The sequence below is a fragment of the Furipterus horrens genome, unplaced genomic scaffold (genome assembly GCF_987537825.1).
Source record: "Furipterus horrens unplaced genomic scaffold, mFurHor1.1.pri manual_scaffold_13, whole genome shotgun sequence".
Classification (NCBI taxonomy): Eukaryota; Metazoa; Chordata; class Mammalia; order Chiroptera; family Furipteridae; genus Furipterus; species Furipterus horrens.
The window spans coordinates 46,186,573-46,258,351 of NW_028327183.1; the positions used below are offsets into that span (position 1 = coordinate 46,186,573).

General features: G+C 46.3%; 1 protein-coding gene and 1 long non-coding RNA gene across 2 annotated transcripts; one reads left to right on the top strand and one right to left on the bottom strand.

The window, feature by feature from the left end:
- The first annotated feature begins 37,967 nt into the window (after nt 1-37,967).
- LOC149994964 (centrosomal protein CCDC61) lies at nt 37,968-43,226 on the top strand. The gene is made up of 4 exons (XM_090260564.1): nt 37,968-38,236; nt 38,490-38,572; nt 41,657-41,814; nt 43,061-43,226. Exons 1-4 carry the CDS (start codon nt 38,089-38,091, stop codon nt 43,224-43,226), a joined length of 555 nt encoding a protein of 184 aa, XP_090116690.1. The 5' UTR covers nt 37,968-38,088.
- Nucleotides 43,227-52,671: 9,445 nt separating this feature from the next.
- LOC149994965 (uncharacterized) lies at nt 52,672-53,498 on the bottom strand. Its single transcript, XR_016507747.1, has 3 exons — nt 53,399-53,498; nt 53,055-53,314; nt 52,672-52,881 (listed from the first exon to the last, which is right to left on the bottom strand). It is a non-coding gene; the product is annotated as an uncharacterized LOC149994965 (long non-coding RNA).
- Between the last annotated feature and the right edge of the window lie 18,281 nt (nt 53,499-71,779).

Sequence of the window (71,779 nt, forward strand, 5' to 3'; positions counted from 1 at the left end):
CCCTCACCCCTTTCCCTCTGAATTAGCTTGTCTGTATCCTCAAAAATTTCTGGGATTTTGATTGTCATTGTGTTAAATCTGGAGATCAATTTAGGGAAAACTGACATCTTAACTATATTTATGCTGCATCTTCCAAATCATGATGTGAATGTCTCCCCATTTATTTAGTCTGTCTTTAATTCCTTTCATTCATTATTTGTAGTTTCCTCACATACATTGTGTACATGTTTTATTAGACTCATCTCTAAATTTTCAATGGATGGGTAAATGGTACTACTTTTTAAATTTAAATTTTTTATTTTTATTGCTAGTGTATAAAAATATGATTTTTTGGTGTGTTGACTTTGTATCCTACAACCTTTCCAATTCCAATGGTTAGTTCCAATTTTTTTGTTTTTTGTTTGGTAGGCGTAGGGAGATGGCTTCACTTCCCTGGTAATTTCACGTGTCCACATGAGGCCCATTAGCAAGGACCAGGTGCAGCTAACCTTAACCTTAACCTTGGCAGAACACTCCAGTCCTCCCGGGACAGGAGAGCAGGGAGGCTGATGAAGAGCTGCCATAAAACTGTCCTAAGAAAGTTTCTCCCTGCTGCCCCCCAACTATGACAACATCTGAGGCTCCTACGTCTCCCCTGTGGGGTTGAGCTGCGGGCTGTGAAACTACTTGGATACAGCGTCGCCTTCCCTACTCAGCAGCACGGTGTCCTGTCATCCTTGCTGCTGTCACCTGGACTCCTTTGCTGTGTCACCCCATGCAAGGGACATAGCAGCTGGCACCTGTGGCAGGTCTTAGTCTTGTGTCCATGTAAGTGATAAGCTTTCTGAATCTAAAAAGGGCCTGTTGTCTTGTGCCTGGCTGCATTTATCAGCCTTGCCTATGGCTTGGCGGTAGCTTCTGTGGGATTTCTATGTAGACAATTTAATTATACAGACACGAATCCCTCAAATATTAGCCTTTATGATATTGTTTCATAGTCAGTTGTACTGTTTATAAAGGGCTTTCTGTTTTAGTCAGTAATTCCTTGCTTCTAGGTAGAGAACTGTGAATAAACAACAAGCTAATGAATGTAGGAAACAGGTCTGCGCTCCCAGCAGCTGTGCTGTGTAAACGGCAGGTGAGTCTCCACATGTGGAACACCCGTCAGGTGCACGGGCAGAAGGACACATCAGGGAAACGTGCCGACACAAACACTCACCCCTGCAGACACCTGCCAAATGAGGAGAGGAGGGCTAATGTACGTGCGTGCACCGACCACTCAGACTGAGGTATTGCACATACACTTGGAGAGAAGAGAAAGGAGTTCATCCACTAACCACGAGCTCTCACAAGGTCTGAGTCTCTGCTTTCTCTCTCTTACACCTTCTCAGTCTATTCCCTGCGATGGAGGCTGCAGTCAGCAGAGAACAGAGGGGCCCATCTGATAACCCAAATATTATCTCATCTCAATAACAGTGATAATGACAATAAAGTAATAGTGAGAATCATGGGTGGAGCCTGTTTTGGACAAGGCTCTCTACAAGGTGCTCTTTCCGTCTGTTTTGTGTATCCAGGGGGTCTATCCTGGGTCTGTCTTTTCCTTTGCACTCTCCGTAGCGGGGTTTCTATGGCCCCTTTTCCTCTAGATCTCTCTACAACATCATAATTTCCCCCGAATAACTCTGAAGAATTGTAGGTGGTGAAGATCTAGAGGTAAATTGTGTGTGGGAGTAGAGGGGCCTTTGAAACATCCAGGGTACAGAAGTGTGGGAAGTTGAGAATGACCTGGGGTTTGGTGGGTGACATGTCAAGGAGCCTTTACCAACTGGGTTCCCTTCATCATTGTTCAAGGAAGGACATGTCATAACTTGGAAAAGTTTTAATGTGGCATTTACTCTGAGACTTAGTGATATCTTGGAAGGCAGCAGCCAGTTGGAACTGGTTCAGGAATATTTTGAGAATTTTTTGATTATTTTTTTTCATAGTACTATGACTCCTGATGCCCCTCCCCTTCTTGGCATCCCAGGCCCTTCTGTTGTAATGTGACGTGCATGAGTGTGTGATGTATATAAGTCAGGATGTGGTACCAGACCCAGTGCAGCTGCTGCTGTTCTGCCATCAACTGCTCTGGAAGGTAATCAAGACCCCTGAATCTTTGGTAAGCAGGCTCCCATTTAGTCTAACTTGTGTGTTACCCTAATGTATTTCTGAACCTCAAACTGAATTCTCTTTCCTATTCAATTCTTGGCTTCCCACCTCATAATCACCCCCATGTTATTTGTGACTTTATCACAACCTCTCTCCTGACCTGCAAATCTTAACTCTATTTAAAACCTCCACATCCCACCCTTTCCTGCATTTCCTTCATCTTTTAAACTTCACCTACAGCCCTGGTGCCCAGAAGCTGAAACACAGGGGAACTCCAACTCCGAGACCTATTCAAGCCCCATGATATCCCCAAAGCGACCATGCACCCGAGTTCTCCCCTTGTCAGTCCAGCCTCAGCTTCCCCCTCCTTCCTAACCGCCTCACTGACATCTCTAACACCTGCCCCGCCCCTCTCCCTGCTGGGAGGCTCCCCTGCATTCTCAGAATCCTAAGCTAAGGTTCCCAGAGTTCTCCCTGCATTCTCTCCCCTCGGATGGCCTAGGCTGCGTGGGCTCAGCTGTCTGCACTGTCACCGTGTCAGGAAGTGGACCCTGTGCAGAGATGGCCCCAAACTCACCCCGTGAGAGCCAGTCTGGAGCTGAGCCCTCCCCACCCGGGCCTGTGCTCGCTGAGGCCCACAGTCCCAGCCTCCTCCTCAACTCCCTTTCCTTCCCCTCCAGGTTCGATCTGCATCTTACTCTTCCTCCTCGTCCTGTGCTCAAAGGCAGGCACGGGTGAGTGCGGATGGGGTGCAGTGAAGGGGGACGAGGCTGCGCTTGGAGAGGAGGTTGTGGTTCCTGGAGGCTCCCGATTTGGGGGCGGGGTAGTGCCCGGCCCTCCTTGAGCTCACCAGCAGTTTCTGCCCAGGGACCCACATCCACTCTGGCCTGTGGCTCTGCCAGCCGGCACCCAGGTGTGGGAACCGGATGTACGACCCCTCGGAACAGTGCTGTGACAATGACGCCATCCTGCCCCTGAACCGGACCCGCCTCTGTGGCCCCAGCTGTGCATTCTGGCCCTGCCATGAGCTCCGCTGTCCCGAGTCATTTGGTCCCCAGAAGAGGTTTGTGGTGCGATTCAAGAACCTGGGCATGAAGTCCCGGTGCTCTTCCTCTCCCCTCTCCAGGGTCTGTGCCAGGTAAGGGCCCTGCTCACTCGAGGTGACAACAGGCAGAGGGCACTATGGCAGGGATGGACTCTGGTGGCTGGGGCCCTCCTGGGTGGGGATCCCATCCTGCATCTCCCCATCTGTCTCTGTGTCTGCTTCTCTCCTAAAATGCTCACTCAGTCCCTCAGGGTTTCTGCAATTTTGGGGGACAAGCAGGCCATCCCCCTGGAAGCTGGGACATCTGGCTATAAGGACATTCTAGGCTATGAGGAGGGGTGGGTGGGTGCTATGGTTTTCAGATAATAAAAACGCATCTTAGTTTCTGGTGCAGTTAAATGTGCTCTTTCTTGGCAACTCGCTGAGAAACGATCACAGAGGAACATCTCCCTGCTCTCCTAGGGCCACCTGCCCCAGCAATCAGTGTCTCCTCAGTCAGCCTCAGTTTCCTACCTCTCTTCTGGGCTCAGGCTTCTTCTCTCAACCAGTGGGTAAGGCATGAGGATGGGGAGGTGGATACTCCTTTCCATGGGGTGGAGAAGGCCCCAGCCCCAGAGGCACTGCCCGCTTCCTGCACCTGCTGCTCCTACGGGAGGTGGGGAGGGCAGGAGAGGCGAGGAGGGACAGGACCTCTGCCTCACTGTGATGGGCGAGGTCCTTCTTCTGAGCCCCCCTCACCCCCCAGCTCCCCACACTTCGTGTCATTCTTTGGATGGCCTGGTGTTTGTAATTGTGAGTGAGTGACTGAGTGACAGAAATAGATTCAGAGACAGAGACAGAACGTAAGAGAAAGACTCCTGGGCCAGTTTGTTTCCTACTGAGGGTCTTCACCATGAACATCTGGAAGCCCCAGTGGGGGGCTCCGTGCAGAGGACTGTCGGGTCAGCAGACCTAACTGGGAACCTGACAGGGCTACGTGAGGGGATGCGCTTGTCAAACGTGAGCCTTCCCTTACCATCTGAAAACGGGAGACAAGTACTTCACACAGTGAGCAAACATGTATGGAGATCCGCTGGCGCAGGCACACTTGCAGAGCTGGGGTCGGAGAGACGGCCAAGTCTGCGGTCAGGACAAGGCCCGCGGTTGTGCCGGCATCAGGCCCTGGGCAGGACAGGGAGTCGTCAGGGCTCCACTCTGGGACCAAGCACTTCTGGGTTCAAATCCAAGCTCTGACAGTTTCTACCAGGTTGATCCAAGTGAATTTGGGCCTGAGCTATAACCAGGGCATGTTCGGGAGCCTGCACAGCTGCAAACCGGGCAGAGATGAGCCCCAGGCTTGAGCTGGTGGCACACGGATCCTCCCGTCTCTGGGGGACGATCCTCAGAAGGCGGCTCATTTGAGTAAAAGTCATTTTACCTCAGCAGCTGGTTTCTGAAAATGCGAAGGTTAGCTCAGCAGGTGGTGCGGGGAACGAAGAGAAACTGGGTGCGCTGGAAGGCGGGGCCGGGGCGCGGACAGCTGCCAGGCACTCCCAAGCCTGGGCTGGCGTCCCGGGGCGCCCAGGCACCACTCCCTGGAGCTGATAGTTGCGCAGCTGCCGCCCCCACGAAACCTAGCCCTGCCATTCAGGTGAAGAACCAGGCTTAATAATATTCTGAGTCTGATCATCAAAGATCAGTTTCACCCGTTTTGAATGTACAAAAGCGAAGCACAGTGCTTGTTCCCTTCAGTGCTGGCTTTATTCACGCAGCGTCACGCCCGAGGGAGGCAGGTGTGTGTGCGGAGAGCAGCAGACCCTGCCTGTTGCCGCGGCGCATCCCACTTAATGAATTTACTAGTCCGTAGGGTCGCCGTATGTTTACTTCCGTGGGTTAAACATGTTTCTGAAGTGCTTAGGGCTGTCCTCACTCCCAGAGCCCCGTGGCCGCGCGCCCTGCTGACCCGTGGGGCCGCCGCCTTCACGTGTGAGCCGTTCCGACGGGCGCGTGGGTGCACCTCCTGGCACTTCTCCGACTATGACTGACGTTGTGCGTGTTTTCATCTGCCCATTGGCTATTTGAATATTCTCTCATTGATTTTTAGAAATCCATTGATGGTCTTTTCCTTATGGTTCTATCTCTGGAGGTGGTATTTCTGTCTCTAGCTCATCTCTCCTCCCAAACACAGTTTGTGTCTTGCTTTTTCACACTTTTCATGTGGATTTGTTTTGATGAACAGAAGACCTTAATTTTAATAACGTCCAATTCATCAATTAAGTAATAAATTGTTCTGATGGTTAGTGCTTTGTGTCCTTTAAAGGATTTTTGTTTGTTTGTTTGTTTAATCTCAAATCCTACGTTTTCTTCTTGGAGACTTATGGTCTCACCATTTATATTAGTTCTATAATATATTTTAAATTCCTTTTTGTATTTGGTGGGAGGTAGTTCATTTTCCACATGGGTGTCCATCACCTGGCACTACATATTGAAAGACCATCCTTTCTCCATGGGATTGCAGTAGTGTCTTTTGGAAAATAGGTGACCATATATGTGTGGGTCTGTTTGGGCTCTCTACCCCGTCCCACTGATCGTTTATCTGTCCTTAAACCAGTGTCATATTGTTTTATTACTGGTATCTTACCTATAATCTTTATTCTCCTAAATAAATTATTTTGTTTATTCTAGGTCATTTGACAACAATCACGAAGTCAATTTGCATTAAAAAAATAAAGACCTGTTGAAAGTTTGTTTCTTTTAAAATATATTTTATTGATTATATTGTTACAATAGTTCCAATTTTTCCCCTTTGCTCCCCTCCACCCAGCACCACCACCCTCCCCAACAATCCCCACCCCAAGTCCATGCCTATTGGTCGTACATACAAGCTCTCCTGCTTCACCCTTTCATATATTCTTCTTCTTCTTTTTTAATTAATTAATTAATTAATTAATTAATTAATTTAACAATAAAAAATAACAATCCTCCCCTGAAAGTTTGGTTTTGATTGCAATGAATCTCTACATCAGTTGGGGGTAATTTATACCTTAAGACTATTGAGGCATCAAACCCAGGAGCATGGAAGAGGTTGGAATTTATTCTGATGTCCTTTAACTTAGTTCAGCCGTTTTTTGAAGTTGTCAGGGTGAAGACCTTGCACACCTGTATCAGATTTACTCCTGTGTATTTGGTCTTTGCTGACCCTTTCCTATGAAATTGCAGGAGGCTCACCTCCACTTCGGTCTTCAACGTGGCTGCTGACGCTGGCGTCAGTGAGCAGAGAGCGTCTGCTCTGTGCGGGGCCCGGTGCTGGGTGCGGAGGGCGGAGCTGCAAGGAAGACAACTTGGCTTAGTCTAGTCCAGGAGGCAGACATGAGAGGAATAAGTATTGAACTACGTTTTAAAGCGAATGTAGGGAAAGTAAAGGGACCCAAACAAGGAAATCAGACATAATGTGGGGAGAGAGTGAGTGAAGGGCCCAAAGAAGTGCTTTCTGGACTCACAATGGGAAGATGAAACAGTGGTCAACAGATCATGGCAGAAATGAGGATAAAAGTGTGTGTGTGTGTGTGTGTGTGTGTGTGTGTGAGGTACAAAAAAAAATTAAAAAATGACACTCAAACCGCTAAGAAATAATTAGCAGCAAAAGAGAAAGTGGTAAGCAGATTAAGAAAACTCAAGAGGGGCTAGAGACACAGATTGTCAGAGCTAAGGAATATTTATCACCTGAGAAATTGTGGCTGGAGACATGAGACTGGAGACAAATAATCAGAGATAACCCAGAGTGTGAGGGGCACCCATCATGGAATATTAATCACCTGGGAATTATGCATAGTCAGTGAGTAAAGGAAACTTATTCATGAGTTAATTACTACCCTTAGTTGATTTAGTCAATCACGTTAGATTGTAACTCTGGAGTATCTAGTAGGGAAAATTGCAGAGGAAGGGGGGGCGGAGGAGGAAGGGGGTGTTACTTGGGTTAGGATAAAAAACGGCCTGCTTTAAGCTGTGGCATGCACCCTTTGTTAGGCTGCACCGGGACTTGCAGATCCGTGAAAAAACAAATGCCTCATTTACTGCTTAAGTCCTGTGTCCCAGTGTTTTCATTGTGAACTTTATTTCTCAACAGTGTGTGTGTGTGTGTGTGTGTGTGTTCTAAATGTCCTTTTGAGAAAGGAAAAGGGAGGCTCTAGTGGTAGTTGTGGGGTATCCGTGAAGATGCCAATGAAAGTGCCCAGTCACCCCATACAATTCAGAACCCACATTTGGTTCTGAAGTTCCGGCTCCAGGCCCTTTGGAGCCCACTGAGAACAAGCATGCCCGAGCCTCTGTGCGTGACTGATTTATGGGACACTGGAGGTGTGTCAGTTGGCAATTCCTGATACAAAGGGTTTTAAATTTTTCTTCACAACCAATGCAATCCAGTTACAATCCACAGCTACACTTTGACGTGTTCTTCCCTCAGCCTGGGGGTGGGGGGTGGGGATGGGATTAATTGCTTTCCTCCAAAATTGTGTCTCTCTTGCTCCCTCTAGATTCCTAAACCTGACCCACTTCCTCACCCCCGGGGCAGGAGGGAACACAAAGTAGTAATGAAAGAAGGTTTCAACTTCTTATTTCCATATGTAAGTCTCAAGATTCTTAGTACTTTGAGACTCATGTTCCAACATTTTTAATGAATTCTTACTACATAAATTGAAATAGAAGTCTAAAGTTCTCACTTTCAAATGTGCTTTTGGTCATTCGGACCAAATCCTATTAAAATCTTCATATGTTCCTGAATTTATGTATCTCTTCACCTCCTTTAGGGACTCTGAAGGCTGAAAGGAAGAATTCGTGTGGCAAAAAGTGGGTGATTGTGGGTGTGGTCAGGTCAAAGGGCTCAGAAACTTGGGTCCAAACACATGATGGCCCAACAGGGAGTCAATGGCAAGGAACATGTTAGAAGAATAGAAAGTTGAAAAACTACTATCATCCAGGTTCTGTGGCTGAGCAGGATCTCAAAAGCTATCCAGTTCAAGGGGAGAACTTGCCTCCACAGGCTTTCCAGTCCTGAGTGAACACGTTCACTGCCGGTGACTCCTGACACGTTCTCTTCTCCTTTCTGGTATCAATGCTATAACCTTTCACAGTGCAGCAATTATCCAAAAATCACTGGCCTCCACCCTCACTCATGTCAATAGTTTTCAAATTCATTAGGAGATGTCTCTGAACATGCTATCAAATACTAAAACCCAAAGTGATCCCTGGGAGTGAGTAGAGAATACTCCTGGCCAGGGTACAGGGGTGCATTCCAAGAGTCCCCAGTGGGTGTCTGAAATCAGGGATAGTACTGAACCCTCATCAACTTCTTCCACTCTGCCAGTTGTGTGGCAGCAGCTTCATCATTGGAAGACACCACCTCTCCACTAATTTTTATATTGTTCAGTCCAAACCTAGTCTTGAATCTGTGTAACCACCCCTTACATGCAGAAAATGGCTGATGTTTTCCTTCTCAGGGGATCCATGCTGGGGTCAGTGCATAAGCTCTCTGGAGCACCACATTGTCATCAACAGAAACACTGTTTCCATTCATGTTCTCTATCCACAAATGTAATGTCTTTTGCATCGTAAGTAAGCACTTATCACACAGTTGGCTGTAACTTTTACAGTTTGAGGTGCGACAGCAAAGCTAGCATGAGTTTTTTTCCTTCTTCGGCATTTCATAGACTAAAGATTCTTTCTAACCGTAGATATTAAAAACCTCAACATACAATTTTATTTTTCTTAAGTCAACAACTTTTGCCTTTTCCCTTAAAGGATGCCCTTTATGGCTGGTCATTGGCACACCTGAATTACCATCTCTTGCATTTTGGGACCATTAGTAAGTAAAATCATGGTGATGGGAACACAGGCACTGTGATACCATGATATCTATCCGATAACAGAGCGGGCTACTAGGTGACTAAGTGGTGGGAAGCATATATAATGTGGACACGCTGGACAAAGGGATGACTCAGGTCCTAGCGGGGATGGGGTGGGACAGCATGAGATTTCACCACATTACTCAGAGCACTCCAGAGAAGGAAAACTCTGACTCCAAAAAACCTCCGCTGCCTTGCGGCATACCTCTTCAGGGGAAAGGCTAAGGGAGTAAACCCCGACAGAAAATCCGGAGCCGGAGTCCCTAAGGCGGTTCGACGTTGTAGTCAACACCGGCAACTCCTGCGGCGCACCTGAAGCCAAGCTGTATTGACTCCGTCTTTCCCTTGGACCCTTCAGCTGCGAAGAGAGGGGGGGTCTGCTGCATGGGCAACAGCAGACCCTCCATATCACCCTGCCCAGGCTCTGTAGCTTCAGTTTCACTGGAGAGGACACTCCAGCATCATCGCAAGATGTCGATTCAACATGGGAGGAGACAGATACCGTGTCACTCCCGAGTTGGACTGCACAGCCATTCTCGGCGGTGCAGATAGACTCTTAAGAAGCTACACCATCGTCTCTCGAGACGGACGGCTGCCGACGACTCAGAGCACTCACAATTTAAAACTTATAAATTATTGCCCTGGCTGGTTGGTTTAGTGGATTGAGCAAGTGGTTGGTAAAAAGCTTCTAGTTTGGAATACTTTTCAACCATTTTATTTCCCTGATCCTCCTTTGCGTTCTTTATATTAAATCCCTTCGTGTTAATAACAGCAATTTGCTGGGGTAATAACAGTGCTTCCATAATTCCTACTGTTTGGGGTCTATCATTAACTGGGGTGCCATCTGCTGTCAAATTCTGATTCCCTAGCTCACCTGAGTCCTATACTGTCCCAAAGGCCTGGGCTGTCGTTACAGATGTGAACCTTCATTCCTTCTGCTCTTAGCAAGTCAGAATGAGATTATGAGTGGATCTTTGCTGCCATTGCATTAAGAATGTACTCAAGGTCCACAAGTGAGCGGCAGAACTGTCCAAACAAAAGTTGAGCTCATTCATGTACTGGATTAAAGTGGAGTTTCCAGGAAATTTTATGTCCCTCAAGTTTGAAAGATGTGGCTAGGGGTGTCAGTGAGTCCTGGGGGCATACAATCCAGATATACTGCTGATTTTCCCATTTGAAGGCAAATAAATACTTGGAATCTTTACGAAGGATACTAAAAAAAGCTGGACAGAAAGGGATGCCCATGAGATACTGAGGATTGGGAGGGATCACAGACAGGGGAGTGTTGGAATGAGGCACCAGGGGCGTGATGGTTTATTGATAGAGCTCAGATTGTGGACTAGTCAATATCTTTTTCCATCTGGCTCTTTAGTGGCCAGAATGGGCATGTCGTGTGGGTTGGAAGTGGGGATTCAAAGTTGGTTGTCTCATAAACATTGGATTTGGGCAGAGCCTCTCAAGTTGCTCCAGTTTTAAATGATATTGTTGAATGTTGGGAAGGGGCATGAAAGGCCCTTGTTCTACCTTAAGGAGCTTTGTATCCCACGGAAGTCCAATATCTGTGGCGTTCATTGACCACAGAGAAGGAGGGTTATTGTCTTACAGTTTATCTAAATCCTTAGGCATCTGGGTGCTAGTTTTTCTCTTATTTCTGTCTTTGGTGGGAGTCAGGGGGAGCCTGAGGCTCTTCAAGTTCCTCAGAGAAGGGGGTTGATCCCTTTGGCTTTTTCAAATCAAAGGGCAGCATCTCCAGGTCCAACCACTTGGTGGATATGTTGATAAACAGCGAATCCTGGAGAGTGTGCTTCCAGAGAAACTAAGTTGTCTGGTAACTTGTTTCCTTTCCTTTTGGGGACAGGAAAGTCATTGATGTTGTCATAAAATTTGGACCAGACCAAGGTTTAAATGTTATTTCTTCTGAGGGTCACTTGGAAACCAGTGCCAGCTGCACCTGGGCTTTGGGTACGGGAGATGGGGGCCAGCGATGCTCAAGGTTATGGGGAATCAAGGGGCTGGGACTTCCATCAGCAGAGGATGTTCTGGGACGAAAGGATGCAGGGGAGAGCTGGGAAAAGCCTATGGGGTCGCTCTGGGGCTTACTTGAACAGAAAAATATTTCTGAATACATCACTTAACAGCCTCAACAGTTTGCTGTGGCCGGGTTGCCCTGTTGGTTGGAACATCATCCCGTACACCAAAAGGTGGTGGGTTTAATCCCCAGTCAGGGCAACTGATTGAAGTCTCTCTCTCACATCGACGTTTCTCTCTCCCTTTTCCTAGTTCTATAAAACCAGTAAACATATCCTCAGGTGAGAATTACATAGAAAAAGAATTTCAACAGTTTGAGTGAGGTTTGCATTATTTTGCTGTTTTTAGGCTTTCTCGCTCTTAGGTTCAGTAAGAGCCTCAAAAACCCCCACCCAATAAGTTGATTAGCAGGAAGTAAAAACCACAAACAATGACTATTGAGCAGTCCAGTGAAAAGTTCCTCAAATCTTGCAAAGCACCAGTAGGAGGTAGAAAATTTTTTACTCCCTTATTCTATTCTTCTCCCCAGCAACACGCCCAATAAATCACCAAGTGCCTTCTCCCCAGCAACATACTCAACAAAACACCAAGTACCTCATTGTTCCCACCATTGTGCCCGCCGTTACCCCCAGGCCGAACCAATGACTAGGCGCCCCGATAGCCTGTTCCAGTCATTCCCTATCCCTCCCTTTAAAACCTTGTCAGCCTGTACGCCAGCGGCTGTTCTCTCCTTTGAGACAGCCCGGCAGGTTCCTCTTAATAAATCTTGCATCTCAGCTTCCTTGGTTTCGGTTTTTACTATTTCTAACATTTGGTGCCGAAACCCGGGATGGGGTGCCGGTTGCCTGGACGATCCCCTTCTCCCCTACCAAGCTTACGACCTGGGAAGCAGCGAACAACGGCAGCTCGTTTCGGGCTTACTCCCTGATTCTGCTTGGTGGGAGTAAGGGTAGATTGGCCGGCGACCCAACCCTGTCCCGAACCTATCCCCTGCTGCACCTGGACTAGGAATTTCCTCCGTCTTCCCATCCTCTAGTAGGTTTACTCCCTCGCTCTCAGCCCCTACATTCCTCTTCCACCCCTCCTTCCCTTCTCGCCGGCTAGAGACTGAGAGACCATTCTCGGACGACTTGATTTGCCTACTCTACAAAAGTCCAGGTGCCTGGCCAAGTCCGTCCCTCATTCCAGGATCAATAGGGCTGGTGACGACTGTCCCTATCGCTCCCTTCGCCTACGCCTACGCAGGCTCAGTGTTGGATCTCGGGGACGCCTGACTCCTCACTGAGACTTCTCTACAATGGGTTCCTCTCAGTCCCAGCCTTCCGAGGCTACCCCGTTAGGGTGCCTTATCAAAAATCTCCATAAGCTAGGATTGTCAGACCTAAAGCCAAAAAACCTCATTTTCTACTGTAATGTGGCCTGGCCACAATACAAACTAGACAATAACTCACACTGGCCAGAGAATGGCACACTTGACTCTAATATCCTTCGGGACTTAGGTAATTTTTGCCACCGGACAGTGAAAGCCTCAGAAATTCCCTATGTCCAGGCTTTCTTCTATCTCCGCTCTCACCCGTCTCTCTGCAGCTCTTGTTCAACCTACCAAATCCTCTTAGCCAAATCTACCAAACCCTCTGCTCCTACACCCTCAGCCCCTCTAACCCCCGTCCCCCTTTCCACTGACCTGTTCGACCCAACCGATCATTCTGCTCCTCCCCAACCGGCGCCTCAGCCCTTACCTCCCCCCTACCTTCCGCCTCCAAGTTCGTCCGAAGCCCCGTCAGAGCCACCCACTTCCTCCCAAGACCCTGCTCTCTCGCCCCCCCAGCTCAGACCACGACACAGGGACGGCCCCCATTCCACCCAACCCAGCCTCTACCCCCTCTGGGAAGTCGCTGGATCGGAGGGCATAGTCCGAGTAGCCATCCCCTTCTCGCTCTCGGATTTAGCCCAAATTGAGCGCCGGCTCGGATCCTTTTCCTCTGACCCTGACACGTTCATAAAGGAGTTCCGCTACCTTACCCAATCCTATGACCTCACCTGGCACGATCTTCATATCATTCTTACTTCTTCCCTCTCACCTTCTGATAAAGATAGAGTCTGGACCGCTGCCCAACAAATTGCAGATGAGGCTCACGCCCGCAAAAATGCCAAACCCCTAGGGGCGACCACGGTGCCTACCATAGATCCCGATTAGAACTACCAGGCAGGACATCAGAATCAGGCGGCCAGAGATCTCATGATAGATTACCTACAACAAGCCCTTAACAAATTGCTAATAAGGCAGTCAATTATGATAAAATCAAGGAGGTAATTCAACGTCCCCAAGAAAATCCAGGGGAGTTCCTAGAACGTCTGTCCCAGGCCTTACAAAAATATTCCCGCATAGACCCTACTACCCTAGCAGGAACTATACTCTTACCTTCACACTTCATTTCCCAATCTGCCCCAGACATCTGGAAAAAACTAAAAAAACTTGAAAATGGCCCCGAAACCCCCGAAAAGGAACTTCTTAACCGGGCCTTCAACGTCTTTCACAATAGGGAGGAACAGGAGAAGGAGGACCAGAAAAAACGGGACCAAGAGAATTATCTCATGTTAGCTAAAGCCATACAGGGGGCTCAACACCCAGGCTCAAAAATAAAGGGACCAAAGGGGCCCTCCTCAAAACCACCAGGACCATGTTTCAAATGTAAGCAGGAAGGCCATTGGGCAAAGCAATGTCCTAGTCCTCGGCCTCCCCCGGGCCTGTGCCCGCACTGCCACCTAGAGGGACACTGGGGAGTTGACTGCCCCAGTCGCCAGAGAGGGACTGGGCCAGGAAATCCCCAAACCTCTATACCCGTGGCAGACTTCCTTGGCCTGGCAACTGAAGACTGAGGAGGCCCTGGGCCGCTAGCCCCGGTACCCATTTCCAACGATGAGCCTAGGGTAGACCTCCAAGTGGCCGGAAGCGAATCTCTTTCCCGGTATAGATACTGGGGCCGCCTTCTCCACCCTCCCAGAGTTCTCTGGGCCACTAGTCCCATCCAGCACGACCATTATAGGAGTCTCAGGCATCAGGACCACTCCCCTCACCACCCCTCCGGTCACCTGTATATTACACAACATACCATTCATTCACCAATTTCTCATAACACCTCAGTGCCCAACCCCGTTACTAGGAAGAGACATATTAGCCAAGTTTGGGACAACTCTCCATCTCTTTCCCCTTACCCCGCCCAGCTCTTCCAACATTCTCCTTTTGCTGGCCAGCAATCCAGACTCCACTCCCCATATCCACACTTACCCCATTTCCCCCACCATCATACACCCCTCAGTTTGGGACGTCGACCATCCCTCTATAGCCGCCCACCACATCCCAGTCACTATCTCTATCAAAGACCCCTCCCTCTTTCCATCCATACCTCAGTAACCCATTTCCCTCTCCCACCTCCGGGGACTCAAACCTCTTATTCACAAATTCCTCCAGGTGGGCATCCTAATAGCCACCCACTCCCCTTACAACACTCCCATCCTCCCCGTTGTCAAGCCCAATAGCACCTACCGTCTAGTACAAGACCTAAGGGCCATTAATTCAGCAGTTCTCCCTATTACCCCAGTAGTCCCAAACCCTTACACTATCCTCTCTAACATTCCGGCCTCTACCACTCACTTTACTGTCCTTGACCTCAAAGATGCCTTCTTCACTATTCCCTTAAATCCTTCCTGCCGAGACCTGTTCGCTTTTACCTGGACTGATCCTGACTCTATGCATTCCTTCCAACTAACGTGGACAGTCCTTCCCCAAGGATTCAGAGATAGTCCCCATTTCTTCAGACAGGCTCTGGCCTCTGACTTACAATCCCTTACCCTGTCAGGCAGTATCATCTTACAGTACGTAGATGATCTCTTCTGTCGCCCTTCTCTAGAAACCTCCCAAAATGACACTGTCTCTCTCCTCAACTTTCTTGCAAGTAAAGGCTATCAAGTCTCCCCCACTAAGGTCCAATTCCCCTCACCCACAGTCTCCTACCTCGGCATACTCCTATCCCCGGGACTCAAGGCCATTACTTCAGACAGAAAGAAACTTATTCCCTCAATTCCTACCCCTTCCAACAAGGAGGAAATCCTCTCCTTCCTGGGACAGCTGGGTTTCCTTCGCTCGTGGATCCCTAACTACAGTCTCCTAGCAAAACCTCTCTATGAGGCAGCTAAGGGAGACCCCTCGGAGCCCCTAAGCCCTAAATTCCCCATAGCAACCCCATTTACTCAACTCAAACAAGCACTCCTCCAGGCTCCTGCCCTACACCTACCTGACCTACAACTTGAGTTCCTCTTATATGTACATGAGAACAAAGGTCTAGCCCTCGGGGTTCTAGGACACCAGAAGGGACCCTCCTTTGCCCCTGTAGCTTACCTATCCAAACAATTAGATCCCACCTGCAGAGGATGGGCCCCCTGTCTACGGGCTCTGGCAGCTGCGGCAGTATTAGCCTTAGAAAGCAAAAAGCTGTCCTTAGGTCAGAAGGTTATTATTAGGTCTCCACATAATCTCCAGGACTTAGTATCTAACAAGGCCACACACCACCTCTCCCTTCCCGCCTCCAACAGTTTCATCTCATTTTCCTTGAAAACACAGAATTTACCTTTCACTCCTAATAGGCGCAGTCCTATCCTCAACGATTAGCGTCTGGAGTGCCAAGCCGGAACAGGGTAAAACACGCCCTCTCTATCCCCTTATACATCTCTTCTCCATTCATATATCCTCCTGTATTACTCAGGCAGGGGTATTTTACTTATGTGGGAGCAACACTTATATGTGCCTACCTACCAATTGGACAGGGACCTGCACCCTGGTCTACCTCACCCCAAATTTAGATATCGTTCCCTCGGACACCCCGCTACCTATTCCCAGCACTCTACTGCTGCCCCTCAAGGTCAAAAGAGCAATTCAGCTTATTCCCCTTCTTGTAGCTTTAGGTATATCAACAGGAATAGGCACGGGAGTAGGAGGCTTAGCAACCGCCCTCACCTATTTTCACGCCCTCTCAGAAGATTTACAAAAGTCCCTAGACGACATTGCCGCATCATTAGTACACATACAGGACCAAATTGACTCACTGGCGGCAGTTACCCTCCAGAATCGCAGGGGCTGAGACCTCCTAACCGTGGAAAAAGGGGGCGTTTGTGTCTTTCTAGGTGAGAAATGTTGCTTCTATCTCAACCAATCTGGACTGGTCTGCGACACAGCGGCGAAGCTAAGAGAACGGGCCCACAAAATCCAGGAACGGCAGACACAATCTGGGACCATTGGCTATGAACCAACTGGATCTCCTGGCTCTTACCCTTCTTAGGCCCTCTAACCCTCCTACTTGCTGCCCTAGCCTTTGGGCCCTGTATCCTCCACCTTTTTTCTAATTTCCTACAAAACTGCATCCAAGCCCTCACCAACCAGAAGGTCGGTGAAATTTATCTAGCCCTACAAACCAACTTCACAATAGCCAAAGGGGAATACGGCCTCCCTTAAAGCCTGCAGGGACCCCCCTCTCAATAACAGCACCCCCACTCAGCAGGAAGCAGCTACGGAGAAAGACTGACGACCCCTTTCCGGTCCCTGCCCTCCTTATCACCCAGCTCTTAAAAGCAACCCAAAGGCAGGAATCTTAGGTTCAGTAAGAGCCTCAAAAACCCCCACCCAATAAGTTGATTAGCAGGAAGTAAAAACCACAAACAATGACTATTGAGCAGTCCAGTGAAAAGTTCCTCAAATCTTGCAAAGCACCAGTAGGAGGTAGAAAATTTTTTACTCCCTTATTCTATTCTTCTCCCTAGCAACACGCCCAATGAATCACCAAGTGCCTTCTCCCGAACAACATACCCAACAGAACACCAAGTGTCTCGTTGTTCCCACCATTGTTCCCGCCGTTACCCCCAGACTCAACCCATTGTTCCCGCCGTTACCCTCAGGCCAAACCAATCACTAGGCGCCCCAATACCCTGTTCCAGTCATTCCCTATCCCTCCCTTTAAAACCTTGTCAGCCTGTACGCCAGCGGCTGTTCTCTCCTTTGAGACAGCCCGGCAGGTTCCTCTTAATAAATCTTGCATCTCAGCTTCCTTGGTTTCGGGTTTTACTATTTCTAACACTCACAGCAAGTGAAATAAGTGGTCTATTGCATGTCCCAGATTTTTGTGCCTTTCTGCCTTAGGGGTCCTCTGAGGGGAACTAGTTTGACTAGTTTGAGGATAACCCAGGAGCCCCAAAGGGCATTGTAATTCAAGAATGTCTTTAGTAAAAATGTCACCAAGGGAAAAAAAAAATGACATTATTAGGAGCTTGGAGGGGCATGGAGTCAGCAGGGTTGGAGGAGGAGGAATTTCAGTTTATGATTTTTAAGTCAGATTATATGTACACTTGTAAGAGTGGGCACAGGAAATACTTGAAAGTTTGACCTCAAAAATGTCAAAGTACTTTTCAGTTGAAGAAACACTGACCTTTGCCACCAATTTACATCCCTTATGTGGATACTTTAACACACTACAAATATTTTCAGTGAAAATATTTCAAAAATATTTTTAAATCTTCTCACAAAATATTTGGCAAAAGTGTTTAACTGTGGGAATCTAAAGGCATGTCCTGATTGGAAACTCGGTGAGCAGAGTAATTTCCTCTTACAGGTATTTCTCCAGCTGTCATTTGAGTTTACTTTTTTGTCATCAATGACATTCTCATGGGGAACTCAAATGTTGGAGAAGTTTAGTTTCAGGTAACAGCTAATAAGCTTAGTAATCAATGTATATAAAAAGCTATTGTTTCAGGATCCAGAGGATGATCTACGTTGACTCCAGGAGACCATAAGCAGTCCCACCTTGTGCCTCAGGAGGCCTGCAGGCAATCAAGATGGTGTCTGAGCCATTGTACCTCAGGGTGAGATGATCACCACCCAGGACAAAAAGACCACTGCCCAGGACACAAGGACCACCACCCTGGACACAGATGAGAGAATGTTGTAGCTTCTAACTGATTAACTTTTTCCCTGAATTTCAAACCCCTTACCTACACTTTTCTTCTCCTTATAAAAATGGCCCATTTATAATGGAATTTAAGATGGTCTGTTAGGGTACAAACCCGCTGTCTTCTCAGGTCACCAACCATCTGAATAAAGCGCCCATAAAGATCCAACCCCTGTCTCTGCTTGTAGGGTCTGGTGGGTGACAGGCAGCACTAATGCCAGCTTTTCCGGTTTCCGTTCCACAAATATTTGGTTTAAGGACCTGTTTACTTTTCTTTTGTAAATATTAGCAAATAAAGCAAATATTAAATACAAAGTTTTATTTTTAATCTTTGAGTGTTTCCATTCTTTCCATATTGGCATAGCTGATGATTTCCATTACTTTATTTTGGATTTGTATTGATTTTATATATAAGAAGAGCACGTTGTGGGAGATCCAAGATGGTGGAGGAGTAAATGGAAGCTACACTAAACTCCTCCCAGGACCAATCTGGACTTACAACTTAATTGTGGAGAAATCGTCTGGAATAACCAATGAACACTAGCTGGAGAGAAGTCTTATAAACACGGAGAGACAGAAAAGGCCGCTTCATCACAACATGACCAGTAGGAAGTGTGGAGATGCAAAAGGGCTGGCTGGGCTCCCATGGGTGGCAGCTAAAGGGACTGAGAAACAGCTCACCAGCCGGGGGTTCCCCCTGATAAGGGCAGGGTCTAAACCCCCAGCTGGGCTTCCCAGCATACAGCAACAGAGTGGAAAGTAAAATAACATCCAGCTGTGAAAAGCAAAAAACTAGTGTTTTTTGCAGACCTGAAAGAAACAGCTGGAGAAAAAGAGCTCTTAAGCAGATCATTTACAAAAATACTTTGGCACCCACTTACCCTGAGGTCAAGCAGAGGGAGGGTAGGGAACTAGAGATGCTTGGGGAGAACTTGGAGCAGTGGCCTCGAGGAGAGAACTGAGGGAGCAGCTGATCGGTACCAGTGCTGACCATTCCCCTCCAAGGGGCGTCAGCCTGAGGGGAAGCAAAAGCCCCTCCCTCAGTGCTTAAGCCTGATGACTGGTCACAGATTGAATAGATTAACAATTAAAGGAGACAGACAGAGGCAGTAGATCCCTGAAAGTCTCCAACAGGCTGCTTAGGCCGAGACCGGTACACGATCTGACACCACCAGAGGCAGATCCAGGAAGAGCAGATCAATCTAAGAAACAGAAGCAAACAAGAGTCACAAAAATGGGGAGACAGAGGAACAACCCCCCATCAAAAGGAAAGGAGAAATCCCCAGAAAGAGTGCTAAATGAAATAGAGGAAAGCAAACTATCAGACATGGAATTCAAAACATAGATTATAGGGAAGCTCAATGAGATCAGCAAGCTCAAAGAAAACTACAAAGAACTCCAGGGAAACTACAAGGAACTTACTGACACTTACACCAGCATGAAAAAGAACACAGAAGCTATCAATAAGAGCCAGGAGAAAATGAAGAATACAATTTCTGAATTGAAGAACACCATAGAAGGAATTAAAATCAGGCTAGAGGAAGCAGAAGATCAGCTCAGCAAGCTGGAGGACAACATAGAAAAAAACTTCCAGACAGTGCAACAAAATGAAAAAAGACTGAAAAAGAATGAAGAGGTTTTAAGACAGCTGCAGGACAACATGAAACATAATAATATCCATATCATAGGAATACCAGAAGAGGTGCAAGGGCTACAAAACCTGTTTGAAAAACTAATGACAGAAAACTTCCCTAATTTGAGGAGAGAAAAAGTCATGCAAGTCCAGGAAGCACAGAGGGTTCGAATGAAGATGAACCCCAGCAGACCCACTTCAAGACACAACATAATTAAAAATGGCAACATTGAAAGACAAAGACAGAATCCCAAAAGCAGCAAGAGAGAAACAGCTAATAACATACAAGGGAGCTCCAATAAGGCTATCATCAGATTTCTCAGCAGAAACACTACAAGCCAGAAGGGAATGGCAAATAATATTACAAGCAATAAAAACCAAAGGCCTACAATCAAGAATACTCTACCCAGGAAAGCTCTCATTCAAAAATGGAAGACGAAATAAGGAGTTTCCCAGACAAAAGAAGGCTAAAAGAATACATCTCCACCAAGCAGCATTGCAAGAGATACTAAAGGGTCTGCTTTAAGAAGATGAAGGAACAGAGAGAGGCAGAAAGGAACACAACTACAAAGGGGGAAAATGACAATGAATAAGTACCTATCGATAATAACCTTAAATGTAAATGGATGAAATGCTCCAACCAAAAGACATAGGGTAGCTGAATGGATTAGAAAACATGACCCACATATATGCTGTCTATAAGAGACCCATCTTAGAACAAATGATCTACACAGACTGAAAGTGAAGGGATGGAAAAAAAATATTTCAAGAAAATGGACATGAACAAAAAGCTGGGGTAGCAATACTTGTATCAGGCAAAACAGATTTCACAGCAAAGGCCATAAAAAGAGATGGAGAAGGACATTTCATAATGCTTAAGAGAAAAATCCATCAAGAAGATACAACCCTTGTAAACATATATGCACCCAATATAGGAGCACCAAAATATGTAAGGAAATTTTCAAAAGACTTCAAGAAGGATATAGACAGCAACACATTCATAGTAGGGGAATTTAACACCCCATTGTCAACAATGGACTGATCTTCCAAGCAAAGAAACACCAAGGATATTGAGGCATTGAACAACACTCTAGATCAAATGGACTTAGTTGATATATATAGAACTTTTCACCCCAAAGAAACAAAATATACATTCTTTTCAAGTGCATATGGAACATTTTCAAAGATAGACCACTAGGTAGGACACAAAACAAGCCTCAACAAATTCAAGAACATTGAAATTATATCAAGCATCTTCTCAGATCACAATGGCTTGAAACTGGAAATCAACCTCTAGGAAAAAACTCAAAGACATTCAAACTCATGGAGAATGAATAACATGCTATTAAATAATGAATGGGTTAACAATGACATCAAGGAAGAAATCAAAAAGTATCAGGAAACTAATGATATTGAATACGCAACAACCCAAAACCTATGGGACACAGCAAAAGCAGTCCTGAGAGGGAAGTTCATAGCAATACAGGCTTTACCTGAAAAGGATAGAAGAATCTCAAATAAAAAATCTAACCCTACAGCTACAAGAACTAGAGGAACAACAACAAACAAAGCCCAGAGAGTATAGAAGAAAGGAAATCATCAAGATCAGAGCAGAATTAAATGACATAAAGACTAAACAAACAATTCAAAAGATCAACAAAAGTAGGAGCTGGTTCTTTGAAAAGATAAACAAAATTGACGAGCCTTTAGCCAGGCTCATCAAGAAAAAAAGAGAGAGGACCCAAATAAACAAAATCAGAAACAAAAGAGGAGAAATCACAACCGATATTACAGAAATACAAAGGATTGTAAGAAATTACTACAAACAACTATATGGCAAGAAACTTGACAACCTAGATGAAATGGACAAATTTCTAGAAACATATAATCTTCCAAAACTAAATCAAGAAAAAGCAGAAAGCCTGAACAGTCAGATACCAAAGAATGAAATTGAAAGAGTAATAAAAAAACTCCTGGCACACAAAAGCCCTGGACCAGATGGCTTCACAGGTGAATTTTACAAAACATTTAGAGAAGAACTAACACCTACCCTTCTCAAACTATTCCAAAAACTCCAAGAAGAAGGAAGATGCCCAAACTCTTTCTATGAAACCAGTATTACCCGAATTCCAAAACCAGGTCAAGACACAACAAAGAAAGAAAACTACAGGCCAATATCTCTGATGAACACAGATGCTAAATTCCTCAACAAAATATTGACAAACCGGATCCAGCAACACATTAGAAAGATCATACACCACGATCACATGGGGTTCATCCCAGGGATGTAAGGATGGTTTAATATTCATAAATCAATAAATGTAATACACCACATAAACAAAATGAAAGATAAAAACCACGTGATCATATCAATAGATGCTGAAAAGGTGTTTGATAAAGTACAACACCCGTTTATTATGAAAACAGCAAAATGGGAATAGAGGGAGCATACCTCAACATAATAAAGGCCATATATGAGAAACCTGAAGCCAACATCATACTCAATGGGCAAAAACTGAAAGCATTCCCCCTAAGAACAGGAACAAGACAAGGATATCCGCTCTCTCTACTCCTATTTAATATAGTCTTGGAAGTTCTAGTCACAGCAATCAGACAAGAAAGAGAAATAAAAGGCATCCAAATTGGAAAAGAGGAAGTAAAACTGTCATTATTTGCAGATGACATGATAGTGTACATAGAAAACCCTATAGACTCCATGAAAAAACTACTTGACCTAATAAGTGAATTTGGAAAAATAGCAGGGTACAAAGTCAATATTCAGAAACCTAAGGCATTTTTGTACACCAACAATAAAATATCAGAGATAGGAACTAGAAAAAAATCCCATTTACTATAGCAACAAGAAAAATAAAGTACCCAGGAATAAACTTAACCAAGGAGGAAAAAGACATGTACTCAGAAAACTACGTAACACTGAAGAAAGAAATTAAGGAAGATACGAATAAATGGAAGCATATACCATGTTCATGGATGGGAAAAATTAACATCATTAAAATGTCCATACTACCCAAGCAATTTATAGATTCAATGCAATCCCTATTAAAATACCAATGACATATTTCACAGACCTAGAACAAATACTTCAAAAATTTATGTGGAACTAAAAAAGACCCCAAATAGCCACAGCAATCTTGAAGAAGAAGAATACAGTAGGAGGAATCACAATACCTGATACCAAACTATACTACAAGGTCACGGTAATCAAAACAGTCTGGTACTAGCATAAGAACAGACATATAGGTCAATAGCACAGAATAGAGAGCCCATAAATAAACCCAGGTCTATATGGTCAACTAATATTTGACAAAGGGGGAAGGAACATAAAATGGGATAAAAAGAGCCTCTTCAACAAATGGTGTTGGGAGAACTGGACAGGGACATGCAAAAAAATGAAATTAGACCACCAACTTACACCATACACCAGAATAAACTCAAGATGGATCAAAGACTTCAATGTAAGATGTGACACCATAAAAGTCCTAGTGGAAAACATAGGCAGAAAAATTTCAGATATCCCATGTAGCAATATTTTCACTGATATATCTCCTAAGGCAAGAGAAATAAAGGAAAGAATAAACAAATGGGACTACATCAAACTAAAGAGTTTCTGCTCAGCAAAAGAAAACATCAGCAAGATAAAAAGGGAACCAACTGTATGGGAAAATATATTTACCAATGATACCTTAGACAAGGGATTGATCTCCAAAATATATAAAGAATTCATATGACTCAACACCAAGATTACAGACAACCCAATTAAAAAATAGGCAAAGGACCTGAACAAACACTTCTCCAAAGAGGACATACAGCAGGTCCATAGGTACATGAAAGAATGCTCAACATCACTAGCCATCAGAGAGATGCAAACAAGAACCACAATGAAATACCACCTCATACCAGTCAGAATGGCCATCATCAAAAAATAACAACATATGCTGGTGAGGATGGGGAGAAACAGGAACCCTAGCGCACTACTGGTGGGAATGCAGACTGGTGCAGCCACTGTGGAGAACAGTATGAAATTTACTCAAAAAGCTAAAAATGGAACTGCCTTTGAACCAGCAATTCCATTGCTAGGATTATATCTGAAGAATCCTGAAACACCAAGTCAAAAGAACCTAAGCACCCTTATGTTCATAGCAGCACTATTTACAGTAGCCAAGTGCTGGAAACAGCCTAAGTGCCCATCTGTAGATGAGTGGATCAAAAAACTGTGGTACATTTACACAATGGAACACTATGCAGCAGAAAGAAAGAAGGAACTCCTGCCATTTCCGACAACATGGATGGAACTAGAGAGAATTATGCTTAGCGAAATAAGCCAGGCAAAGAAAGAAAAATATCATATGATATCACCTAATACAGGAGGTTAATGAACAACACAAACGAACAAGAAAAATTGAACCAGAGGCATGTAAACAAGGAGCAGACGAACAGTGACAAGGGGGAGGGGGGAGGGAGAGAAGGGGGTAAGAAGGGGAAGGGTCTAGTCAAAGAACATGTATAAATGACCCATGGACATGGACAACCGAGTGGGGACTGACTGTGGGAGAAGGGGTGAGCAGAGTGCGGGGAAGCAATAGGGAAAAAAGTGGGACAACTGTAATAGAAAAATAAACAAACAAAAAGTTTTAGTGGGGGGAATAAATGAAAGCAAATTAAATTAATAACTGAGCCAGCAAATCTACTCCCCCCACCCCGCCCAGAACCCTCACTTGTAGGGAAGTGAACAAAAGAAAATGTAAAGTATGGAAATGCAATTTTAGTGAGTATTAGAAGGACAAGGATTTTTCTTCACATTGTATATTTTTCTCCCTACCTGATCCCTCCAGAATTTCACATTCTGAAGAAGTAAACAATGATATAAGGTTCTTTGTATAAAACTAATAAGACCAGTTATTAATAGAGGTTTTTTTTGACCATGGCTTTGACTGGAATGTCATACCTAAAGGAGACATGCTTGAGCTCTGGTTGTTACCAAAATGCCCTGAGGAACTGGGATTGACTTTCGAAGGTAATAAAAGCCCACAAGAAAAAAGGCCTGGTACCTAGGTTGGAGGTGCGGTACATGGCAATCTTTCCAGGGAAAAAACAAAGGTTGCTTTCCTGAAAGATGGCTAGAAGGGACCTTAAGGCACAATGGAAAACCAGAAGGACATGGAAAAGACAGGTGTTTACAGGCAAGGCTGAATGGCAGGTTTGTGGCTCAGCTTCTGTGCCCTGAAGGGCAGACTGAAAGTCACCCTAAAAGTTCCTTGTGTAAGTTCCAGCAAAGCAGACTTAAAGATCATATGTGATCATTTGCTGGTCTTGTTGTGTTAATACAAATGAATAGGATAAATTAAAAATGAACTTAATGCAGTCTCTTTAATGACAAGGAGGGTAATCTTAAGGAGAAAAATCGCAACTCAAGGAAAATGACAATGCTCAGTGGTAGACTATAAAGTAGTGCAGCTAAATGTCTTTAAAGTTTATCCTCATTTAAAGTTTGTTTTCATTTGAAAGTCAAACTAGTTTACAAGCAAGAAGAATGTCAAATGTCTTGCAATTGGATGTCTTTCCAATAAGACAGTCTTGCAGATTTAGAGACTAGTTTGTGGGTTATGTTGTGTAAATTAATATGTGTGTTCTGTTTTCATAGGGCATAAGCCTATGACCGCATTACCTGAGTGATTGTCTGCACATATAGGCCTCACTTAATCCTGTCTGCATTGCTGCCTCCTAAGACTGAACGATTTGGCTGAACTAAGTGGCTGGGTTGGTGAAGAATGGGGTGGTTTGTGGGCTTCACTTTAAAGTGGGTTTCTCTTTTCTATCCTAATGGCTTGGACAGAAAGGGCCCAGAGGCCTGAGAGGGGGGAAACCTAAAATATTTCCCTCAGCCCAAGCTAAGTATAGTGGGCAAAAGGGTTTTGGACAGGTATGATGTGCCTGGCACACCTTCCACCAAAGAAGCCTTTCTTTTTTTCCTAATGCGGGACATTGAAAAATTAATCCCTGCCTTTTGTCATCTAATGGTTATGGATTGAATGATGTCTTTTGACCCTGTTGCCAAATCTGTTGCCCCCAGAACACAACAAGAATCCCAGCCTGTTAAACCAAGCATGTCATTGTCCGGGGACAGCCAACTGACCTGGAGTCTGCACGATCCTTCCCCATGTGGGAAGGTCACCCTCCCCTCCACACCCCGACTCTTATTAGGAATTTCTGGACCCAAGGGTAGGTAAGACGATGACTATGTCAGGCCTGAAGCAGCTAGAGGAGTATAAGACCTTCTCCCATTGTCCTTTATAAGATTATAAAGGGTTTTAAGTCTGAGAGGAGGAAATTGTTATTTTTTTTGTTATAAAAAAATAATTAATTATTTATTTATTTTAAAAAAGAATAATATAAGAAAGGGTGAAGCCAAAGAACTTATATGCATGACCCATGGACATGAACTAAGGGGGTGGGATTGCTGGAGGGAAGGGGGACACTGGGCAGAGGGGAGCAAAGGGGGAAAAATTGGAACTATTGTAACAATATAATCAATAAAATATACTAAAAAAAAAAAAAAGGAAGAGCACGTTGTAACTATAAGCAGCTCGGGAATAAATAGAACGTAAAGCAAAGCTCCTCCCCATCCTCAGCCTCGTCTTCCTTCCTCTCCTCAGAAAACCCACCATCAGCAGTGCCTGCGGGACCTTCAGGAAGGGTCTGAGCCTAGAAGGGCAGGTCTGCACTGACATGACGGGAGGTAGCAGGTGCTGGGGGAGCAGGAACTCTGCTCTGGGGTCCCCAGGTCAGAGCCTGCCCTGCTATTAACTGTGACCTGTGTGAGTGATGATGGCCTCTGTGCCTCAGTTTCCTGAATTGGAAAATGGTGCTGAAAACCAGGTGAAATGAATTTATAACTGTGAGGAATTTTCACCTGTGTCTGGAGTGTATCGAACATCGTGTAAGCGCTTATTGGAACAGAAATGATTTTTGTTTTAAACTTAACACACATATGTCATTCACTCTTCTGCTTTTTGCTTTACTTTTTTAAATTTTATTTGTTTATTTTTAGAGAGAGGGGATGGGAAGGAGAAAGAGAGGGAGAGAAACATCAATGTGTGGTTGCCTCTCACACGCCCCCAACTGGGGACCTGGCCCGCAATGCAGGCATGTGCCCTGGTGACCCTTTGGTTTTCAGGTCAGCACTCCTTTGCGTTTTAAATGTATTTAAATTATTTATTTTTCGGAAAACCCATATATTCATGCAAGTCTTTCTAATGCCTGAGCCTTGTAGCAGTGTCTGACTGTACCAAGATGGATTTCACTGGTACCTAATTTGTTTATATGTTTCACAGGCATTTCAATGACATGGAAAATATACTCAGTATCATGTTAAAGGGGAAAAATCTAGGATCAAAGTGTACATACAATGAACCAATGGTGCGGGTGTTCAGTAATGCACATCTGTCCACATAGATGCAGCTTTTCCTTTGAGAGCCAGGGAAGGGAGGGAATTGCCTGACTCCAAGGTGCTGGGAGGACAGTGTCTTCAAACTAGTATGTCTAGGATGGGTTTCTCCCTTCCTCCCCCAATTTGCTTTGTTTTGCAATAGTAATTTGTTGAGCTAAAATTTATATAACAACTTTAAACCCACCATTTTAAACATTTAACATATGTAATTTGTGGGTTTCTGAAAGGTGTATGTACCTAGTTGGGCAACCACCACCACTAATTCCTGACACCCCCTCCTCCCAGCCCCTGGTGACCACTAATCTACCTCTTGTCTCTAAGGGTTTGACTGCTGTGGACATTTCATAGAAATGGGATCCTAGGTGGCCTCTTTCACTCTGCATAGGGGGTCCAGGTTCATGCGTGTTGTAGTGTGTGTGCATCAGGCCGTCATTGCTTTTTGTTGTCAGTGATACCCCACTGCATGGACACACCACCTTTTATGTATCCACGCCTCAGCTGATGGAAAGCGGGGGTTTTGATTTCCACTGATGGCTGTTAATAATGCTGTTTTGCAAATAAACAAACAAACAAAATAGAAACAGACTCATAGTTACAGACATTAGACTAACAGTTGCCACAGGGGAGGGGAGGCTGGGTGAAAAGGAGAAGGGAGTGAGAAGGACACATTGGTCGTCACAGAATAGTCACAGGGATGTAAGGTCCAGCACAGGGGATACAGCCAATAATGTTGTCATACCTGTAGGGTGCCAGGTGGGGACTTGAAATATCGGGGGGGAGCACTTGGTAAAGTATATGATTGTCTAACTACTATGCCATACACTAAACTAATACATACTAATATCGAATATAAACTGTAATAGAAAAAAAAAGATAATACTAGTATGGATATCTGTTTACAAGTGGTGTGAAGTGGTATCTCACGTTTTTTATTGTAATTTCCCTAGTGACTAAAAGTGGTGAGCATCTCATGCTAATATCTACCATTCCTGTATTTTAGAGCAATGTGTTTGTATCCTTCACCATTTCTTATTCATTTTACTTTTTTCTGTTGATTTGAAAAGTTACTATATTCTCGATAAAATTCTTTGATCAGGCATATGATCTCCAAATATCTCCTCCTGTGGTGTGAGCTGTCTTTTCGCTATTGATGACATCCTTTGAGGTTTTTATTTCAATAAAATAGAATTTATCTATTTTGGCTTTTTCTCTCCTGTATTTGTTCTCATCTAAAAAAGCATTGCTTTACTCTTCTAGGTCACGAAGATTTACTCCTAATTTCCTTGAAGAATTTTATACTTTTAGCCTTTACATTTCTCTGTACGATGCCAGGAACTAACCTGAGATAGTTTTTGTTTCTTGTTTTTTCCCCCACGTGCATGTCAGTTGTCCCATCCCATTGGTTGAAAATATGACCCTTTTCTCATTGAATTACCCTGGCACCCTGGTCAAAAGTCAATTGACTGCTCGTGTGCGGGTTTATTTGTGGAATCTCAGTTCTATTCGATTGCTGTCCATCACGATGCCAGTCCACACTGTCCTCATTTATGGTCGCTTTACAGTGAGCTTTGAAACTGGGGCATTTAAGTTCTCCAGCTTTTTCTTCTTTTTCAAGAATGTGTTACCTACCTGTCTGGGTCCCCTACATTTTCTTATGAATTAGTATCAGGTTGCCAGTTTCTGCACAATGGAGAGCTGGCTTTTGATAGGGCTTATGTTGAATCTGTAGATCAATTTGGAGTTATGCCCATTTTAAAAATATTAAATCATCTGATCCACAAAGATGGTAAAATGGTTTTGTTTCGTAAAATATGTCACACAGCATTATTTAAGCAAACTTTGGTTGTAAGAATTTTGTGTTGTAAGAATAAAATAAACCTTTCTGACTTTTATTGTTTGTTATAGTCAAGAAAGTATTGATATGTAAGTTAATTGGGGACATAAATTAACTTATCCAAGATAGTTGTATCATCTGCTCTTGAGACTACAGTATGCTCTTTATTCCCTTCCAATTCACTCTAAGTTCAGGAAGTTCTTGTGATGACCTCCCCCCAGTGATAATCCTGGAATCCAGCTGCTAACTTGAGTTCTAGATATGTGGTTATTCTCTGCCTCCTCTTCCTTGTCCGAGGTGCACTACTCCACTCCCCAAGCTTACCTGCAGGGTTGAGAGGATTTAGGGTGAAATGTTCAAGGTCACTGTCTGCCTGGGTTCTTTTGTATCACTGTCACCTCCTAGTTGTATTTCCTTATGGCCCTCAAGGAGTCATGCCAGAGAATTTATCAGGCCCTCATCCCCTGTACTTTCAAAGTCCCTTCTTATATTGGTCTCAGTAGTTTCCGTTTGCTGCCACTGAGCATTGGAAGCAGGGAAAGGATCTGGAGTGCCCATCCAGGTGGGGGTCCCTTAAAGCCCTGTTGCAGTACCTGGAATCAGGCCTGATACCTGAGGAATGCAGGCGGAGCCAAAGAGCCACCTTCCCATCCAGTCAGCAAGCACAGGTCGGGGCCCGGGGTCCTGGGGAGTGCCCATCCTGCATGCCTGACATCTCAGAGCACAGATGGAAGACTTACACATTCTTGCCTTTCCCCAGGTAGGGGGGTCCCTGCAGCCAGGTGGAAATAACACCCCAAAACTGCCAGGAGAGAGAGTCAGCGTATTTAGCTGCTGGGTCACAGCGAAAGCCAATGGGGAAGCCTGTGACAGGTGAAATCATCAATTTCCTTCTCTGTTTCGAGTTCCAGAAGCACAGATCAGCCAGAACCACGTAGGGGAACGACTTACTTGGAGTTTGTCCAGCAGGGCCTAACACTGGGGCCTGCTCGCCCTTCTGGGAGGGGCTGGGCCTGGGACTGATGGAGACCCCGTGTGTGTGACCTGCAGAGGGGCCTCCTGCCAGGGACCCCTCCCACTGAGGGAACTGGGCAGAGAGGATAAAGCCAAAGGGCTTTTAATATCTCTCTCTTCCCACAAGAATCAGAGTGTCCTCTGACCTTTGGAAGACACAGCATCCCCAACAACTGAGCACCTGGCTGGGGCCATGGCAACACTGGTCCCTGACATCTCAGAGTTTGAAGTCCAGTAGAGGCGGCAGGCTGGCCCCAGACAGTGACCGCTGAGACTGGGCAGGGCAGAGGGAGCTGGTTATGGGACTTCTGTTGTTCTCGGTGTGGTCTTGGGTGTCTAGTGACTTGGCTGGATACAGGACAGCCCCTCAGGCAGGAATTTATATGGATATCAGGAGGAGTGATACACGACACAAATGTATATAAGGTTTACCACCCACACAGGAGAGAACAATAGGGGTCCCCAAGGGGAAGGGCTGCTCAGGTTTCATCCAAGGGAAGTAAGGGGGAAGCAGGGTTAGCCATGGCTTTCATTTTGGCCACAAGTTGGGGCAGGTCTTGTTTTCTGTGGTTTGAACTTCCCTTCAGGTGAGGGAAGGAAGCCCGAGGTCTTTCTTAAGGGCTGAGCCTGAAGTGGGGCTGAAATGGGGAGGCATGGGGCTTGGAAGCTGTCAATCAAACATCAGATAGGGAATCTTTGTCTTCATCACAGGGTGTTAAACAGGACTCTGTAAGGGTGTTTCCTTGGTTTCATTTACCCATTGATGAAATTCATGCCATTACTCCCATTTTTATATTACCGTATAAATCATAGCTAGCCCTCATAATGGCCTGTATAGTGACAAGGAGACGTGGTGGTGGCAGCCCTAAAATAGTATATCTTCCAGGTAGCAATGTCTTGGCTCCCAAGAGCTGATTTCTTGTTATTTTTTGCAAGTTTATTTGAACCTAATTGATAACATATGCCAGGGAGCAAAATTTCAAATGTTCCCTGGTTTCCTATTTTGAAACACTTGACACTATGAGGAAAAAGAGAGGCCAACGTCCTTTTGAGGGTGAAGAGTAAGCCCACATTTCCCACAGAGCCAAACTGTTTCTTAAGTATAATTCACAACATAAAATCCATTCCTCATGCTGTATTCCTGGGAATCTACACATATTTTAAGCGTTAGGTTTGTTCCCGGAAGAAGAGAGGAACGGGTGGACCAGTTCAAAGGCTTTATTGAAGGATGTTCAGTCACAAGGGCTGAGTCTGAGCAGACAACAGCAGCAAGGGAAGGAGTACAGGGGTTTTTAAGGGCATAGACCAGACCCCCAGGGGGGTGAGTCACCCTGCTGGTCAGCTCCAGAGTCCAGAACGTAGGTGAAACAACAATGTCCTCTGGGTAGGGATGGTTGCTGTGGTAACAGAAAGACCGGGAGATTTATGGCCCTTGCTCCTGGGAAATGCTCAAGAGGAGAGAGACCTGGTCTCGGCAGGATGCTGACAACTGTGCCTCAGTTGGCTGTGACAGTGGGGAACTTCGTGATGGGCTACATGGCCAGTGATGGATACCCTCTTTGTTTTAGCACAGGTGGTGGCTCAGGACCTGCGAGGCTGCAGCGCACAGTTCCCCAGAACACAGTGACCACTGACCACAGCCTGTTTTGCAAGTCCTGATACAGGTGGCAGGTTTCAGGATGGGCAACATGGGGCCTCTGGCCCTGATAGTTAGGATTTTAGCATCTATGTTCATCAGGGACGTTGGCCTATCATTTTCTTTCTTTGTAATGCATTTACCCGGTTTTGGAATTAAGATAATGCTGGCCTTGTAAAATGAGGTTGGGAGCCTACTCCTGAATTTTTTGGAATAGTTTGAGAAGGAGAGGTGTTAGTTCTTCTTTGAATGTTTGGTAAAATTCACCTGTGAAGCCATCCAGTCCAGGACTTTTGCCTGTTGGCAGTTTTTTTATTACTGCTTCAATTTCACTAGTTGTAATGTTTCTGTTCAGATTCTCTGATTTTTCCTGATTCCATTTTGCAAGATTCTATGTTTCTAGGAATGTGTCACTTAACCCAGGTTTTCCAATGTGTTGGCCTAAGTTGTTTGAAATATTTTCTTTTAGTCTTTTTTATTTCCATGAAGTCCGTTGTTACCTCTTTTCTTTCATTTCTGATTTTGTTTGGATCCCCTCTCTCTTTTTTTCTTGATGAGTCTGGTTAAAGGTTTGTCCATCTTGTTTATCTTTTCAAAGAACCAGCTCTTGGTTTCATTGATCTTTTGTGTTTTCTTTTAGACTCTATTTTGTTTATTTCTGCTCTGATCTTTGTTATTTTCTTCCTTCTACTCACTTTGGGCTGTGTTTATTGTTCTTTTTCAAGTTCCTTTAAGTGTAAAGTTAGATTGTTTATTTGAGATTTATCTTGTTTCTTGAGATAGGCCTGTAATGCTGTGAATTTCCCTCTTAGGTCCGTGTGTGTGTCTCATAGATTTTGGGTGGTCGTGTTATCATTTTCATTTGTTTCAAGGTATCTTCTGAGTTCTACCTTTACCTCATTGTTAACACAGTTATTGTTTAGTAACATGTTATTTAGCTTCCATGTCTTTGCTTGTTTCAGTTTTTTTCTTGTAATTGATTTCCAGTTTCACACCACTGTGGTCAGAGAAGATGCTTGATATGCTTTCAGTCTTCTTAAATTTATTGAGACTTGTTTTATGTCCTAACATGTGGTCTGTCCTAGAAAATGTTCCATGTGCACTTGAAAAGAATACATGTTCTGCTGCTTTGGGGTGAAATGCTCTGAAGGTGCCAATTAAATCCATCTGATCTAGTGTGTCATTTCAGGCCCTGTTTTCTTGTTGATTTTCTGTCTGGAAGATCTATCCATTGATGTCAGTGGGGTGTTAAATTCCCCGAGTCTGACTGTGTTACTGTTGATCTCTCCCTTTACGTCCATCCAGATTGGCTTTATATATTTAGATGCTGCTATGTTGGGTATATAAATGTTTACAAAAGTTTTCTCCTCTTGTTCTTTTGGTCCCTTTATCATATGTAGTGTTCGTCTTTGTCTCTTACTATGTCCTTTGTTTTAAAGTATGTTTTGGCAGATACAAGTATTGCAACCCCAGCTTTTGTTTCTTTTCCATATGCATGAATTATCTTTATCCATTCTTTTAGTCTGTGTGTATTTTTCATCCTGAGGTGGGTCTCCTGTAGACAGCATAGATATGGGCCTTCTTTTCTTTTCCATTCAGTCCACTGGGGTTCTTAGACTCCCCCCACTACAGTGCTGGCTCCATGTGAATATAGAACTTGGCACCCAGAAGTTCAGAAAGGTGCTAAAAAGATTGCTTGTGCTAAGTATTCACCATTATCACCATTTGTGTGTGTGGAGGGAGGTTGTCTCCCTGTCTTATAGGGCAGGACTGTTGAGCTGGGAGGGTCTTGGATGGGTCTAGACAGTGGTAATAAACTGGGGAGATTGTGGTGGCCAAGGGCAGAAGGACTCAGCTCTAGTTAGTTCTGGGGAGTCTGTAAGCAATGCAGATTCCTGGGCCCACTCCCGGAGGTTTTGCTTCTGTAGGTTTGGGACCCTGCCCAGGATCCCACAGTTTCATTAGACATCTGAGGTGTTGCCAAGGCCTGCGGCCCTCCCTGAGCCAAACAGGCCATCTCAGAGCCTGGGCAGGAGCTCTCTCATCATTAAGCTTCCCCTCTGTGGCTGGTCCTCTGCTGGAGATGCTGGTGACTGAGACAGTTCTCACCTAGCCTGGGAGTCAGGGAGGGCTTCCTGCAGGAGTGGGCACTGGAGCTGAGACCTGGTCAATGACAAAGAGTGAGCTGAGGGGAGAGACCTGGCTGTATCTCCGGTGTCTAGTCCCCCATTTCCTGGCATCATCCATTAATCCCCAAGCTGCCCCTAATCTGTGCTTGGCCCAGGGTGCGGAGCATACAGGAATGATCAAAATGGCTGTACCCTCACGGGTTTCCGTTCTGGCACCTGATCATCAACTAGGTGCGCACAAGGTAACAGCTGACTGAGTGCCAGCCACTGTTTGCAGCACCTTACACGTATTTAATGAATCCCCACAACAATGCCATGAGGTGGGATCCCCACTTTCCTGATGGGGAGAGGCCCAGAGAGGGTAAGTGGAGGAGCTGGATCCTGAACCCAGGAGTCCCAAGCCTGTAGCATGTGCGATGCTTAAGGTGTGAAGCCACTTTTAGATGAGTGCTGGGAGGGAGAGGAACAGAGTTATGCAGGGCAATGGGAGGTGGCCAGGGAAGGGCACCTGGGTGATGAGTAGGGGGACAAGCATTCCAGTCCGCTGTGGGGTCCTGGGAAGGCCTCAGTTTACCCTCTGTGAAATAGGGATGGTTACAACACCTGCCACAGAGCAGAACTAAGGGTGAGTCTTTGGCTGGTAAGTGTGCATGGGCCTTATCTAAGGTAAGAGCTTTGGAAGAAAAGTGGGGGAGGGGGTCCGGGTACCCCAGGGGGTTGCAGTGGGCTGCAGTGTGCACTATGGAGGTCTGGATTATGGGGTGTCCTGAAGGGTTTTTGGGTCTCTACATTCTGGGGGTTATTGTGGAAGGCTTTGGTCTATATTCTGGGGGAGCACCAACCAAGCAAAGCGGGGTGGAGGGGATTCAGTGCAGCTCAGATTCACCCACATGGTGGGATGTGATCTCAGAATGGGGGCCAGGCTGTGTGTGTGTGTGTGTGTGTGTGTGTGTGTGTGTGTGGTGAGTAGCGGGCTGCATGGAAGAGTCCCACTAGGTCATGGCTGGGCTGAAATATGTGGGGGTGGGGGTGGGGCTGCAGAGAGTGGGAAAACACCATGGGGTGGGGCTGCCAGGGGTGGGCACTTACCATGTCCCGTGTGGGAGATGGTGATGTGGATTTGTCTTTGGGGAGTCCAGCCTGGAGGATTCTCAGCTCTGGTCCCGGGGTGAGGGCAGTGAAATCTGAAATATCTCGGGGAGTGTAATTTGGGAGGAGGGGCCAGGGGTGGTGATGTAATCCTGGAACTGGAGGGGGGAGGTCACCTTAGTGAATGATGAGAGGGAGAGAGGGCCGGGGCTGGGAACTTGTGTGTGTGCAGAAGCCATGATGCCATGAGGCCCCAGAAATGGAGTGAGGTGTGTGGGCCAGAGTGGGGCTCTGGGGTGTCCACACGGAGCGTGCAGGGTTGAAGTGCTGACATTTGGGGGTGGCTAGGGCAGAGTGACCTGGCTGGGATGCTGGGATGTGGCCTCTAGAAGCTGAGGCGGGGCAGAGGAGATAGGACAGACGTGGGCCTAGAACAAACCCAGCCACCAGGATGGGCCGCTGGTCGCAGAGCAGGAATAGAGGGTGCAGGTGGAAGGACAGGGTCGGCTGGGGAGCTGGGGTGTGGGGAGAAGGGAAGGAGGGGCTCCAGGCCGGGGGGAACCCCAGGATGGGAGGGGGAGTGTTCAGGAGCGTCTCTCCAAAGGAGAGAAAGGTGGGAAATATGAGTCGGGGAGAGAGGGGTTTACATAGAATTTAGGAGGGAACAGAATTCAGGTGAAATACGGGGCGACGGAATGCAGACTGAAAGTGGGGGGTGTGAGGAGCGGAACCTTGGGCAAATATGCAGGCAGAATCGGGGCGGATTAATGAGGGGGCAAACTTCAGGTACGATGTGGAGGAGCCCCAGGAGAACATGGTGCTGCTGCAGGGGGAAGGGCAATGTGCCCCCTCCGCGCCCCCAGGCTCTCCCAATCTGGGAGGGCAGGACGGAAGCAAGCGACTTGGGGAGGGGAGAGGAGAGGGGCAGGGCTGGAATGGGGGGGGGGTTCCGCAGAGGGGAGGGGAGGGGAGCGCGGGACCTTAGGGCCGTCTGGGGAGAGAGTGACGGGGAGCCGGGTCAGGAAGGGGGGCCGGGCTTGCAGGTGTGCGATTCATTCTGTCAGCCATGGCTGAGCGCTCCCCACGTGCCGAGAAGAGGGGGTGGGGTGGGGTGCGCGAAGTCTGTGGGGGTGAGGGAGGCAGGTGGGTTAGGGGAAGGGTTGAATTCGCGGAGAGTATTCAGGGGCTTATAGCTGGTGACTGAGGTGGAGGCCAATGTTTCAGGCCTCTTGGATTTGGAAAGGCCGCTCTCCTTGGGGCGGGAATGGGGGGCCTGTGTGGGGGAGTGGGGAGGGAGGAGAGCTGGAAGGTGGGCAGCAGGGTGGGGTAGGTGGGCCCCCTTCCTGCTCTTCTCCCGGGAGTTAGGTACGGTGGGTGGGGAGGTAACGGGACTGTGACGTTGTGTGGCTCCTGGGGTGTCCGTAGCTGCGAGGACGAAAGGAGGCGACGGTGGAGAGAAGATCAGGCCCAGGAGAGGTCCCCACGATCCAGGTCCAGGGCAGCCCTGGGAGGCTCTGTCTTTGGAGCAGCAGTGGGACCCTGGACAGGGCTCTTTTCCTTGCTGAGCCTCAGTTTCCCTATCTGTGCCCTGGGGAGGCATGGGCCTGCCTTGCCTGTAGTCCCTTCAAGCTCAGAAACCACAAAGCAACAATGATGATGACGACGTGCCAGTAGGCACTGAGCGTTTGCTGTATGCTGGGCATGGCTCGGTCTCTCCAAGGACTTTAACATGATCAATTCGTTTAATTCTCATGCCTGTCCAAGGAGATGGGGGCACTGTTATCCTGCCGGGTTGTCCTGCGTGAGCACCGTCTGGCCCGGACACCTCTGCTCTCATCGCACATCCCCCTTCCTCCTTCGCTGCCCTCCTTGCTATTCTTAGAACGAACTAGGAACTACTCACCTGGGGCCTTTACCTGGCTGTTCCCTCTGCCTGGACGGCCTTCCCCAGCATTCGCTGTCTCTCTCCCTCCCTCCAGGCCTCTGCTCAGCGGGGCCTCCCCGGCCACCTTCGCCAAAAGAACAAGCCACCCCCACCCCCGCATTCCCTCCCCCCACCCCCTGACAGTTTTATACCGCTGACCTGTTGCCACCCTCCTGGGTTAGGGCTGTAATCTGATCTCCGATCTGAGCACCCAGGGTGGCAGGAGCTTTAAAGATAAGGAATCTGGCTCCAGAAGAGGTTGGGTAACTCACTCGTGTCTGTGCGCAGAGCTGAACCTGGATATGAACCCAGGCAGCCTGCGGTGCTCATTCTGATCCGGCCCCTAGAATCCAGGCTGAGGTGGAGACCTGGCTCTCTTCCGGCGCCTCTAGAGCTGACAGTGACTAGTGGCTCTAGGGCTGAGAGAAGGTGCTTATGCTTACGATAGGCTAATTAATGAAATCAGTTTTTCATTCACTGTGAGTGGTTTACGTGTGTCGTTGATAATATATAGCCCTGGCTGGTGTGGCTCAGTGGACTGAGCACCAGCCTGTGAACCAAAGGGTCACCGGTTCTATTCCCTGTCAGGGCACATGCCTGGGTTACAAGCCAGGTCTCCAGTTGGGGGCACGTGATAGGCAACTGCACATTGATGTTTCTCTCCCTCTCTTTCTCCCTTCTTTCTCCTCTCTCTAAAAATAGATAAATAACATCTTTAAACACACACACACACACACACACACACGCATAACAATAGCACTGGCTATTCTCTCCATGGGGACCACTCTCCCTGGAGAGTTGGTCACATGGTGGCTCCCTGACCACCTTCAGGTCTCTACTCCAATGTCAGCATCTAACAGAGGCCTGCCCTGACCCCCTGTTTGAAATCCCTGCCCCACCTGGCCTCAATACTCTCTGTCCCCTTTTCCAGCTGGACTTTCCTCTACAAATGTTTCCTGATCGGTGAGTGAATAATAATAAATATATAATGAATATAAGGATTAATAAATAATCAATAGTCTTAATATTGGGCATAGTAATGTGCAGGACAGAGCTCTGAGTGCTTTTATGTGCTTTGTCTAATTTAATCCTCACGACAACACTGAGGTCAGTGCTGTTCTTATACCCATATTCCAGGTGAGGAAACTGAGGCACAGTCTCTCTTCTAAGGTGCCACAGCTGGTAAATGGTGGAGCCAGGAAATGAATTCTGGCCTTCCAGCTCCTGAGCCTGGACTCTCAGCCTCTCTGGGTCTCTGTCTCATCCCCTCCTCCAGGGACACTGGCCATGGACCAGCCAGCCGGCCTGCAGGTGGACTACGTCTTCCGGGGTGTGGAGCATGCCGTGCGGGTGTTGGTGTCTGGGCAGGTGCTAGAGCTGGAGGTGGAGGACCGGATGACGGCTGACCAGTGGCGGGGCGAGTTTGATGCCAGCTGTGAGTGTGCCTGTCCGGGGTGGGCTCACCTGGTCTTCCCCGGGATCAGCTTCTCTGAGAAGACCAGGCCACCTGGGATCCTGCCCACCTGCCTCTTCTAGCTGGCCAGAAAAGCTCTAAGGTTGGGAGGGGGTGTAGGGCTTATCCCTCAGGCCAGAGACACTGGTGTCAGGGGAAATCAGAAAGCTTGGATGCTTGGCCCTTGGATGGGACAAGTGGTCAGACCTCAGGAAGAATGTTGCTCCCCACCCAGTCATTGAAGATTTGACTCACAAGACAGGGAACTTCAAACAGTTCAACATCTTCTGTAACATGCTGGAGTCTGCCCTGACTCAGGTAGGGCCAGGGGTGGGGGCTGGGGGAGGTTTTGGTACTCCGGATTCCTGGGGCGTAGATGCCCATCTGATGTATGCAAGACCTTCTGTCTTCGCTTTCATTGAAGCACAGGGCTATCTCTTTATTTTTATTTTTTAAAAATATTTATTTATTTATTTATTTTTAGAGAGAGGGAGAGAAACATTTATGTCTGTGAGAAACATAAATTGGTTGCCTCTTGCACAACCCCAACCAGGACCTGACCCACAACCCAGGCATGTGCCCTGACCGGAAATAGAACTGGTAACCTTTCGGTTTGCAGGCCAGCACTAAATCTGTTGAGCCACACCAGCCAGGGCTCTTTCTTTTTTTCTTTCCCAAATGTAAATGTCTTATTTTGATTCTAATGAGAGTTATTCTCATGGAGAATATTCAGGTCACAGAGAAATGTAAAGAAGAAAGGAAAAATCACTTCACTCTTGGTAATATTTTGGTGAAAATCATTCTGGTCATGTCTCCATTTCTCTATTTATTTGTGAACCTTTGAGTGTGTATGTAGGGGTGTGTATGTGTGCATTTAGATCTATAATTATCCCAGGTGGAGCAAAAGTAGATTTACAGTTGAGAGTACACAAAACAGAGTTCATTCTTGTATTATTATTTATTATTTATTGTATTATTTTCCATATGAAGAACCGTGAACCTACTTTTGCCCCTCCCTGTGTATATTTGCTATATTTCCCAAGGTATTCTGTAACCTGCTTTTGAAAGGTTCAACAATATTTCATAACAATTTAGTTACCTTTGTGAATATGGCCAATCATTCCTTTTATTGCACTGTTCTTGGCATGTGAGTAAAACAGTGAACACAGAGACAAAAGTCCCTGTCTTCATGAAGCTGGCGTTCTAGTGGGAGAGACAGACAGTTGAAAATAAAATGATGTCAAGTAGTTAAAAGTAGTAATAGGTAAAAAGGCATATTGAAACAGGGTGACAGGGAATGATTTAGATGTCATTTTAAAACTGTGAAGCACATTATTTCTCTGATTACAGATAAAACGTGTGCTCATGTAATTGTGACTTAGAAAGCGAGAGTCCCTCATCATCCCCTTTCCACCTCCCACCCCAGACTGTTAACGGTTCAGCATCTGTAGCCATAATAGCACAAGAGCCGGGAGCATGGAGTCTGAGTTCAGACCCACCACTGCCACTTACCAGCCAGGTGCCTGGGCCAGCTACTTCCCCTCAATGCCTTAGTTTCCCCATCTGTACTATGGGGATGATAGTGGTCCCCATTGCATAGTGCTGTGAAATTAGATGAATTATATGAAAAAAGTTTAGGATAATGGCTGGGTTATAATAAGTGCTATATTGGTATTGTCTATTTTTATTGGGAACTTTTGAGTTTGTCTTCCTTGTTAGTGGTTGCCTAGTATTCCATGGGATCCCTTCATCATGATTTCTCTAACCCAGTGGTTCTGAAACGTTTTGGTCTCAAGATCCTTTTATAGTTTAAAGAATTTAAAAATTATTGGAGGCACCAAAGAGCTTTTATTTATGCAGTGTTTATCTATCAATATTTCTTGCCATACTACAAATAAAATTTAAACCAATTTAAAGATATCTCTGAATTCACTTAAAAATAACAATAATGCTGTTATATGTTAACCTCAGTAACATATTTATGAAAAATATATTTTCTAAAACAATGAATTAGAAGGAATGTAACATTGCTTTACATTTTTCCAAATCTCTTTAATGTTTGGCTTAATAGAAAACACCTATTCTCTCCTATGTGTTCCTGCATTCTGTCTATTGTCATATGTTTCAGTTGAAGTATATGCAGAAAAATATGTCTCAAGTAGATAGGTAGTTGTACAGGGAGTCCTTTAGGAGCTTTTTCAGATAATTGTGTGTATCCTTCTTAGCTGACACATTAAAACTGGGCAGGTTGGTTGCAGTGTGGAATCTGAATAAATAACAGTGAACTTTCTGTACCCTGGTACTTAATATCTACTGGTGTATCTTGCACTTTTCCTCGGTACTTCGCCCATTTTGTAACAGCACATATGGGTCATTTGGAAATATTGGTTCATTGAGTTGTGCAGCTCTTTGAAATGTTGTCACATTTCATTATCCAATATCAGGAAGTCACGTTTGCTAATATCCTCACTGATCTCACCAGAAAAGGGACATCCAGGAGCCGTCAAGCACGTGGTAGCAGACACAAGATTTCCCAATTATTGGCAACAAACAGTGTCAGCTGCCTTTCTGGACATGGCAGACTCACTCTGTTCACTTTTGAGAATATTCGTGACAGACAACCAAGGCTGAAGAACCCTGGTTTCGTCTGACAGTGGTTCTTTCAAGTAAAAACAGTGTTCCCTGCAAAAGTGGCTGCCTTAGTTCAAAGCTCCACTGCACGAGGGCTCTTCCCGGGACGACGGCTGCACGTGGGTGGGCAGCAGGGGGCGCACTTCCCCTTTGGTCACAGAGTTGTACAGAGCTGTGTTCGCAGGGTTGAGATGCAGTAAAATTAACAATTTTTACAGCATCATTAAGAATATTCACAGGTTTCATTTCCCGTGATCGATCTATCTCGCTGCCTTCTCTACCTCCCCTCCCCCCCCGGGTCCCCCAAGACTGCATGGCACGGGAGAGTACAGTGACTGCTAGTGCATTTGGTGCCCCTGGCTGAATTTCAGCTAATGGGCACCAGCATATTTACCCACCGTTACTTTCGCACCATTAGTCCAACTGTCAACACAGCAAAAAGGGCAAGTGACATCTTAGTATTATTATGCAAATTGTTTTGACCTCTTGGCCTCCCTGAAAGGGTCTCAGGGGTCCCCAGGGGTTTGTGGACAGTATGTGGACAGTCACAGTCCCAAGCTGTCCCCAGGACTGCGCATTTAGGTTCTTTCTAGTTTGTCCCTCTGATGAGGTCCTTGTGCCAGCACCTTGGACAAGGCCATCTTGTTCCTCAGGTGCAGCGTAGGAGACAGCCCAGAGACCGTGTGGAGTGTGGCCCGGGTGTGTGGGTCCTGTGCTCTGGGTATGGCCATGCTGGGCCTAGTGGCAGCTCCTCCCATCCTCTCCCGACAGAGCAGTGAGTCGGTCACCCTTGACCTGCTGACCTACACGGATCTGGAGTCCCTGCGGAACTGCAAGATGGGGGGCCGCCCAGGCCCCTTGGCCTCGAGGTCAGCGCAGCTCAACTCCAAGCGCTACCTGATCCTCATCTACTCGGTGGAGTTTGACAGGTGGGACACGGGGCTGGTTTTAGGTCCAGGCTGGTGGGCAAGTGGGAGAGGACAGGGTCAGACCCCGGGAGCCCCTGACACCCAGGGCACGGTAGGGGTGTTGCTTAGCCTTGCTTTTGGAATCTTCGGTATTGAGCTTTGTGTCGTTCAGTGTAGTGCTGGTTACAAGCAGGACAGCCGGTACCAGTGCCTTAAACAAACCATAGTTTATCACTTACCAAGATGTCTAGGTAGGTGGCAGCAACTCACCAGTTTTAATAGGGACTCGGGCTCCATATGGTTTTTTGTTTGTTTTCCTTTGTCGTCCTCAATGTGTTGGCTTTTTAATTTCATCCGTGTCTCTTCACGGTCACGAAAAGGCTGTCGGCCCTGCAGGCACTGCGTGCGCATCAAAGCAAGAGGAGGAGGACCAGGCCCATGCTTGCTAATTCCCCCTGGTTTTTATCAGGAAAACCAAAGTGTTCCCAGAAGACTCCCGACAGATTTCCTATAATGTCTGGCCATGAATGGCCATGTGGCCTTTCCCATAATATTTGTCCTGAAGTGGTCACGTGAAAGGGATGCTGGGAAAATGAATATCTGGCCGGCTGGCCGGCTTTATAGCAGGAGGCAGCAGGGAGAAGCAGTTGGGAATGGCATTGGCTAGCGGGGAAAGTGTCTGTGCCCTTTGTTAATTAACAGCTCCTGGATTTTCCAGTGGGAAGTTATCCATCTTCTATGAATAGCGCCTGGTGGGGCAGTTCATCAAGGTGTCCTACGTTCCTCCAGCCAAGGGGACCAGGTCAGGTCATCTAGAACAGGAGTCCCCAATCCCCGGGCCATGGACCCATACCGGTCTGTGGCCTGTTAGGAACTGGGCCACACGCAGGAAGTGAGCTTGAATATGATGCCCTTGAATCATCCCGAAACCATCCTTCCCCAGCCTGGTCTGTGGAAAAATTGCCTTTCACGAAACCTGTCCCTGGTGCCAAAAAGGTTGGGGACCGCTGACCTAGAGCCTCCTGCTATGGACTCTCAGGACTGTGCTAGTCTGCAGGCAGCATGGCCCAGAGGTTCCGGGAGCGCAGGTAGCAGGGTCCCAGGGGAGGCTGACCGGGGCGAAGGGCGCAGGGAGGGAGCACGAGGCTGCCTCTAGGACCGTGAGGTTTTGGAACTGTGTGTTTTCCTGCCCTGAGGCTCTCAGGGTCTGGGAGATACCCTCAGGGATTCTTGGCCTCTGAGACGCCACCATTCTAACCCTCCTCAGGATTCACTACCCGCTGCCCCTCCCGTACCAGGGTAAGCCAGACCCCGTGGTCCTTCAGGGCATCATCCGTTCACTGAAGGAGGAGCTGGGCCGCCTTCGAGGGCTGGATGGCCAGGACCCTCGGGACGCCAGGGATTCTGAGCTGTGGCATCTGCGGGAGCAGTGAGTGAGGGAGGGGTGGGCAGTTGTGGCCTGGGGTGGGGGAGGGGCACATCCCCTCAGTCACTGCAGGGTCCTATGCTCAGTGCTGCCCGGAGGACGCCGGTGTCTCATTCACTGTATGTTTATTCTAAGCTCTTCTCTGTGCCCATCTTGTGCTGGGTGGTGCTGGGGACACAGAGGTGACTGAGACAGTCCTGGCCCTGCTGTCCTGGGACTCCTAGTTCCATGGGGGATACAGATGTGTGAAGACGCAGTGGGCAGGGCAGATAGCTCAGAAAGGGGACCTGACCCACCCGGGTAAGGGCTGAAGCTCCAGGCAAAGGGAACACCAAGTGCAAAGACAGGGTGGGAGGAAGTGCTATAGGCAGCACCTCTTTTATTCCGGTTCCCTCCCTGACCCTCATGAGTGACCGATGCAGGGCGCAGAGAGATGTTCACCACAGAACCACCGAGTGTGTCACTGTGAATGGAGGTGGACTGGTCAGGAAAGAGGGCCTGTGCTGTGGAAGGCTGGAACAGGAACCGGGTGGGGTCTTGGGGTGGGTCAGAGAAGGGGGTAGGGAAGTGTGATCTAGGCAGAGGGAACAGCATGTGCAAAGGCCCTGTGTTAGGTGGGACCGTGGTGAGAACAAGGGAACTGGAAGCATGAAGTGAGGAGAGCAAAGGCTTTTCCTATATTAAGTGCCTGCTGCGTGCCCTGCGCTGAACTGGGGACTTGGTCTCTGCCTGGAGGAGGCCCCACACATTGAGGAGGGCTAATATTTTGAGTAGTAGTGTATTAGTAATAGTAGTAGTAATAGTAGTAATACCAGTAGCAAATGTTTTTGAGCATTTAACTGGGTGCCAGGGACTCTGCTCAATGCTTTAGGACTTCACTACATTTAATCTTTACAAAGTAGGCATTACTATTGTCCCTATGTTACAGAGGAGCAAACTGAGACCCAGAGAGGTTAGAGAACTTGCCCCAGGTCACACAGTGAGAAATATGGCCAAGCTAGACCTGGAATCCAGGCAGCCAGGGCCCAGCCCCCTTAGGTTCCCCAGCCACTGTGTACTGTTGGCAGCTGCTAGCGCAGGACTGAGTGAGCCCTCGGCGCTGACAAGGAGACCCAGGCCTCTCCCCACCCGGGTGTGAGAGCTGAGGGGGCTGCAGGACCCTGTGGGTCTTCCTGGAGGAGCGTGGCTGTGCAGTGATGGGATCCGGATAAACTTTACCTTCATTCAGTTCATCCTCAGGAGCTGCCCTGGGGCCTGGTGGGTGCGTGCGTGTGTTTCCCAGGATGGCCACAAGGAGGCGCCCTCTGCCCTGACATCCCACAGCCTGACAGTGGCTTCTGTTCTCACCTTGGAGTTCGGGAGTCTGGGACGACTCCCAAGATTTATTCGTTCATTCATCCAACATTTAACGAGTTCGTGCTGTGTGCCAGGCACATCACCCGGCACTACTAATGTTTATTGAACTCTTACTCAGTGCCAGACGTGGTCTAAGCATCCTTTCTAGATTCCTACAATGTTATCGGTAGCTGTTATTTTTGTCCCACTTCACAGAGATGGGAAGTGAAACTGCCCGAGGTCCCCCAGCTTGCAGTGAGTGTAGCAGAGTTGGATGTATGCAGCCTGGTCACAGCCCAGTTCCTACCTAGTGGCCAGACAGCCGTTGACCGTCCTCATGGGGGGAGGGTCCAAACAGAAAACAGTGATAAACACCAGCCAGGAAGCTAGGAAGGAAATGTACAGAGAGCCAGGAGAGCAGAGAACAGGGATGTGACCTAGTCTGGCTGGGGACAGACAGGCTTCCTGGGGAGGTGGTGTTTGAAGGATGAGTGGGGTCATTCCCGCCTGGAGAAGGAGGAGAGTTTCAGGAGGGGGAAGCTACATTTGCCAAGAGAGGCTTGGCTGGAGCACTGCAGGAGAGGGAGGTGGGCCGTGGGGGCGGGGAAACATCTGCTAGAAGCGGCTGATTGGGAAGCTCCTTGGAGAGTTTGGGGGAGCCACAGGTTTTGAAAAACATTTTATTAGGAAAAATCCAAGCACACACAAAAATAGACAATAGTGTAATATTCATGTACTTGTGCCCCAGCTTCAACGGTCATGACATTTTGTCCATCTTGTTTAACTTATGTTACCCGCCCTCCTCAGAGAAGCAAATTCCAGACATTTCTCTTCTGTAAATACTTCAATATGTTTCTTTAACATATGAGGGCATTTAAAATAAAAACAGAAGCAGTGTTATTCCATACAACAAAATTAACAAAAATTTCTTAGTGTGTATGTATGTGTTGACAGGTCTCTGATTATCTCACTAAAGTCTTTTGTAATTGGCTTGTGTGAGTTAATATTCAAATATGACCCTGGCTGTCATGGCTCAGTGGACTGGGTGCTAGCCTGCAATCCAGAGGGTTGCTGGTTCAATCCCCAGTTGGGGGCCCATGAATAAATAAATAAATAAATAAATAAATAAATAATCTTTTATATCCGAATACAGGTACACATTGCAATGTGTGATATGTTTCTTAAACCTGTTTATTTACTTTTTACAAAATTTTATTTTATTTTTAGAGAGAAGGTAAGGGAGGGAGAAAGAGGGAGAGAAACATCAATGTGTGGTTGCCTCTCATGTGCCCCCAACTGGGGTCCTGGCCCACAACCCAGGCCTGTGCCCTGACTGGGAATCGAATGGCAACCCTTTGGTTCAAAGGCCTGTGCCTAATCCACTGAGCCACACCAGCCAGGGCAGAGATTTAAGTTTTAAACCATATATTCTACTACCTGCAAACATATAAGGACATATATTAAAAATCAAAGCTGTGCATATCATGTTTCCTTTTGTCACTTAGTATTTCATGTGCATCTCTCCAGGTCAATGCAGCTCAGTTATTCTTTATAGTACTTGAATAATATGGTCTAGGTTTACCATTTTGACAGTCTTTTTGCAGCTTTCCAGTGTTTTCCTCCTCAGTGCTGCACAGAATATTACCAGACATACAGCCCTACTCACTGACACAATTATACATTATACATACAGACTCTAGGTCAAGACTACACACATTTTCCCAAAAGGTTGTTAATAATCCATATTTCTACCAGTAGAGTAATGGAGCCCTCACTCACCCCAGAAGTGGGTGTTATCAGTTCTTAAATGTATGAGTATAAATGTATGACATCTCTTTGTAACTTTAATTGGCATTTTTATGACTTCTCAGGAGAATGAGTATTTTTCTATGTTTGCTGTCCATTTGGATTTGCCATTTGAATATGTCTTTTGTCAAATGCCTGTTCATCTCCAGTGCCCATTTTTAGTTTTTATAGATCTTCAACTGAGGATATGTTTATTAATCTTTTTGGGAGATAAACATCAATTGCCCCCCCCCCGCCCCCTCCCCCATGCACCCTCCCTGGGCTCAAACCTGCAACCTAGGCAGGTGCCCTGACTGGGTATCGAACCAGCAGTCTTTTTGGTGTGTGAAATGGTGCTTCAACCAACTGAGCAACCCAGCCAGGGCTCCTTTGCCCATTTTAAAAATAAATTGTGGTGTTTGCCATTTTGTTACCACTTTGCAAAATGAAGAAAAGAATGCCTTAACTAGTATTGCTGAGTTGTTGGGTATGTACATTTTGTGTTCTAGTTCTTTTTAAAAACATTAAAGAATAACATACTTATAGAAAAGGCATTCAGATGTACACTTTAACTAGAGTTACTGGAGCACATTTATAGAGTTAATAGAATTAACAGAGTGGAGAGCTCGATTAATTTTCATACCATGAACACACCCATGTCTCTACTACCCAGATCAGGAAATAGAGCTACACTTAAATATGAATAAGTACTGCCAAATACCATTTCAAAAGAGCTTTAGTATTTCCTTCCCCCAGCAATGTGATCAGTTTCAAAACGCTTTACCAACCAGGGAATGGTATCTCATTAGTGTTTTCTTTGCATGTTCTTGAACACCAGAGAGGTGATCACCTTTTTACATAGGTATGACTGCACCCTTTTTCTGTGAACTGTCCACCTTTTAAAATCATTTTCCTGTTGGGTTGTTGAATATGGGAGATATAACCCTGTCTGTTTAATGTGCTGCAAACCTTTTCATGAAGTCTATTAAAAATCTATTTTTTCTTTTATAGTTTCTATGTTTCCTATAATGCCTTAAGGAGATATTTCTACATGAAGGTTATAACACGTTGTCTATTAAAAAATATATTGTTACCTTGTTTTACTTTTAGATTTTTCCCTCGGTGAGCATTTATAACTGCATATGGTGTGAGGGAGGGGTCTAATATTGTTTCCATATGGCTGGTCTTGTGTCCCAGCAGCATTTATTAAATAGTTAGACCTGGTTTTAAATTTTGGCTCTACCCCTTATTATCTGGGTGACCATGGGCTATTGGTCAACATCTGGCATAATTGACCACTTCCATCTTCTTGAAATACTCACTTCCCTTGGCTTCTGTGTCCTAAGACAGTCCTTCTGCTTCTCTGGCTGGTCTTTTGTTCTCCCTTCCAGACTCATTCTTCCCTCCTTGACTGTTATGCTTTTTCTGCCAGGTGATCTTGTCCAGACAATGACTCAGCCACCGTGAAATGCAGAGAATGTCCAGGTTTTTATGTCCAGCCCAGAGCCTTCAACTGAATTCTGAATCTGCATGTCCTCTCACCTACTTGAAATCTGCACTTGGATGCCCCACAGGCACTTTGAATGCAAGATTCCCTGAATGGCTCATGGTTTGTTCTTCCAAATGAGTTCTCTTTCATGAGTCCTGTCAGAGGAAGTGATGTGATTATCTTCCAGTAACAAAAGCCATACATCTGAGCACCATCCTTGACTGACCTTTATTCTCTCCCCTCTTGTTTCCTGCACCCAAAACAAATCCCAGCGCATAGCAGGTGCTCAATAAATACCAGATGATTGAGTGAGTATCCAGTTCACCCCTAAGTCATATTGCTGTTACCACCCAAATATTTTACAAATTAGACCTCTCCTGTTTATTCCCACTGTCTTCACCCTGGTCCAGTCCCCATCTCCTGGCACCTGGAGTTTGCTCCCACCTGCTCAGTCACCTCCCAGCATGCACTCTGGCCCCTGGGAGGCCAAATCGCAGATCTGATCAGGTGTTTCCTGAAGGTTACCCTAAAAAATGAGTCACATCTTTTTTTTTTTTTTTTGTTGGCCTCTCATGAGTCTTACGATGGGTCCCAAGCTCCTCACCACGATCACCAGCATAGACTGCCTTCACCCACCTCGCCTCAATCACTCCCTCACCGCAGTGTCTGAGTCCCCAGCAACCCTGCCCTTCTTGCTGTCCTTGAAGATGCTTTGACTATCCTGCACCCCAGGGGGACTTTTTACACACTGTGCACAATTTTTAACTAGAAGAACCTTGCAAAATTCAGGAGCTTTGCATCTTAGCTTTAAGATTGCAAAAACACTCAGCTAGCCTTTTGTAAATACTTGCATATCAGATTCCTTAATGATACTAAGAATCAGTAGCCAGGTGGGGTGAAGTCTTCCCTTGTTAGAATTTTATCTAGTCTGTATCTTGTCAGCCTAAAATCGCACATGCCTCTGTGAGCATTTATTGAAATGTTTATCAATGGGTGATTGTTCCATGGCCTTTAATCTTGGGATTTTCTAATAGGAAATTAAATTAGAGTCACTCCCTGTATGCTTTAGGAAGTTAAAATTTTAAATATTTAATTCACTTATTGCCTTTATTTATTTTTGTTATAATTAATTCAGCCAGTGTAAAAACTCACCAGATTTCCTTGCAGTTAGCAAAGAATACTTGTTTTCTTTGTTGTATCAACAAAAACAGAAATCAAACTAAACAGTGATTATAGCAAGGACAACTTTTAAAACACAATGCAGAATTTTCATTTTTTTTTTCCCTTGACATCCCCAAGCCTGGCATGGTCACCCTCCTCACTTTCCTCACCTTAAAGGTCACTTACTGTCCCTCTGAGGAGGCAACAAATCCCTCTATTTGTTTTCTGCACATCATTTTTGTTCCTTCTTCATATTTATCAGAATTGCAGTTAGTAAGTTACCTGTACAATTTTTTAAATTAATGTCTGTCCCTGCACTGTACAGTGAGGTCTATAAGTAGGGTCATGGTGTACTTTATTGTCCAAACACAACACTCGAGAGTAAAAGAGGGAGCTGGTAATTATGCTGGGTCAATAGGTTTACATGGACTGTCCTAGATAATCCAGCTGTTCCCCTATTTAAAGATATAGAAGGGGTCCTGGCCAGTGTGGCTCACTTGGTTGGTGGGTCATCCTGTACATTAAAAGTTTGTGGGTTCAATTCCTGGTCAGGACACATGTCTGGGTTTCTGATTTGATCTCCTGGTCAGGACCATACCAAAGGCAACCAATCAATGTTTCTCTCACATCGATGTTTCTCTCTCCCCCTTCCTCTCTCTCTAAAAGCAGTGAAAAAAAAAAAAAAAAAAAAGTCCTTTGGTGAGGATAAAAAAAAAATAAGTAAAGATGAAGAAGAGGCTATCATATTTCCCTTTCTTCATCATTACACCCCCAGTCCCTAGCACATAGTTGGTGATAAATACACGTGAATATCACATATTAAACTACCCTTAGCTTCTCCCTCTGCAAAGTGAGCTTAGCAACAGCCAACTGTTGCTAAAGGCTGATGTAAGCTTCAGGTTGCCCCTCATATGTGTGTTCCTCTTGCTAAACAGTTAAAAGTTATAATCAAGCCAACAGCTGCTAAACAAAATACGATTTACCCTCCTTACAAAAAACATCTGCAAAAAGGCAAACTAGAAAGATGTGTGCAAAGCAACAGTCCACATCAATGACTGTGAAAAGGGCTATTTCAAAAAATGGATTTCCTTCTCCACCAGACACCCTGGTTCACTCTGGGGAACTGGGTGGGAGGAGGCGAGTGGGCAGCTTTCTCTTACATTTATTGACTCAGCCCCTCTTTTGGTAACTTGGGGAAATCATGCATAAGTGTTAGGGCCAGAGACCCCACGTGACCTGCCCTGTAACCTGCCACCAGAGTCAGGCTTTGCAAAACAGACTGTGGCCAGTGGTCACTGTGTCTCAGGAACTGTGGTCTGCAGTCACGCAGGCCCTGAGCCACCACCTGCACTGAAACAGAGAGGGTCTGCGTCACCAGCCACGCACCTGATTACAAGGTTTCCTATTAACAGAAACGACTAGGCCAAGACGGAGGCATAGATAGACTCACTGGGTCTTTCTCCACAACTGAGAAGAAATAAAACTACATCAAAACTGGAGACGACCATAAGTTCCAGAAAACTGAGTTGTATGGAAGTCCAACAAAGATATAAAGAAGAAATACTCATCCAGACAGGTAAGAGGGGCAGAGCCAGGGTGGAGAGGATGCAGTGTGGGGGCAGCAGCGGCAGCAGCTGCAGTCAGCCTGCAGAAAGAACAGTCACACATTTAAAAAAGAAGAGAGGGGCACCTGGGGAGTCCTCCCAGCACCAAACCAGACTGCGCAGCTCATGGTTCCAGCCCTGGGCAAAATAAAGCCTCATTGCTTCTGACTGAAAAAAAAAATAGTAGGTTTTGGGGTGGAAGAAGTAACTGCTGGTCTCAGAGCAGAGACCGCTTGTTTAGAGGGCCCCCACAGTTCTACAACATCTTCAGACACACCTACTCTGGGAACCACAGCCAGGGCAACAGCTATAGGGGTGCCAGTCCCATACGGGAAGCAGAAGCAAGAGAAGTGCCTGGAAAAGGGGCCAGTGCTGAGGAAGTGGCATTGTTCCCTCTCAGACCTCTCCCCCACACACAACGCCACACATGGTGAAACAGGCCACCCCATACTGATGAATACCTAAGACTCCACACCTTACAGTGTAACAGCTCAATGAGAGCTCTACCTAAGACACAAAGGCAAACACAGGAGCCTGTCAAGTTGAGGAGACAGAGAAGTATGGCCCAAAAGAGGGAACAAATCAAGGTTCCAGTGGGAAAACTAAGCAACAAGGAGATATTCAACCTAACAGGTACAGAGGCCAAAACGCTGGTGATAAAGATGCTCACAGGCTTGACAGCTATGCTTCAGTAGGGCAAATGTATAAGGGAAGAACTGAAAGTTAAGCTAAGTGAGATGAAGGACACTCCACAAAAACCAATGATGAGGAGAAGGAAACAGGTTTTAGATCAACAATTTGGAACATAAGGAAGAAATAAACAGTCGACCAGCACAGAATGAGGAAACAAGAATTGAAAAAAAATGAGGAGAGGCTTAGGAACCTCTGGGATAACTTTAAACGTGCCAACATCCAAATCATAGGGGTGCCAGAAGGAGAAGAGGAAGAGCAAGAAATTGAAAACTTAAGTGAAAAAATAATGAAGGAAAACTTCCCAAATTTGGCAAAGGAAATAGACATACAAGTCCAGGAAGCACAGAGAGTCTAAACAAGCTAGACCCAAAGAGGACCACACCAAGACACATCATAATCAAAATGCAAAAGGTTAAAGATAAAGAGAGAATTTTAAAGACAACAAGAGAAAAGAAGAGAGATACCTTCAAAGGGATACCGAGAAGACTATCAGCTGATTTCTCAAATTAACCTTTGCAGGCAAGAAGGGACTGGCAAGAAGTATTCAAAGTGATGAAAAGCAAGGACCTACAACCAAGATTACTCTATCCAGCAAAGCTATCATTTAGACGGAAGGGCAGATGAAGTACTTCCCAGACAAGGTAAAGCTAAAGGAGTTCATCATGGCCACGCCCTTCTTATATGAAATGTTAAAGGGACTTATTTCAGAAAGAGAGGATCAAAACTATGAACATTAAAATGACAACAAACTCACAACTATCAACAACAGAATCTAAAAAATAAAAACAAAACCAACTTAAGCAAACAACTAATTATAGAATAGCAACAGAATCATAGGTATGGGGAAAATTTGGAGGGTTATCAGCTGGGAGGGAGAAGGGGGAGAAATGGTGGAGGAATTAAGAGACATAATTGGTAGGTATAAAATGGACAGGAAAATGTTAATAGTAATATGGGAAAGAGTGAAGCCAAAGAATTTATATGCATGATCCATGGACATGAATTAAGGGGGGTGGGATTGCTAAAGGGAAGTGGGGTAATAGGTAGAGGGGAGCAAAGGGAAAAGAAATTGGGACAACTGTAACAGGATAATCAATAAAATATAGCTTAAAATGAAAAATAACAGTATATTTTCTTTATTTAAATAGTTTCTCTTTTTTTTCCTTCTTAATTTTTATTCTCACCTGAGGACATTTCTTCATTGCTTTTAGAGAGGGAGGAAGAGAGAGAAAAATATTGATGGGAGAGAGAATCATCGATGGTTGCCTCCCATATGCGCCTGAACCAAGACCAAACCCACAGCCTTAGGCATGTGCCCTGACCAAGAATCGAATCTGCAATTTTTCAGTTGTGGAGTGACCTTCCAACCAACTGAGCCATACTGGTCAGGACTCAATTTCTATTTTTCACATACAGTCAGAGTACATCACATAAGTTTCTGGTGTACACTCCAGAGATGAGACTTCACATAACTTACCAAGTGGTCATCCCCATAAATCTCATAAATATCACAGTCTTGAGTGTTCTGTGTCTGTGCTTCTCAGGATGGTCCAGACAAATTCAGTTCAGGCAGAGGGCTTGCTGGGCAGGTATTTCTTTAGAGAAATAGGCGTAGAGAGAGAGAGGGAAACAGATCACATGTTGACACAGAAATGGGGTGACAATAGCTTAGCAGAGACTGCATATCTGGGTGCAACAAACACAGACAACAAAACTACATCCCCTGTCCCCGTCCCCCCCAGCCCCCCAGCCAGAACTTGACCCTTACCTGGGCACAGATCCTGGTGAGGGGGGCAGACATGCAGCTGGACTTCATGCCCGGGACCTTAAGCCTCACAACAGCCCGATTCTGAGAGCCCAAGGACTCAAGGCAGCAGTGCTGGAAGCAGGGCCAGAAAGTACAGTTGGGGGTGCAGAGGCGGGTCTGGTTCAAGGGCAGGATGGTCTTGTCATCACAGAACTCCTCCAAGGGGTTGTAGATCTGGTCCCCACACTTGGTTGCTGGCAGGCACATCCACTGTCCAGGGTCTAGAGGAGCCAGAGGAGAACAGGCTCCAAAGACCCATCTAACACCCTAGGGAGCCCCTCCCTTCCGCAGTGCCCTGTTCTCACCTGGGTCTCCTGCTGAGCATGAGCACAGGAGTTGAACAATGAAGGCAGCAACTGAGAAACAGAAGGGGAATGAGAATAATGCTGGAGAGTAGCCTTCTGGTCACTACCAGGGGCCCTAAGATGATGTCAGTGAGCTTATGCCAAAGTAGCTAACAGCTCAGAGTAGATTCTGAGACTGACTCCGGCTGGCAGGGGTCGGGGGTGTTCTGGGAGGAGCTAAGATTCTGAAACTTGCAGGTTGGGGGAGAGTTTGCAGCGTAGTCAGAGAGGGCACAGGGGTGGTTACAGAGTGAGAAGTCAAGAACTGAACAGGAAAGAGAATTCAGTTTGAGGTTCAGAGGTACATTAGGGATGTGATAACACATCAGCTACACTTGAAGCTGGGGGCCCCTTACCAAAGGTCCTGGGCCCCATGATTACCCTCCAGAATAGTTGATAGCAGAGCAGCAGCAGCACCTGATCTGGGACAGAGTCCTGTAACATACATACCTCACACACTCATGCACCTCACATTACAACAGAAGGGCAGGGCTGCCAGGAAGGGAGCAGCTTGAAGAGTCACAGTTACATGGAAGAAAAAACACATCAAAAGTTTTACAAATTGTTCCTGAACCAGTTCTAGCAGGCTACTTACTGCCTTCCCAGTAATCACGAAGTCTCAGGGTAAATACCACCTTGAAACCTTTCCAAGTTACGACATGTCTTTCCCTGAACTCTGCCGAGGGGAACCCAGTTGATAAAGACTCCCTGGCACATCACCCAGCAAATGCCAGCTCATTCTCGACTTCCCACACTTCTGCACCCGGGACGTTTCAAAGGTCCCTCTACTCCCACACAAAATCCACCTTCATACCTGCACTGTCTGCAATTCTTTAGAGTTATTTGGGGGAAACCATGAAGTTGCAGCATGATCTAGAAGAGCAGGGGCCACAGCGATCCTGCTGGAGAGAATGAAAAAGGAACAAATAGATGTAGGATAGACCTCCAGGATTCATAAAACGGACCAAAAGTGCATTGTAGAGAGCCTCGTCCAAAGGCAGCCTCCACCCATTTCTCACTCTTATTTTATCGTAAGTTCAATTTATCAATTGATAATTAGTTTGAAATTTTTATTTGCATTTTCCCATGACCACTTAGTCCCCTTATACCCCCTCCCCGCCACAGTCACCGCACTGCTGTCCTTGTCCGTGAGTGCTTTTCCCTTTCGCTCAGTCCCTCCACCCACCAACCCCGAGCCCCGGCTGTCCTCCTGCTCTCTATCTGCGAGTCTCTATTTCCATGTTAGTTCAGTTTGTTCATTGGATTCCGCGTATGAGTGAGATCATATGGTACTTGTCTTTCTCTGGCTGGCTAATTTCACTTAGCATAATGTTCTCCAGGTCCATCCATGCTGTTGCAAAGAATTAAATTTTCTTCTCTTTTATGGCCGAGTAGTGCTCCACTGTGTAAATGTCCCATAGATGTTTTATCCACTCATCTACTGATGGACACGTGCGCTGCTTCCATATCCTGGTGATTGTAAATAACGCTGCAGTGAACATAGGGGAGCTTATGGTTTTTCAGGTTAGTGTTTTGGGTTCCTTTGGATATAGTCTCAGAAGTGGGATAGCTGGGTCACAAGGCAGATTCATTTTTAATGTTTTCATGTATCCCCATACTGCTTTCCACAGTGGCTGCACCAGTCTGCATTCCCACCAACAGTGCACTAGGGTTCCCGTTTCTCTGCATCCTCACCAGCACTTGTTTGTTGATTTATTGATGATGGCCATTCTGACAGGCGTGAGGTGATATCTCATTGTGGTTTTACTTGGTATTTCTCTGATGATGAGTGATGTTGGGCATCTTTTCATATGTCTGTTGACCGTCTGTGTGTCCTCTTTGGAGAAATGTCTATTCAGGTCCTTGGCCCATTTTTCAATTGGGTTGTCTGGGTTTTTTTGGTGTTGAGTTTTGTATATTATTTATAAATTTTGGGTATTAACCCCCGATCAGATGTATTGGTGAATATGTTCTCCCATTTTGTGGGCTGTCTTTATATTTTTGAATTTTTTAAAGAAATATTTACTTACTTATTTATTTCATTTTATCTTTAGAGAGATGGGAAGGGAGGGAGGGAAAGAGGCTTAGGGAGAATTTGCACCTTCAGAATACTGAGGCATCCAATCCGGGAGCGTGGAAGAGGTCTGAATTCAGTCCGATATCTTTTAACTTATTTCAGCCGTGTTTGGAAGTTGTCGGCGTGAAGACCTTGCACACCTGTATCAGATTTACTCCTGTGTATTTGCTCTTTGCTAACCCTTTCCTATGAAATTGCATCAGGTTCACCCCCACGTCATTCCTCCATGTGGCTGCTGACGCTGGCGTGGGTGAGCAGAGAGCGTCTGCTCCGTGCGGGGCCCTGTGCTGGGTGCGGAGGGCGGAGCTGCAAGCGAGACAACGTGGCTCAGTCTGGTCCAGGAGGCAGACGGGAGAGGAATAAGTATTGCACTACTTTTAACGTGCATGTAGGGAAAGTAAAGGGACCCAAACAAGGAGACCAGACATAATGTGGGGAGACAGGGAGTGAGGACCCCGAGGAAGTGCTTTCTGAACTGACAGCGGGAGGATGAGGCAGCGGTCAACAGTGCATGGCACAGATGTGTGTGTGTGTGTGTGTGTGTGTGTGTGTGTGTGTGTGTCTGTTCTAAATGTCCTTTGAGAAGGGAAAAGGGAGGCTTTACTGGTAGTTGTGAGGCATCTGTGAAGACGATGAATTTAAATAACTTAGCAAGTGCCCAGTCACCCCATACAATTCAGAACCCGCATTTGGTTCTGAAGTTCCGGCTCCAGGCCCTTTGGAGCCCACTGAGAACAAGCATGCCCGAGCCTCTGTGCGTGACTGATTTATGGGACACTGGAGGTGTGTCAGTTGGCAATTCCTGATACAAAGGGTTTTAAATTTTTCTTCACAACCAATGTAATCCAGTCACAAACCACAGCTACACTTTGACGTGTTCTTCCCTCAGCCCTAGGAGATGAGGTTAATTGTTTTCCTCCAAAATCGTGCCTCTCTTGCTCCCTCTAGATTCTGAAGCCTGACCCACACCCTCACCCCCCGGGGTGGGGGAAACACGGACAAGTAATGAAAGGAGGTTTCAACTCCTTATTTCCAGACTTAAGTCTCAAAGTGTTTAGTACTTTGAGACTCATGTTCCAACATTTTTAATGAATTCTTACTACATAAATTGAAATAAAATTTAAAGTTCTCACATTCAGGTGTACTTTTCATGATTTGGATCAAATCCTATTAAAATCTCCACATGTTCCTGTACCTGTACTTTATTTCTCAGTGAAGAAAATCCTAACAGCCTTTCAAGATTCTGAAGCCTAAGAGGAAGAGCCTATGTGACCAAATGTGGGTGACCGCAGGTGTGGACAGGTGACAAGGCTCAGAAACTTGGCTGCTGCCACATCACGGCCAAACAGGGAGTCAAATCAAAGGAACTTGCTGGAGGAATAGCGAGCTGGAAATTGCTTTCAGCCAGTTTCTGTGGCTGTGCTGGATCTACAAACAATCCAGCCTCTAGGGAGAAAAGAACTTGCTTTCCAGTTCTGTGTGGACACCTTTGTCACCAGAAAGGGACCAGGCTGGCTGGGGTGGGTTCTTGACCCTGTGCAGGGAAGATTTCACAACACGAATCCCGGTGATTTTGAGAGTATGCTTATTAAAGCTGGGGACAGTGAAACATGAAGGAGTTAGGGTAGAAGAAGCAACAGGAGAGCCTAGGCTCCCTAGAGACGTTATAGGAAAGAGGTGAGCTAAGGCGGGGCAGCTGTCAGCTCGCTGAAGAATCAGAGACCAGGGGGCCTTGGAGGCAGGTTCAGGGGGTTACCTGGGACAGGCGACCACTGCCCATTTTGTTCCCCTGGTTGCAAGTCTCATGGGGACCCTTAGAGATCAGGAGAAAGTTCATACCTGAGAAAGAAAAGGGTGATCATGCTCCTGAGAGAGCCCAGTTGGGTCTTTTGTCCTGAGGGTTTTATCTCTTCTTTTGCAGGTGAGATCATTAGGGGAGGCATCAGGGGAAGGTTCCAGCAGAATATTCATCAGCTTTCCAGATAGGTGTGTTCTTTTTAAAAAAGTATATTTATTGATTTTGCTATTACAATAGTCCCTATTTTTCCCCTTTGCCCCACTCTGCCCAGTACCTCCCTTCCCTCCAGCAATCCCACCCCCTTTAGTTCATGTCCATGGGCCATGCATGTAAGTTTTTTGCCTTCTTCCTTTCCGATATTATTATTAATTTCCTCCTGCCTATTTTGTACCTACCAGTTACGGTTCTTAATCCCTATACCTCTCCCCCCACTCTCCTTTTTTCACCTCTCCGCTGACAGCCCTCCATATCTATGGCTCTGTTCCTTTTCTAGTTGTTTACTTAGTTTGGTTTTTTTGTTTTTTTGTTTTGTTTTCTGTTTTTTGTTTTTAGATTCATTTGTTGTCATTCTACTGTTCATAGTTTTGATCTTCTTTTTCTTAAATAAGTCCCTTTAACATTTCATATAATAAGGGCTTGGTGATGATGAACTTCTTTAGCTTTACCTTGTCTGGGAAGCACTTTAATTGCCCTTTCATTCTAAATGATAGCTTTGCTGGATAGACTAATTGTGGCTGTAGGCTATTCATTACATTAAATACTTCTTGCCAGTCCCTTCTTGCCTGCAAAGTTTCTTTTGAGAAATCAGCTGATAGCCTTATGGGAACTCCTTTGTAGGTAACTCTCTTCTTTTCTCTTGCTGCTTTTAAAATTCTCTATTATTAACCTTTCACCTTTTAATTATGATGTGTCTTGGTGTAGTCCTCTTTGGGTCTAGCTTGTTTGGGGCTCTTTGTGCTTTCTGGACTTGTGTGTCTATTTTGTTCGCCAAATTTGGAAAGTCTTCCCTCATTATTTTTTCACAGAAGCTTTCAATTTCTTGCTCTTTCTCTTCTCCTTCTGGCACCGCTATGATTCAGATGTTGCTATGTTTAAAGTTGTTCCAGAGGTTCCTAAGCCTCTCCTCATTTTTTTCAATTCTTGTTTCTTCATTCTGTACTGGTTAACTGTTTATTTCTTCCTTGTGTTCCAAATCATTGATGTGAACCCCGGTTTCCTTCCGTTCACCATTGGTTTCATGTGAATTTTTCTTCATTTCACTTAGCATAGCCTTAACTTCTTCCCTTCTGCATTTGCCTTATTCAATCATGTCTGTGAGCATCATGAACTCCATGTCTGTTAGGTTGTCTATCTCCTCGTTACTTGGTTCTCCCTCTGGAGCTTTGATCTTCTCCCTCTTTTGGGCCATACATACTTCCGTGTCCTCAACATGACAGTCTCCTGTGTTTGCCTCTGTGTCTTAGGCAGAGCTGTCCCACCTGTTACATTGTAAGGGGCAGAGCCTTAGGTATTTGTCAGTGCTGGGTGACCCATTTCACCACACTGTGGTGCTGTATGCAGAGGAGGGGTCAGAGAGGGAACAATGTTGCTTACTCAGCACTTGCCCTTTTCCAGTCATTTCACCTGCTTCCCATATGTGACTAGTGCCCCCCTAGTAGTCACCCAGTGACAGTTCCCAGAGTGTTGGGTTTGTGTACACTCTAGGACCATGAGCGCCCTCCAAAAAGACTATCCTGTGAGACCAGAAGTGTCTTCCACTCCCCCAATCCCCACTGGTTTTCACAGCCAGAAGCAAAGCAGCTTTACTTTTCCAGCACTGGAACTGTGAGTTGAGTGGTCTGGCCTGGGACTGGAATAGCTTCCCAGGTGTCCCTCTTGGTTTTTATACTGTGTGACCTCTGGTTCCACCGCTGCCGCTGCCACTGCTGCCACCACCACCACCACCACCACCACCACGTTGCATTTGCTCCACTTCAGCTCCCTGGCTCCGCCCTTCCACCTGTCCAGGTGAGCGTTACTTCTTTATATCTATGTTTGTTGGACTTCCATGCAGTCGATTTTCTGGTAGTTCTGGTTGTTTTCTTTTGTTGTTGTTTGTTTTAACATAGATGTAATTCTTCTTATGGCTGTGGAAGGGGGCAAAGCATGTCTATCTATGGCTCCATCTTGGCAGGAAGTCCCTGTTTTAGCAGCTCCTCATGGCCATATACCAATTTCTATTCTACTGACTTATTGTTTTGTAAGAAATCACCACAAATGTAGTGGCAAAACTTATTTTCATATATTCTGTGGGTCAGAACTTCGGACAGGGCACAGAGGCATAGGCGTGTCTCTGCTCCGTTGTCACTGGGCCTCAGCTGGGGAGTCGTGAAGGCTGGGTGGCCCGTGGCTGGGGCTGGAATCATCGGGAGGCTCACTGTGCAGATGTCTGGCACCTGGGACAAGACGACTGAAATTCTTGGTGCAGCTGGGGCTCCACCAGAGCACTGAGACATGGCCTCAGTGTGTGCTTTGGGTACTTAGCACTGGTGGTGGGAGTCTGAGTGAGAGAGATTCAAGAGGCTGCATCAGAGGGAGAGAGCTGGACATGATGTGACTTTGTTAGCCTAGCCTGGGAAGTTACACAGCCCCCTTTTGCCACATCTAGGGGGACAGTGAGTCATTAGGGCTGACCCAGAATCAAAGGGAGGGGAGTCCAATTCCATCTGTTGAAGGGGGAGCACCTTTGGGAAACACCGTCTGATAAACACACTAAGGTAGAACTCCCTTTGCCCTGGGGTTCTCTCACTGTCTGTATCTTCACTAAGATTTCCATGTTTCACAGAGATTATCAAGCACCGAGGAGTCCAGGTAGTGTTGATGACCCCAACATTACAAGTAGAGTTTATTTAAAGGAGGGAGGAACCAAGCTTACTATTTATCATTTCAGATCATGGGACTGGGTGTGGTTATTCACTCAAATAAATGAGAAATTTTAGGTCAGCATTGGGACCTTAAGTGGTGGCTGGTATCTGTATGCTCATCAGGATAAACGGGTTCAATCATACCACGGTGCACTTTAAAACTTATGCAAGCCCTCACACTGCATCCCATGTCACTATGCATAAATTCAGGGGACATGTCCATCCCCAACACTACCTGAAAGAATATTTGCTTCAGCTTCTCCAAGGCTCAGTCCCATTAGCAGAATTTCCCTCAGATTGAGACCAAGGCCCAGAACCACACTAATCAGGGCAACAGGCAGCCCATAACAGAAGGAAGTCTCACCCGTCTGAACACTGGGCGTATTCTACAGGCGAGTGAGGAGATCCAGGCTCACAGTGCATTGCAACCTGGGTTACTTCACAACCCAGATGAGTTTGCTTCTTTTTTATTTCTTAGGATGCTGTCTATTGAAAAATTAAACAAGGCAAAATAGTTATTAAAATCTTGATTTATTGTAAATATCCACATTTTAAAATTGATGCAATTAAAACAAAAATATCCTACCATATTGTGGCTGTTAAAGGGGTTTACAAAATTATGATTATAGGGCCCTGCAGGGGAGTTGGGTGGTAACAGGGCAAGTGCACAGTTGCAGGGTGGACTTGGCCCACCTGTCAGCTCTCTCCGTGATGGTAGCGCTCACCTCTAAGGAGAAGGAAACCAGTGAGCCCCTTGAGGAGTTGAGGCTGAGCCAGGTGCAGCTCATGCTTAGATCCCCTGGGAGAGGTTCAGCTGCAGCTTGGAAATAAGAAACCTGGCAGTAGCCAGAGCTATTGGAACCAAGAGTGAGTTCCTGGACCCCAGAGCTCTCTCAGGACCTTCTGCCTTCAGGCCGTGGCTCAGAAATGTTCTCCAGGTGAGGAATCTTGGAGAGCCTTGGAGACTGGTCAGCAATCCGGAGGTTCTCTCCTAAGGCAGCAGCGTTGTCATTGAATGGACCTGTGCTGCTTATATTCTAGGCACTGGACACACGGGCTATTTAAATTAATTAAAAGTGAATAAAATCAATAATTCAGTGCCTCAGTCTCACTGAGCACATCCCAAGTGCTCAATAGCCAGGTGTGGCCGGTGGCTCCCACACGGGACGGTGTGGACACAGAGCACATCAATCACTGCAGGAAGCTCTGGTGGATGGTCCAGTCTAGATGCCTTTAGAGGAGAATTCAAAGTCTCTCAGTGACTGAGCCCATGAAGCTGACACAGTGAAGAATGATCTAGATTTTCCAACTTTGTGATTCTTCTCCTATAGCAACACCCACTGTGTGTGCAGGCGTCACCTGGACGTCCTCCCATCAGCCAGTGGGAATTGTCACCATCATGTTACTGGGGAGTCTGATTATGTCCCTCAAAACAAAATGGAAAATCTTAAACCTTAAAATGTAGTCAGAAAAAAAAAATCACTGATTCTTACACTTCAAACTGGTTAACTTTACTGGGTATAATTTATATTTCAAACTTCAACAGTTTGAGTGAGGTTTGCATCATTTTGCTGTTTTTAGGCTTCCTCACAGCAAGCGAAATAAGCGGTCTATTGCATGTCCCAGATTTTTGTGCCTTTCTGCCTTAGGGGCCCTCTGAGGGGAACTAGTTTGGGGATAACCCAGGAGCCGCAAAGGGCATTGTAATTCAAGAATGTCTTCAGTAAAAAATTCACCAAGGGAAAAAAAATGACATTATTAGGAGCTTGGAGGCGGGGCATGGAGTCAGCAGGATTGGAAGAGGAGGAATTTCAGTTTGTGATTTTTTAAGTCAGATTATATGCTCACTTGTAAGAGTGGGCACAGGAAAGCCCTGGAAGTATCGACCTCAAAAACGTCAAAGTACTTTTCAGTTGGGGAACACTGAGCTTTGCCCCCAATTTACTTCCCTTCATGTGGGTGCTTTTACACACTGGGAATGTTTTCAGTGAAAATATTTCAGAAATATTTTTAAATCTTCTCACAAAATATTTGGCAAAAGTGTTTAACTGTGGGAATCTAAAGGCATGTCCTGATTGGAAACTTGGTGAGCAGAGTAATTTCCCCTCACAGGTATTTCTCCAGCTGTCATTTGAGTTTTCTTTTTTGTCATCAATGACGTTCTGATGGGGGACTCAAATGCTGGAAAAGTTTAGTTTCAGATAACAGCTAATAAGCTTAGTAATCAATGTATATAAAAAGCTGTTGTTTCAGGAACTGGAGGGTGACCCACGTTGAGTCCAGGAGACCATAAGCGGCTCCACTTTGTGCCTCAGGGGGCCTGCAGGCCTCAAGATGGTGTCTGAGCCATTGTACCTCAGGGTGAGATGACCAAGCCCAGGACACAAAGACCACGACCCAGGGCACAGGGACCACCACCCAGGATGCAGGTGAAAGAAAGCTGCAGCTTTTATCCAATTAACCTTTTCCCTGAATTCCAAACCCCCTACCTACACTTTTCTTCTCCTTATAAAAAGGGCCCGTTTATAATGGAATTTAAGATGGTCTGTTAGGGTACAAACCCGCTGTCTTCTCAGGTCACCGACCATCTGAACAAAGTGCCCATAAAGATCCAACCCCTGTCTCTGCTTGTTGGGTCTGGTGGGTGGGAGGCAGCACTAATGCCAGCTTTTCCGGTTTCCGTTCCACAAATATTTGGTTTAGGGATTTGTTTATTTTTCTTTTGTAAACATTAGTAATTAATGTAAATATTAAATACAAAGTTTTATTTTTAATCTTTGAATGTTTCCATTCTTTCCATATTGGCATAGCTGATGATTTCTGTTATTTTGGATTTGTCTTGATTTTATATATGAGAAGAGCACGTTGTAACTATAAGCAGCTCGGGAATAAATAAAATGTAAAGCAAAGCTCCTCCCCATCCTCAGCCCTGTCTTCCTTCCTCCCCTCAGAAAACCCACCATCAGCAGTGCCTGCGGGGCCTTCAGGAAGGGTCTGAGCCTAGAAGGGCAGGGCTGCACTGACATGACGGGAGGTAGCAGGTGCTGGGGGAGCAGGAACCCTGCTCTGGGGTCCCCAGGTCAGAGCCTGCCCTGCTATTCATTGTGTGACCTGCATGAGTGATATGGCTCCTGTGCCTCAGTTTCCTGAATTGGAAAATGATGATGAAAACCAGGTAAAAGGAAGTCATAACTGTGAAGAATTTCCACCTGTGCCTGGAGCACAGCAAACATGGTGTAAGTTCTCATTGAGACAGAAATGGTTTCTGTTTGTTTTAACCTTAACACATATGTATCTTTCACTCTTTTGCCTTTAATTTTATTATTTTTTATTTTATTTGTTTATTGTTAGAGAGGGGGAAGGAAGGGAGAAAGAGAAGGTGAGAACCTCTGTGTGTGGTTGTCTCTCACGCGCCTGCAACCCAGGCATGTGCCCTGTCTGGGAATCGATCTGGCAACCCTTTGGTTTGCAGGTCAACACTCTTTTGCCTTTTAAATGTATTTGAATTATTCATTTTCCTGGGAACTCATACACTCATGTCAGGCTTTCTCATGGCTGAGCCATGTGGCAGTGTCTGACTCTATCAAGACTGATTTCACCAGTACCTAATTTGTTTCTGTTTCACAGATATTTCAACAACATGGAAAATATTCACAGTGTCATATTAAAGGGGGAAAAGCTAGGGCCAAAGTGTACATCCTGTGAACCAATGGTGCAGGTGTTCACAATGCATGTGTGTCCACACAGACGCAGCTTTTCCTTTGAGGGCCAGGGAAGGGAGGGACTTGCCTGACTCCAAGGTGCTGGGAGGACAGTGTCATCAAACTAGTATGTCTAGGATGGGTTTCTCCCTCCTGCCTCCAATTGCTTTGCTTTGCAATAGTAACTTGTTGAGCTAAAATTTATGTAACAACTTGAAACCCACCATTTTAAACATTTAACATATGTAATTTGTGGGTTTTCTGAAAGGCGTGTGTACCTAGGTGGGCAACCATCACTACTAATTCCTGCTACACCCTCCTCCCAGCCCCCGCCAATGGCTAATCTACCTCTTGTCTCTAAGGGTTTGACTGTTCTGGACATTTCATAGAAATGGGATCCTATGTGGCCTCTTTCCCTTTCCATAGGTGGTCCAGATTCATGCGTGTTATAGTGTGTGTGCATCAGGCCGTCATTCCTTTTTGTTGTCGGTGATATCCCACTGCATGGACACACCACCTTTTATGCACCGACTCCTCAGCTGATAAAAAGTGTTGTCGTTTTTTTATTTCCACTGATGGCTGTTAAGAATAATGCTGCTATAAAAAATAAACAAACAAAATAGAAACAGACTCATAGTTACAGACATTAGACTAATAGTTGCCCCAGGGGAGGGGAGGCTGGGTGAAAAGGAGAAGGGGGTGAGAAGTACACATTGTGGGGACTTGTAATATCAAGGTGCGGGGGCACTTTGTAAAGTATATGATTGTCTAACTACTATGTATACACTTGAAACTAATACATACTAATACTGAATATAAACTGTAATAGAAATAAAAAGATAATGCTAGTATTGATATCTGTTTACAAGTGGTGTGAAGTGGTATTCGTGTAGTTATTACAAGTTCCCTAGTGACTAAAAGCGGTGACCATCTCATGCTAATATTTACCATTCCTGTATTTTGTGTAGAGAAATGTGTTTGTATCCTTCACTATTTCTTATTCATTTTACTTCTGTCTGTTGATTTGAGAAGTTATCATATTCTGGATAAAATTCTTTTATCAGGCATGTGATCTGCAAATATCTCCTCCTGTGGTGTGAGCTGTCTTTTCACTACTGATGACATTTTTTGAGGTTTTTATTTTGATGAAATCTAATTTATCTGTTTTGGCTTTTTCTCTCCTGTATTTGTCCTCATCTAAAAAACCATTGCATTATTCTTCTAGGTCATGAAGATTTACCCTTAGTTTCCCTGAAGAATTTTATACTTTTAGCCTTCACATTTCTCTGTACGATGCCAGGAACTAATCCAACTAGTTTTTTCTTTTTGCATGTGCATGTCAGTTGTCCCACCATTGGTTGAAAATACGATCCTTTTCTCATTGAATTACCTTGGCATCCTGGTCAAAAGTCAATTGACTGCTCGTGTGAGGGTGTATTTGTGGAATCTCAATTCTATTCAATTGTTGTCCATCACGATGCCAGTCCACACTGTTCTCATTTATGGTCGCTTTTCAGTGAGCTTTGAATTTGGGACATTTAAGTTCTCCAACTTCTTCTTCTTTTTCAAGTTCATGTTGCCTGTTCTGGGTATTCGACATTTTCTTATGAATTATATCAGGATGCCAGTTTCTGCACAATGGAGAGCTTGCTTTTGATAGGGATTATGTTGAATCTGTAGATCAATTTGGACTTATTCCCATTTTAACAATATTAAGTCATCACATCCACAAACATGGAAAATGATTTTTTTTCATAAAATATGTCACATGGCATTATTTAAGCAGCCTTTTGTGTTGTGAGAATAAAATAAACCTTTCTAACTTTTATTATCTGTTATGGTCAAGAAAGTATTGATAAATAAATTAATTTGGGACATAAATTAGCTTGTTCAGGATAGTTGTAATGTCTGCTCTTGAGACTACAATATGCTCTTTATTCTCTTCCAATTCACTCTAAGTTCAAGAAGTTCTTGTGATGATCTCCCCGCAGTGATAATCCTGGAATCCAGCTGGTTATATGAGTTCTAGATACATGGCTATTCTCTGGCTCCTCTTCCTTGTCCGAGGTGCACTACTCCATTCCCCAAGCTTACCTGCAGGCTTGAGAGGGTTTAGGGTGAAATGTTCAAGGTCATTGTCTGCCTGTGTTCTTTTGTATCACTGTCACCTCCTAGATGTATTTCCTTATATCCCTCTAGGAGGAAGGCATTGGGCTCTCTGCACAGACCTGGGGCTGAGTTCAGATTCTAATGATAATGGAGATCACCTGAATCTCTGCATAATGTGGTCACTTCCAAAACACGTGCCCAAGGACGGGATGCCCAGTTACCCCATGGTCCCCACCTGGGGCATCCTCCATCACACCCGGTATCTAATTGTGGTTTCCTCATCCACATGGCAAGGCGGGATGATTCATGTCCTTGGGTGCTTCTCTATGGTTTTGTTGAGCAGGTTTCAATATTTTAAGTGAAAAATGTTAAATCTTCCCTGATGGACAGTGTCATACTTGGACATGTCTGGAGTCTCAGCATGGAGCATGTCCAGCCCTGCCAGAGAAATATCAGCCCCTCATGTCCTGTACTTTTAAAGCCCCTTCTACTTATATGGGCTCAGTGGTTTCCATTTGCTGCCACTGAGCATTGGAAGCAGGGAAAGGAGCAGGCATGCCCACCCAGGTGAGGATCCCCAAAAGCCCTGTTGCAGTACCTGGAATCAGGCCTGACACCTGAGGAATGCAGGCGGAGCCAAAGAGCCACCTCCCCATCCAGTCAGCGCACAGAACAGGGCCCGGGGCCCTGGGGAGTGCCCATCCTGCATGTCTGACGTTCTCAGAGCACAGATGGAATTATTCTATGTTCTTGCCTGTCCCCAGGGAGGGGCTCCCTGCAGCCAGGGGGAAATAACACCCCAGTGCTGCCAGGAGGGAGAGTCAACCTAGTTAGCTGCTGGGCTACAAGGAAAGCCAGTGGGGATGCCTGTGACAGGCAGAAACCCCAATTCCCCTCTCTGTTTCACATTCCAGAAGCACAATCAGCCAGAACCACATAGAGGCACGTCTTACTCGGAGTTAGTCCAGCAGGGCCTAACACTGGGGCCTGCTCGCCCTTCTGGGAGCGGCTGGGCCTGGGACTGATGGAGACCCCGTGTGTGTGACCTGCAGAGGGGCCTCCTGCCAGGGTCCTCCTCCCACTGAGGGAACTGGGCAGAGAGGATAAAGCCAAAGGGCTTTTAATATCTCTCTCTTCCCACAAGAATCAGAGTGTCCTCTGACCTTTGGAAGACACAGCATCCCCAACAACTGAGCACCTGGCTGGGGCCATGGCAACACTGGTCCCTGACATCTCAGAGTTTGAAGTCCAGTAGAGGCGGCAGGCTGGCCCCAGACAGTGACCGCTGAGACTGGGCAGGGCAGAGGGAGCTGGCTATGGGACTTTTGTTGTTCTTGGTGTGGTCTTGGGTGTCTAGTGACTTGGCTGGATACAGGACAGCCCCTCAGGCAGGAATTTATATGGATATCAGGAGGAGTGATACACGACACAAATGTATATAAGGTTTACCACCCACACAGGAGAGAACAATAGGGGTCCCCAAGGGGAAGGGCTGCTCAGGTTTCAACCAAGGGAAGTAAGGGGGAAGCACGGTTAGCCATGGCTTTCATTTTGGCCACAAGTTGGGGAAGGACTTGTTTTTTGTGGTTTGAACTTCCCTTCAGGTGAGGGAAGGAAGCCTGAGGTCTTTCTTAAGGGCTGAGCCTGAAGTGGGGCTGAAACGGGGAGGCATGGGGCTTGGAAGCTGTCAATCAAACATCAGATAGGGAACCTTTGTCTTCATCACAGGGTGTTAAACAGGACTCTGTAAGGGTGTTTCCTTGGTTTCATTTACCCATTGATGAAATTCATGCCGTTATTCCCATTTTTATATTACTGTATAAATCATAGCTAGCCCTCATAATGGCCTGTATAGTGACAAGGAGACGTGGTGGTGGCAGCCCTAAAATAGTATATCTTCCAGGTGGCAATGTCTTGGCTCCCAAGAGCTGATTTCTTGTTATTTTTTACAAGAGTTCATTTGAGCCAAATTGTCAACATATGCCCAGGGAGCAAAATCTCAAATGTTACCTAGTTTCCTATTTTGAAACTCTTGATATGGGAGGAAAAAGAGAAGGCCACATCTTCTTTGAGGGTGCAGCGTGAACCCACATTTCCCACAGAGCCAATCTAGTTCTAAGCACAATTCACAGTATAAAATCAGTTCTTCCTGCAGTATTCCTGGGAATCTACACATATTTTAAGTACAGTCATATATCCTGCATTTCTCAATAAAGTCTTTTAAAATTTGTTGTCCTTTTTAATGTTCCACTTTTATTTTTCATGATTTTTATCTTTTTTGTACAGCAAAATTGCCTAAAGTTCAATTAGTTATGGGTCAAAAATATTTGCAGCAAAAATGCTTGCAGCAAGATGTCTATGGTGAAAATACCAGGCACGTGTTTTGAAGCCTTGGGAAGAGGCAGAGGCAGGCGTGAAACCTGGCCCTTCCGCCCCCAAAGCCTCAGGCTGCGGACTTAGAGGCGCTCCGTGCCCACACCTGCGGGGACCAGCCACTGGCCTCCAACCTCGCAGCCTCCCAGACGCCCTGCCTGCCCTGATCTCCCTCCGCTGTCCTGCCCCAGCGTCTGACTCAGCTCCAGGCTCAGGCTCAGGAGGATGGGCTGGGTCGTCGCCTAGAAACACAGCTCAGCCCTGGTCCCAGAACAGACTCCTCTCTCTCACCCTGACGCCTGGCTGGACCTCACCCTCTTCCCACGGAGACAGCCAGGCTGGTGCCAAGCCTGCCTTCAGCCTCCCCAGAGGCGTCGCAGGCTCCCTGAAAGCCAGTTTCCAGCACCCTCATCACTCTAGATTCTGGAAAAAACTGGCAGCTAACGTGGGCATCCACGAGGGGGAGGGAGAGTGCCTGGGGTCCCAGAAAAGAGAACACATGAGATCTCCCCAGTCCTGGGGAACAGACCGCGGGGAAGCAGGTATATGGGAACCATGGTGGGTGGTGGTATCTGTGGGTCCTCAGAAAGAGCGGGGTGTCTGAGGGGCTGCAGGATGGGGCTGAGGAATGTGGGGGGGGTGGCAGGGAGGCAGGGGAGGGAGTTGGGGGGCATCAGGTTTATGCTGGCCTCTGAAACTTGTTTGGGGCGTTCCCTCGTGTTCCATTTTCTGCTACAGTGGTCCCTTTCAGACAGACCACGTGACAATGTTAACTCGAGCATCACACTGTCCATTGCGTCCCTGTACCCATCTGTCTCACAGCTGGAGGCTCCTACCTTCGATCACCTTCATCCAGCCCCCTCCTCCCTGAGACCTAACTTGGATTTTTATCCAAAGTGATAAACTGCAAAGGAGAGAGGCTTTGGGGAACCAGTGCAGGCAGCACCTTATCTTGGCTTCTGACCTTCTGAATTCGGAGGCAATAAATTTCAGTGTTTAAGCCACCCAGTCTGTGGAACTTTGTCGTGGTCATCCTAGCAACTGATACAAAAGGAAAAGCAGAATAGAGACAGGGGAACCGAGGACAGGGGTGGGGCAGGAGCCTGGCCCAGCATGCGGGCTGGGGAGAGGACAGTGTCTCCTGCAGAACGCGGCTGGCTCCAGACTCACCGAAATACCATGGGGATATGAAGTCCCCCTCCCCATCCCCCGGGAGACCTGCGGGACCCCTGAGGGCAGGGACTGGGGAAAAGCAGGCTCTGGAGAGAGGCCTCTGGTCTGGATCCCAGAGGAGTGAGTAACCTCCCCGTGCCTCAGTTTCCTCATCTGTAAAGCAGGGATCACATGGCACCTACGTCACAGGGCTGATGTGAGTGTCACAGGATTCAGGTGCTTTGAATGGGACTTAGTTCATAACCACTCACTAAGCGAGTGTGATAAAGTCTCACTCCCATGAGAGGACAGAGAATGACAGCAGCTCAGGATTTATGAGGACTGTCGCTCTAAAACTGGGCCAGAGACTGGACCCTCCCACCACTGCCAGGCAGGAGGGCACTGTCTCGATTGGAAGTCGGGTCTTGGCAGTGACCACAGGGGAGCCCCGGTGCATGCCAGGCTCTGGGCTAGGCCCAAGGATGGAGCCCTGAGCTAAGAAGCTGCCCTTACCCTGATGTCGATAATAGTAGCTCGATGGCATCCGAGTCACTCCTGCTTCAGAACAATGCACCCCACACTTAGTGCTCACAAACAGCCACTATGTGGTTCCCAGTGTCACAGCTGAATGGCCAGAGAACTCAGGAAAGGTGACAGCTTTGGGCCAGGGCTCCTCAGCTCATTCACGAAGAGTCACAGACTTAAAGTCAAGTCCTCCTCCCAAAACAGAACAGCTCTTACAACTTCGGTCTGCACATCGGTGCCTTGGTCACCCGCTGCCTCACTGGCTTCCCCTTCTGTCCCAGGAGCAAATAGGCTGAATCTCCCTCCCGGCAGCAGGAGGCGGTGATTTCCATCCTCCACAGTCCCCAGAAGGCCCTCCAGGCAAAAGGCAGGAATGTGGGGGCATCAGCTGACTGGGGAGAGAGTTGGGCCTGCAGGGGTCACTGAGGAGCAGGGGCTGGGACTCCTGTGACAGAGGGCCACTCTCGCGTGCTGCCAGGGGAGGTCCCCCTCACACTGCAGGGTTTCAGGCGTGGTCTCTGCTACCTGCAACAGGGTGTTAGGGGACCGCCACCTGGGTGGGCACACCTGACCCCCTCCTTGCTTTTTAGAAGGAGGACATGACATGTGCTCGCTGGGGCCAGACATGCAATCTCGGCGGGGACTCCAGAGGTGCCCCAAGACACTACCGCGGACTGGGAACACTTAAAATTTTAAGTTAGACTCTGTCCAGCAAAACCTTAAACAAGGACCCAAAGCCAAGAGTCATCCCACTTCCATTTGGTGGGGCCACCACAGTTAGGTACCAGGTATGGGAGAGATGCACCAGGCGGGGACATTGGGGTGACACGGTGTCCCATCCTTGGGCACGAGTCTTGGATGTGGCCACATTGCGCACAAGTTCAGATGATCTCTGGCCTCATTGTAACCTGAACTCAGCCCAGGTCCGTGCAACGAGAGATCTCAACTCCCTCCTCCCAGAGGGACATAGGGAGACACACATAGGAGGTGACAGCGAGACAGGAGCAGACAGGTAGATGATGACCTTGAACATTGCACCCCAAATCCTCTCGGGCCTGCAGGTATCTCAGAGAGTGGAGCAGTTGCTACCAGGACAAGGAAGAGGAGCCACACCACATAATAAATTGGGATTCATCAACATTAAAGACTTTTTGCCTTGGCTGCTGTGGTTTGGTGGATTGAGCGCCAGCCTGTGAACCAAAGGGTTGCCAGTTTGATTCCCAGTCAGGGCACAGGCCTGGGTTGCAGGCCAGGTCCCCGGTTGGGGGCGTGTGAGAGGCAAGTGATGTTTCTCTCCCTCTCTTTCTCCCTTCCTTCCCCTCTCTCTAAAATCAATAAATAAAATCTTTAAAAAAAAAAAACTGGCTAATGGCCTATGCGGTTGTGTCTTAGGGATTTTTTTCCTTTAACATTACGTTGTGAACATTTTTCATGTCATCTGAAAGTCTTTGAAATATATTCAAAAACAAAAGGCACTGGGTTTAAAAATATTGATAAATTCAAACACTGCACTAATTTTCTGCCTTTAGAAAGTTTGACATGAATCTATGGGTCCTCACACTGAAATAGTTCTACACTTTTTCTTATGTTAAAAAGGCAAAATAGTCAAAGTTATTTATACTCGTCAGTTAAAGTAGAGTAGAGAACGTTTATTTTTTAAAAAGCACACATTTAATGTATTCCGGCACTGTTTGAAATCCTTTA

What these genes read in the sequence shown, in the direction of transcription:
- LOC149994964 (XM_090260564.1), top strand. Translation starts at nt 38,089, where the DNA reads ATGGACCAGCCAGCCGGCCTGCAGGTGGACTACGTCTTCCGGGGTGTG. An exon ending in GGGCGAGTTTGATGCCAGCT is followed by an intron (nt 38,237 to 38,489) that starts GTGAGTGTGCCT and finishes CTCCCCACCCAG; the next exon opens with TCATTGAAGATTTGACTCAC. An exon ending in TGGAGTCTGCCCTGACTCAG is followed by an intron (nt 38,573 to 41,656) that starts GTAGGGCCAGGG and finishes CTCTCCCGACAG; the next exon opens with AGCAGTGAGTCGGTCACCCT.